The 59926-nt window shown below is 33.2% G+C and overlaps 5 protein-coding genes and 1 non-coding gene across 8 annotated transcripts; all 6 read right to left on the bottom strand.

Annotated features, from left to right (window-relative positions):
- Positions 1–7927: 7927 nt before the first annotated feature.
- On the bottom strand, positions 7928–10119 carry LOC146943870 (polyphenol oxidase A1, chloroplastic-like). The gene has a single exon (XM_085742168.1). The coding sequence runs from the start codon at positions 10032–10034 to the stop codon at positions 8205–8207; it is 1830 nt and encodes a 609-aa protein (XP_085598294.1). The 5' UTR covers positions 10035–10119; the 3' UTR covers positions 7928–8204.
- A 12701-nt stretch (positions 10120–22820) lies between these two features.
- Positions 22821–27908, bottom strand: ALN (allantoinase). Its single transcript, XM_085742169.1, has 16 exons — positions 27802–27908; positions 27622–27715; positions 27406–27523; positions 26735–26808; positions 26461–26537; positions 25897–25933; positions 25729–25814; positions 25439–25498; positions 25041–25186; positions 24750–24876; positions 24444–24599; positions 24248–24358; positions 24010–24120; positions 23724–23822; positions 23234–23378; positions 22821–23138 (listed from the first exon to the last, which is right to left on the bottom strand). Exons 1-15 carry the CDS (start codon positions 27889–27891, stop codon positions 23250–23252), a joined length of 1515 nt encoding a protein of 504 aa, XP_085598295.1. The 5' UTR covers positions 27892–27908; the 3' UTR covers positions 22821–23138; positions 23234–23249.
- Positions 27909–29730: 1822 nt separating this feature from the next.
- Positions 29731–29803, bottom strand: TRNAV-UAC (transfer RNA valine (anticodon UAC)). The gene has a single exon. It is a non-coding gene; the product is annotated as a tRNA-Val (tRNA).
- Positions 29804–30344: 541 nt separating this feature from the next.
- DES-1-LIKE (fatty acid desaturase family protein) lies at positions 30345–33414 on the bottom strand. Of its 2 annotated transcripts, XM_085742170.1 has the most exons (3): positions 33207–33414; positions 32910–33112; positions 30345–31735 (listed from the first exon to the last, which is right to left on the bottom strand). In XM_085742170.1, exons 1-3 carry the CDS (start codon positions 33250–33252, stop codon positions 30917–30919), a joined length of 1068 nt encoding a protein of 355 aa, XP_085598296.1. In that variant the 5' UTR covers positions 33253–33414; the 3' UTR covers positions 30345–30916. The 2 variants fall into 2 exon arrangements, with proteins under 2 accessions (XP_085598296.1, XP_085598297.1); XM_085742171.1 differs by lacking the exons at positions 32910–33112; positions 33207–33414 and adding an exon at positions 32120–32326.
- A 1761-nt stretch (positions 33415–35175) lies between these two features.
- On the bottom strand, positions 35176–40440 carry LOC146943874 (E3 ubiquitin-protein ligase AIRP2-like). 2 transcript variants are annotated; one of them, XM_085742174.1, is made up of 5 exons: positions 40241–40440; positions 39073–39223; positions 38729–38795; positions 38398–38635; positions 35176–35735 (listed from the first exon to the last, which is right to left on the bottom strand). In XM_085742174.1, the coding sequence occupies exons 1-5, from the start codon at positions 40330–40332 to the stop codon at positions 35525–35527; spliced, it is 759 nt and encodes a 252-aa protein (XP_085598300.1). In that variant the 5' UTR covers positions 40333–40440; the 3' UTR covers positions 35176–35524. The 2 variants fall into 2 exon arrangements, with proteins under 2 accessions (XP_085598300.1, XP_085598301.1); XM_085742175.1 differs by having other exon boundaries at positions 39369–40440.
- Positions 40441–47407: 6967 nt separating this feature from the next.
- LOC146943875 (CBS domain-containing protein CBSX5-like) lies at positions 47408–49608 on the bottom strand. Its single transcript, XM_085742173.1, has 2 exons — positions 49034–49608; positions 47408–48436 (listed from the first exon to the last, which is right to left on the bottom strand). Exons 1-2 carry the CDS (start codon positions 49402–49404, stop codon positions 47605–47607), a joined length of 1203 nt encoding a protein of 400 aa, XP_085598299.1. The 5' UTR covers positions 49405–49608; the 3' UTR covers positions 47408–47604.
- Between the last annotated feature and the right edge of the window lie 10318 nt (positions 49609–59926).

Genomic DNA, 59926 nt, shown 5'->3' on the forward strand with positions numbered 1-59926 from the left:
CAATTGTCAATTTCTGGGTGATAATCTTATATCCTGGGCTAGCAAAAGACAAACAACTATTGCTATGTCTACAGCAGAAGCAGAATACATTTCAGCTGTAAGTTGTTGTACACAACTACTTTGGATGAAACATCAGTTGGAAGATTATCAGATAACTGCTAACAGTATTCCCATTTATTGTGATAATACTGCTGCTATTTGTTTGTCTAAAAATCCAATTTTGCATTCAAGAGCGAAGCACATTGAAATCAAACACCATTTTATCAGAGATTATGTTCAAAAAGGAATTTTAGATATACAATTCATTGATACTGAAAATCAATGGGCTGATATATTTACTAAGCCTTTAACTGTTGAAAGATTTGATTTTATAAAGAAAAATTTGAACATGCACTTTGTATCTGATTAAATGCTTGCTTGCTCCTGAATAGGATTTTAGGTTCTGAAGTTAGTTCAGAAGCGGTAGTCCATCAGAAGCTCTTTATTGAGGTTCTGAGGAAAACTCGCTTCTGATGATGACGTCAGCATCTGAAGTCCAGAAGCTGGATTTGTTGCTTCTGAATAGTTGAATTAGTGGAAACGTTGGAAGTTACCTTTTAAAAAGTAACTTCTGGCCCACTAACTTGGTAGTTACTCTGTGAACTTCTTACGTGGCCTGTATGTGTTGGTGTATAACTAAAAGGGCAATGATGATTTAATAGCTTTGAAAGTACTTTTCACGCGCCCCCAATTTTGTCATTAATGTTATGTTTGTTTGTCTCTTTTGAATTGCAATCGTTTTACTTCTAACACTTTGTCAATTCACACACTACTCACTCACAACAAACACATTTGCTCTCAAACCTCTTGCGAAGTAAGCGCATTCTCTCAAACTTAGAACCCTAAAATCTTCATCTTCTTCAAATCTTCGTCAATCATCAAATGGCATCATCAAGCTCAAAAGTTTCAGAATCTACATCAAACAAGCAAAGCGTATCAGAATCTGGGTCCATCTACAAAGAGAAGACTATGGATATTCCATGGGAATCCTTAATAGTTCAAGTAGAGTCACCGGTGGATTTTGCTTCACTCAAGAAGTATGAAGTAAACATGGAAGGATTGATAGAGACTCAGATGCTGTCTGAGTATTTCAAGATGCTAAATGGGCCAACATATGTGAACTTGGTCAAGGACTTTTGGTTAAAAGCTGAAGTGTACAATGAAAAGCCTGCAAAAGTCGTAAGCAAACAAGCTGGGTCAAAGAAAGGGAAAATGGTCATGGATATGAATCCTACATCATTTGATAGCTTAGAAATAAGGTCTGAAGTGATGGGCATTCCTATAACCATCACTGAGGACGTTATAGCTAAAGCTTGTAGGATGGATGCAGAGGGAAGATTCCAAGAAATAGTCAGGAAGGAAGATGTCCTGCTACAAGGTTACTACAACACTCTTTTGGGTGGGAAGAAAGATGCAAAGCCTTCTGAAATGGAGATTCACAACAGGATGTTGGTGAAATTCAGTAATGATTGCTTCTTTCAAAGAGCAGGAGGATCTGACCAACCCAACAATCAACAGAAGCTAGCAATTTACTTCATGGCTATTTTGGAAAAGATAAACTTCCCAAGATATGTAATGGATCATCTCTGCTGGGCCATAAATGAAAGCACTATCAGAGGAAGAAAACAAGTACCCTATGGAAGATTGCTGTCTGAAATCTTTTATCAAGGAAGGGTGCTGGAGTTCTTAAAAAGGACAAGGAGTGCTTCTGATAGATGTTTCGAAGTCTCTACTGCTGAAAGGACTATCAGTAGCAGGAGCTTATGCTCTATGAAGTTCATCAAAGAAGCCCCTAAAGATGAAAAGTGGTTAGAGATGACAACTGCTGAAACTGAGATAATCAGGGACTTTCCTCCCATCTTTAAGGAAAGTGACTCTGATTTCCTAGTTCAATCAGTAGCTGAGTATGTCCTGGAAGAAGATGCAAGCACTCAGGAGGAAGCTGTTCCTGCTAAAGTAAAGAAGGTAAAGAGTGCCACTGCATCAGAAGCAATTACTGATAAGGGCAAGCAAAAGAAGGATGTCAAAAGAAAGAGGGGGAAAGCTGAAACAGTTTATCACAAGGAAAAACTGGATGAAGCTTTGGATGAAATAGAAAAGGAGGAAGTTGAGCCCAAGCTGAAGAAGAAAAAGGCACCTGTTGATATAAAAAGCTCTATGGTTGAGCTGACTCCTGCCAAGGCCAGAATGGCTAAGGAATTTGCTGCTTTTAAGTTATCAGAGTTACAGGAGAAGAAGAGAATAAGGGCTGCTTCTATTCCTGAGAAAAGAGTGACTTCTGATATGAAGAAAGAAGATGATGAGCAAGCTGTTCAGATGCTAGCTGAGATAAAGAGGAAAGAAGCTCAGCACAATCAGGAAAGGGATCAAAGGCTCAAGGCTTCAGGACTGGAGAATTGTGATAAATTTCTCAAGAAGAAGTCTGAAGAAGTCAAGGAAGTGGCTGTTAAAGCTTCAGAAGCGGTTCTGAAAGCACCTAGTGCTATCACTTCTGTAGCTGGCTCTTCAGTCAAGGTATGTCAGATTCCAGTCACCTCTACCCCCATTTCACCCCTTTCACCACAAGCAACTGAGCAAGAAGAAGACACTTCTGTCTTAGACAGTCTTGCTCTCCACTACTCAGGTGAATTACCCATAGACAAAACTTCAGAAAAGGCCTCTGAAACAACTCCAGAAGCAACTGCTTCTGAAAATGTTGTTTCAGAAAACCCCCATCAACAAACACCTGAACCACAAAAACCCACAACACCCCCACAATCACCAATAGCCATCATTGACCCCCAACTCAACAATCAAACATCAACTTCACCACAACAACCATCAACTGAAACTGACTTTCAACCTTTACCTGAACAATCCCCAGAACCAACTCCCATGGATGTTGACATCTCTCTAGTCAATGTTCAAGCCTCAACCTCTACCACTCACATTGCCTCTGACCAGCCTTCATCTTCAAACACACAAACACACCTTACCTTTCCAATTCCTAACCCCATTCAAGATTTAGAAATCAGTGATTCTGATCTTGAAACCCTTGATCATCCACCCACAAACATCCTGGAATCTGGATATATCAATACTGAGCTTCTCACAATCCTGAGTCAGATGCATAATCTGGTGGATCAAAGAAGGACAATTGATCTCACAGGTGCATATGAAGACTCCTGGGCATCTCTTCAAAACCGGGCAGCTGCGGTTATTGAAGAAATCAAGGCCAAATGCATCAGAGTCAAGCAAGCTTCAGTCAGAAAGCTAATGGAGCAAGTGAATCAGAGTCTTAGAGTAAGAAGTTCTACACTGCTTCTGGCAAACCAGCCTTTCTTCTTTGAAACGGATTACTTGACCAGAGAAGCAAGGCTGTGTAAGCTTCTGAAGAAACAGATGGCACAGCAGCAGCAAGAAGCTAGAGAAAGGGAACAAGCTCTTCTTCAGAGGCAACAACAACTTGAAGAACTGTTGAAGAAGAAGATTGAAGAAATGGAAGAGATGAAGAAACAACAACAAACCAACCCTTAGTTGCACACCCTTGTGTTTTTCTTTGTTTGTTGTCTGTTTTAAAATTTCTTAGTCCTTGCTTCTGAAACCATCTTGTCTTATTTCTCTTGCTTCTGAATGCTTACTGATTCTGACTGTTTAGCTGCTTCTGACAATTGATATACATGTTCATATATTTTGCTCTGATTTATTTAGTTCACTTTCTTTTATACTCTCTCCTGTTTGAGTTTTTCTCATATCTTTTTGTCTTTTATGCTTAATTTTTTTTTTGATAATGACAAAAGGGGGAGTATATGTGACAAGTATTTAAAGGCTCTGAGCCCCATTAATGGCATTTGAAATTTTTGAAAACCTTCTATCATTTTTTTTACCTTATTGGTATAAGCTATGAACGAACGAAGGAGTATCAAAATTCAAGTAAAATTAATTGAACCATTCTTCTTATCTATAAGTTAATTCTTTCAATGATTCAATTTTGTTTTTAAGCTCTGATAATATTATTGCGCGAAAAATGAATTTAATTAACCTGGATAGAACTTAGGGGGAGCTTACAAACCTCACCTTAAAGACTATCAGACTCAGGGGGAGTCTGAGCTTACAAACCTCAGAACCCCAAAGTCAACTTGTTAATTAGATTAACAACAATTGATCAATTTTAAATACTTTTGTTTGTCATCATCAAAAAGGGGGAGATTGTTGGAACAAAATGTGTTTAACAATGAACCTTAAAGGGTTTTGATGATAACAAGGTATTAAAAATTGTAAATTGGACTAGCTAATATTTGTTCAAGTGTACAGGACCATAATTATAAAGTTACATCATCATTGGTTCTGAATGAGCAAATAAAGAGCTATGGAAACAACAAAAATTTGAAGCTTGGACGCTCCTGAAGGCAACTTGCTACTGAAGAGAAAAAGCGCTCCTGAAGTCAAGCTGCTCCTGAAGAAATAGCGCTCCTGAAGTAGGCTGCTCCTGAAGAATAGTGCTTCTGAAGACAAGAGGTCCAGAAGCCACATCATCAGAAGCTGCGTCATCAGAAGCTGCAGAAGTCATATCATCAGAAGCTGCATCATCAGAAGCTGCATCATCAGAAGCCATTTCACCAGAAGCTGAATATCAACTGGATTTGCAAAGAATCAAGAATTGAAGAATTATCAATGCAAAAGCTGTCTATTGGATTCGAAAACACAAACAAAGGATTAGTGGAGTTTGCAACGGTCATTTCAAAGGTGTTTGAAGGCGTGTGTTTGCAATTTGAACGAAAGCGTTGACATTGTACTTTGTACGAATTGTACAACCACGTTCTCCACTACTCTGTTTTGTGTCCGCGCTACAGGACAAGAAAACAGCTCCAGAATACGGTTTCGCCTGCATAGATGTTCCTTTGGATAAGGAATGGATTTCAAATTTGTTCTTCATAGGACAACAGCCAAATCAGGCAAAAGATTATTGGTGAAAGATCAAGCTTCAACAACGACTCTTTGGTGTGCTGGCAATTTCACAACGTCTCTCTCACACCTCTATATAAAGGAGTGAAGACCTAGAGAATTGGTAATGTAAGAACGCTGAACGAAAGACTCACAAGATTTTCACAAGTACCAAACCTCTGCTGAAATTGTTCTGCATTCACTTAGAATTTCTGTGTCTCAAAGTCATATCTTAGAAATTCTTAAGTCCATTGAGTCTGTATCTGATTTGTATTGTGAACACCTCTGATTGTATATCAAGTGTTCAACCTTAAACAATTTTCTGTGTAATTTTGTTTAGTTAGGAAGTCTCTTGCAGTTGTGCTTGAGCAGGAAGTCTCTTGATTGTGTTCTTGAGCAAAGGAAGTCTCTTGCTTGTGTGCTTGAGCATTGGAAGTCTCTTGCTTGTGTGCTTGAGCATTTGTAATCAGATATTACTCATAGTGAAATCTCCTTGGAAGTGCAAGGGGGACTGGACTACTTCCGGATTGTGGAAGGAACCAGTATAATTGCTTTGTGTCGTTCTTCTTCTCTCTCTCTGTTTTATTCCGCTGCATTTAGATTCTGATTATCACTTCAGAAGCTGTCTCGCTTAGCTTCTGATCAGTGTGTTCAGTTTTTTAGGAGAAACGAAGAACTTTTCTAAAACACAATTCAACCCCCCTTCTTGTGTTTTTTCTCACCTTCAAACTATAGATAAACAACAAATCGATAAAAGACTTGGAAAATTTTCTGAGAACGAGAGAAAAAAGATTGGTTATATTCATATATCAACCATTCAAATTCTAATCAAAAGTACCTTCATGAAAGGTATTGATTCACCTCTAGAAATAGCTCTAGAAGATTCTAGAATTAGAAATAAGAAACAAGCAGTAATTGCAAAAGGAAAATGCAATCTAAAATATGGAAAGATAAAATTTGATATAAATTTACAGATGGGATTATCCCTAAAAGATATAGATTTGAATAAATCTATAGTTTTTCATTATAAACTAAAAGATTCAACATTTATGAAAGAAGGTAATCATCCTTTTACAATTTACTACAGAATTAATTATGCTTTGAGTAATTCACATCATAGCATAGAATTCATAGGGAAAGAAACAATTCATATTGATGAATTATTTACACCATTAATCACTTTGGAAACACCAATATTTAAAGATATCACAAGAAATAGTTTTTCTTTGATAGAAGCAGAAAAGAATATGTTTGAAGAAACAGAAAAACCATTGTTTAGAAGCCAAAGTCTTCGAATAACATCACCAAACAGAGATCAAAAGGATTTTAGTAAATCATTAAGTTCTCGAACTATATTTGAAGATGATGCTTCATCCTCATTCGAACCTCCTAGAAAGGATTTCGAAATCAATAAAGAAAGTGAGTTGAAAAAGCTACAAGATTCTATAAAAACCTTATCATTACAGGTTAATAACATAAATCAAAAACTATAATTAAATATGCCTGGTTTAACTCTTAAATCGGAATTAATACTGTTTAAAACTAGGTTGCAACACTTAGTAAGTGATATAGAATGGTATTATGATTTAATAACGTTCAAACAAATAGTTTATAGGGCACAAACTTTAATGAGATTTCATATAGATTTAATTGAAAATTTGGTAGAAGAAATACAAGAAAATCTCACAGAGATTCAAATAAAAAGAGCAAAAATTCTTTTAGAACCTTTTTGGGGATTAGAAGGAATTGAACAACTTATAAACGAAGCTCGAGAAAAAGATAAAGCTCGAGAAAATTCCGCTGAAAATTCTGCCGAAAATCTATAATGCCTGGACTAGATCTTATAACAGAATTAAGACTCTTCAAGAAAAGGCTAGAAGACATAGTCTCTGAAATAGAATTGTATTATGAAAGAATTATTTTTAAACAAACTCTTTACAATTCTAGAGAATTTGTTATATATCATATAGAATATATTGAAGATCTATTAAGAGATACAGAAGATTTAGAAAATCTTACTCAGATACAAAAACAAAGAGCTAAAACACTCTTAAAACCTTTTCAAGGATTATTTAAAATCGAACAAATGCTAAAAGAAGTTCGTAAAAATTCCGCTGAAAACCCCACTCCAAATCTGGTATCAGAGCCGGAAACACAATCCTAAGGGATAAACATGAAAATAAAAATAAAAAAGAAATTAAAAAATATTTTTTATATAAAACAAAAGCTTTTTAAAATCGTTTTTCCAAATAACCGATTTAAAAAGACATCCACGTGGCACTCTCCCATCAAGCCACATAAGCGACTTTTCCAGAAAAGTCATAAAAACAACTGCACCATAGCAGTCCCCTTTATATCTGCACCAATGAATAAGAGAGATACCGAATGAATTAATATTTAATTGCTATACAAGTAAACCAAACACCAAGCTCTTCAATTGCCAAATCAGAAAATTAGTTATGCAGACTTTAATTAGATAAACAACAATATATTGATAATAAATTGATCCTATAAACCTTTAGTAGGGTCAGATTGTCATACTTTCTCTAGATATTCAAATTATTCAATAAACCTAAAAATTAATCATTTTTTATAATAAAAACCGGATAAAGTATTACTAATAAAATGAACGAGTAAATACTTATGAAAAAGATATAAAATAATATATTTTTTGTTAGTCGGATGGTTTAGATTAAGAGTGCACGAGTATTAACGGCTCATTTCCTCATCTACCTCAATTTTAATGTTAGGAAAAGTCTGATCACCTCACACCCACACCTAACTTAAGCAGATTTTCTGTCAAAGTTGGACAAGTTTAAATGGAAACCTACAATTATAAGTCATATTGTTATACGTAACTACGAAGACTAATAGATTAAATTTTACCCATCTGAAAAACAAATTTCACCCATGTGAAAATAATCGCCATATACACAAAATATATATTTTATGGTACACAAGTAAATTAAACTGAATAGATGTTGCATATCACAAATTTATTTTCACTATTACATCAACAAGTCCCACCAATAAATAAAGTGAGATACAAGTATACTTATTAACATCCTTAAAAAAAAAAAAGTATACTTATTAATATTAATCTAATAGTAAAATTTGTTCATAGTGTAATGTAACACTATTTTAACTAGTAGAATTAGCCATATTTTATTATCAGAACTACAATATATCCACCAGTCAACTCACCCAACACACACGTGCATATAACAAAGTGGTAGAAATTTTCAATCTTCAAGCTCTATCTTGATATTTCTAATTTTGACAATTCCTTTCCCATACCTTGGAACCAAAGTAACCACAATGCTATCATCATCCTCAGCTCCTAAATCTTCCAACAAATCCGTTAATCCAACCCTTAAACAACTATTAGTCTTCTTCTTTTTGTGATCATGGGAAGAATGAGGTACATTCACAAAGCTTCCAGCAAACTCCTTATTAATTGGCTTAATCACCTTATCATCTTCATCATTAATGAAAACATCAAACTTAACACCTAAACTCTTATCAAACTCAATCCCTTCAATCACTAAAACCTCTTCCTCTTCTTCTTTCTCCTTCTTGCTCCTTGATTTCTTTGGCCTCTTCACAATTGTACTAACAACATTATCCAAAACCAATGGACACGTAACATAACTCCTTGAGTTAATCTCACTTGCACGTGCTTCACCAATACCAAAAAAATTTCCTTGTGCAACTTCCACATTTTTTTGTATATTTTTTCTACATGGTTTAGGTTTAGCATTTAACCATGGAATATCAACATCTTGGTAAACATAACCTAATTTTTTTGTGTCAAGACAGTCTTTGACCTTAACCTTCACAAGATTCTTATTTTCATCATAGAAAAGAAACTCTGATTCTAACCAATCTTTGTCTTTGAAATCTTTTCTTTTCCCACCAAGTGTTTTCCATATAGACCAAAACCTATCAATATTTGAATGGTGAGAGAAAAAAATAGGATCTCTAGCAGCTGCATAGAAAACTCCCATGTTTTCAAAGTTAGGTTGCGTATTATCACCACTCCATCTATGAACTGGTCCATGTGGAACATTCTCTATGGATCCAGCACCAGGATCGGGTTCATCACCGGCACGATAAGAGCTTCCGAGGAAAAGACTTGAAGTTTTTCCGTTTGAGACCATTTGTCTATACATTGTAGTAAGGTTTGAGGAGATTCTTCCATTTGCATCATCATCAACATCAACATCATCATCATCATAGTTTAAGTCTATGAGTGTTGGAGGTTGATGACTAGCGGTTCGGAGTTTGTCGTAAAGAGGTGATGTACTGTCGGCGTAAATGGAGGGAAGTTGCATGCCATTAGGAGAGTCGTAGTTCCAAAATGGCAAAGCAAAGGTTGGATCATTAATCAAGCTACCTAAGATTCTTTCATAGAAATAAAGGTACCATCTATGAAAAGGAAAAAAGAGCCAAGAGTTATGAACTTGAAGATCAAGGTTAGGGAAACCAACTTGAGAATATGCACCATCACAATAAGCACAATGGATGTTTGCTTGTTGTACAAAACTACGTGGATCACTGGATGGTAAGGCTTTCATGAGTTCAAGGGCTTTTTTGTATTTTTGTAGATATTCATCGTTGACTAAATGTGCTGCTTGTCTTACCCTTAAGGGTTGATTTGATGAAGGAATTTTGTAATTTATGATTTTTGTGGAATTTGGTGGACAACAATTAATATTGTTTGGTGTTGCACCTAAGGGTAGATCCGGTGGACCACATGTGGAAAGGTCGGGAGGGGAAATTGGAGAAGCTAGGGCAAAAGGGTTAGTGGTGAAAGTACCACAAAGTCCTCCAAGGCCAATTAGAACATTCCTCCTATTTCCTACAACAATGTTTTGTTGTTCTTGCTCTTCTTTAGGGTTGTTTTGGTTAGTATCATTACCACTGAATGTGATTACTTGGCGTCTTGGTAATTTTCTATGTCTAGAATATTTTTGTTGTTTTTGTGAAAATGGATGCGAAGAAGGGGAAATCTTTGAGTTGGAAGAGACATTGATTGTGTTAATGAAGGCAAGGGGTGAGATAGATGCCATGCTTTAGCTACCTATCTTATATTTTTTTGATCGTGAAGATTTAAGACAATTTCTTAGTCCTTTTATAATGAACTAATAAAGATATTTCTTACACTTAATTAATTTGTACGTGTTTATATGGCAATGGTCCCTAAATGAAATTAGTACGTAACGTGGACTTAAACGTTATTTTTGACATTTAGCGAATTGTGATCGGAATTTGTTGTTGCTAATGCATATGTTTGAATGTCCGTATGCATTTTGAGTACTACTATTATAATCCTTGGCATCCAAAGTCCAAAAGACAAATCAAAATAATGAAAATTCTACCCACATAGAAGTCCGAATACGTGAAAAGTATAGTGGGTAGGCTAGCTGTGAATGGAAGTAAGAAAGATCTTTTACATGCGCCCTCCGTTTCAAAATGAGTATCGCTTTAGCAAAAAAAATTTGTTTCAAAATGAATGTCACTTTACATTTCCAATACAACTTTAATTTTTTTTTCTTCCAACTTTACCCTTTATAAATACTCCAACTTTTCTCTCACATAATTTCCAATGCAACTTTAAGTTTGTCTTTTTCTTATAAAGTAAAGGGCAATTTAGTAAAAATGTTACATCTAATGATTATTTCATTCCATTTTAATATGTGTGTCAACACCTAAAACGATACTCATTTTGAAACGGATCGAGTATTTGTTTGGTGTACATTAGCTATCTATGCCCACAAATGTGGTGGTTTATTACCATTCTGCCAAAAAATAACAAAAGCTAGAGGATAGCACACGATTTTTTTTTAGAGGATAACTGATTGGCAAGGTCGGCCTAACACTAAAATAGGGTTAATACCGGTGGTCAAACGAGGTAATCCAACTCGTTTTGGCCCGCAATGCGACTAATCCGTCTAAAAAGGGAAAAGGGAGGGTTAACTTAAGCGATTTAGGGCCTGTTTGGTTGTGTTTTGTTTTTTAGTTTTCAAAATCTATTTTTAAAACCAATTTTCTGAAACTGTTTTAAAGAAGAAACATTTAAAAAAACGTGTTTGGTAACTCTTTTTTAAAAACAGTTTTTGAAATGATAATTTGAGAAGACTTGTTTGATAAATTTGATTTTTGAATTTATTTTTCTTACAGCTGTTAGAATGTATTTTAAAATTTTAAAATTGGAAAATTTGTTTGATACATATATTTAAAAATGAATGTTTTTTTTTCTAAAAAAATGAATGTAATAATGACAAATGAGTTCCTAAGAAAAGTTTAATACTACATTGATTTCATTTTTACAATCAATAAATTCATACAGTTTTTTCTCGAATATGACACATGATTAAGCTATTCGAGTCTGATTCCACTCATATCAGTGTCAAGTCTCCGTTATATAGGCGGTTAGATGGTTATGCCTTACCTTATCTGTATGAGCGTTTGATTATGGTCGGAGAATTCAAACGACTTTGCGTACTGTTACATTGTTTCGCAGCTCCACGCTAGTTTAGATGATCCACATTTGACTAGACAAATTAATAATTATAAAAAGTTTAAAAATAAAATAAAATAAAGATTTCAAATAATAAAAAAATTCAGTGAAATATCAATAGTTAAAGGTTTAAAAATCGAAAAAAAAACCAAGATGGAAAAATATAAATACAAAAAGTTGAGAATGTTGTTCTCAGTGCATTCCCAATCACATGAACTTATTCTTGAATCATACGTTAACATTTCTGTTCCCTTAACATGTCAGGCACCTCGTCGATAGTGGTGGTTTTTTCTTGGCAGCTTATTCTTGATAGGATCCCCACCAGGCTCAATCTTAGTCGTCGAGGTGTTCCGCTCCCGGTCGGGGGCTTAGGGTGTGTCTTCTGCTCGGAGCCGTCGAAGTCGGCGGTGCACCTGTTTCTTTCGTGTCCCTCTATTCTTCCAGTGTGGTATCAGGTGTCTAGGTGGTTAGGTTGGGAGTTTGTGGTCCCCCTGGGTCTAGCTCAGCAGTTCCTGTACTTTACGGGTCTAGGGAGGGGGAAGCGTGTTAGATTAGGTTTTCTTCTGGTTTGGCATGCTGTTATTTGGACCATCTGGACGTCCCGGAATGACCTTATTTTCTCTGGTGGCGCCCGTCGAGAGGAGTCTGTGGTGGACCGTGCGAAACTCTTAGCTTGGAAGTGGTTCCTGGCTAAGTGCCCTGCTAGTTCCTGCTCGTTCTATGAGTGGGAGGTGCAGCCCGTCCTTTGTTGGCAGCGGTAGGGTGTTGTGGTGGGTGTGTGTGTGTGTGTGTGTGTGTGGGGGGGGGGGGGGGGGGGGGGGGGGGGTCTGTTTGCCTCTATCCTTCCGGCCTGGCTTCCTGGGTTTCTCCTTGCGTTCTTTTTCTCTGCAGGGTTTGGCGTGCTTGTTGTGTCCTTTTGCGAGGTTACAGCTTGAGTGTTTTTGTCCGTTTTGTTGTTTTTTCCTTTCTTGTTTTTGGTGGTGCCCCCGGGCTGTTTCTCCTCCCTCGTTTGTGAGGCTTGGAGTTTCCCCTAGGGGTGTTCTGGTGAGGCGTCTTCGGGCGGCCGTTTGGTGTATTTGTACAGTTTTTCGTTTTTTATCTATATATATATGTGTGTGTGTGTGTGTGTGTGTGTGTGTGTGTGTGTGTGTGTGTGTGTGTGTGTATGTGTGTGTGTATATATATATATATATATATATATATGTATATATATATATATTATATTTGCCATTCAAAAAAAAAATATGTACAACTTCAATATAATTACAACAATTGCCATTAATGAAAAGTGCATTTTTCTCCGTGTTTTCTGTTTTGAAAACTAAAATTAAAAAGCAAAACATGTTTTTAGTTCTTTCCATTTTATAGTTTTTAAAAACCGATAATGAAAATTAGTTTTCAAAATTGCTTTTTGAAAATTTATGCTTCAAACAAGTTTTTTGTTTTTAAGTTTTTGAAAACTAAAAAAGAGTTTTTGAAAACTAATTCAAACAGGCCCTTAGTTTTTTTTTTTTTTTAAGAACTTAAGTGGTTTTGTTAAAACTCTCACTTTGTCCTACCCCTTGACAAGGTGATGGAAGAGGTGTTCGAAGAATCGTGGTTCGGTTTGAATAGATTTTAAGGTAAGAAATTCATATGATCTAAAGATAAAATTATACGTTCGTTTTGGAAGATTCATTTTAAAAAATTTGATTAGATTGATTCAATACGGTTTAATTTGGTTTGATTTTTGGATATCAAAATTATATTAAAATTTTTAGTAATATTATAAAAATAATAGGTTTTATGCAAAGTATAACATACAATATACTAAAAAATAATATTAGGATGACGATGATCAATTGTGTTTCAAAAATATGAAATAAAAAATTGTAGATTAAATTAAACTTATACATATAATTAAAAAATTAAAAACCAACATATAATTTATTAAAATGCAATATACCATAATGATACCAAAAAAAAAGTATTAAAATTTATGTATGTGGTTTGATTCAGTTCATAAAAAGGAATTTGGAGTTTTTTTTGTGGTGTCCGGGGTTTGAACTCCAGACCTTGCATATTTTATGCATTGTCCTTACTAACTGAACTAAGCTCACGGAGACAAGGAATTTGGAGTTTGATCCGACCTAAAGAGTTTTACAAAATAACAACGAAATATATTCAATAATATTCGGTTTTGTGCAATTTTTCTGTTTTTTGGATCGATATTTGAATCTCTTTCATTATGAATACTCTAGCTAGAGAGTTTTAACAAATATATATGACATGGATATACATTCAGATTAACTATCAAATGACCAAACCAAACATGATAATATGCCCCAATCAATAATTAAAAACAATATAATAAAAAAAGTGGTGATTGCTATGGTTTTCTAAGGTGATAAGAGAGAGCATTTTTTGTTTGTGCATCATATTCTTAAAATAATTAATTTGTAATGAATATGTTTAATTATTTTCGTGCTAACCCTTTATTTTCTTTCTACTTTTTTTTTGGGAAAAAACCCTCTAGTTCTTTTTTTTTTTGAGCAAAAAAAAAAAACCCTCTAGTACTTATATAAAGTAGGTTTTGGTAATTGGAGCTCGACGAGTCCCTTCGGTTCTCAGGAAAAAGAGGTCTTTATAATCGGAGTTCGACCGTGAATGAATATGTTTAATTCAAACCTTCTTCTTCCAAAATACTTAGTATTATGAATTACAGATGTATATAGAAAAAATTAAATAAATGCATATCTTCTTATAATTTAAATGATGTTTATAATCGTAACAATTTTTTAATAAAAAAGAACTATGCCTAGCAATAGAAGTAGTATATTACATAATAGGGGGGTGAGTGCACATTTTGACCTAATTAATAATAGCCATAAGTAGCATTTAGGATATGAATCAAATTCCAACCCTACAACTGTGTTTTGTCCATAACTGATCACGTACCGAAGAAGATAAACACCATCAATCTCAACATATATTTAAGTAAAGGAATGAACATCTTAATTAGCAATTTTGATCAGACATAAGTGAGGTTGTTTATATTGATCACGCATATATGAAAAGGTTTGTTAAGAAACAAATGCAAACCAATTGTAATTAAGGTCTGTATGGAGCCACATGTAACAGATTCACCACTTGATTGGGATTGTATTCTAGCCAATAACATGTTGGAGAGATAACCAACGGAACAGGACTCTTAACCAAGCTTATTATACAATGATTTAATACCAAGGATCCCACTCTTGATCTTCCATCAAATTGAATTGATGTTTTTATACCATTTGCTGGAGAGTTTAAGGAAGTGTCAAGCAACAACAAATCAACTATTCGAGAGCAAAAAACGTTATGTCAACCTTGTTTGTGGAGATGGCAAAGCATTGAAATAAAAAAAATAAAACCAGGAATTTTAAGAAAAAAAAGGAACTTGGTAAATAAGATTGTCCAAAATGCAAGGCTTGGTTCGAAAAGAAATGTATGAATGGAACATTTGTATGCACTTTTGAATCAAACTTAATTGATGTTCCTCATGATTTTTTAGTGGCTTGATTCTGGTGCTAATACATATACATCTAACAGTTGACGAGACATCTTTATTTGTATATTTATAAATAAATAAATGAAAATGCTAAAGACTGTCTTATTCAACAATCAACTTGTTGACTCAAAGTAGGAGTAATTCTTAGTTGGTCACATGACCAAAAAGTTGGATTTGGCCACATCCAACCAATGCATGACACCTCACAACAACTAAGAGAGAGAAGAGAAAAGAGCAAAAAAAAAAAAAAATGAGAAAGAATCACATAGAGAGAGAGAGAGAGAGAGAGAGAGAGAGAGAGAGAGAGAGAGACTAAGCTGCCATGCCACCAATTGCCTCGCCGGAAACAACAACGATTGCAGAGTTCAGCTACCAAAAATCTCTTTAGAAATAGAATTCCAGTCCACTAACTTTCTAAATCAAGCGCATAACATCATTTCTCCTTCAGCCTTGGCCTAGGGGTAGAAAGTGCTTTTACAATCACCGCGTCCTGGGTTCAACACTCTGTGTTTCAGGAATCGAACATGTGACACATTGGTAAAACGGTCCCTTCCTTAAAAAAAAAAAAAAAAAAAGGCTGATGGTCCCTAAAAGAAATTATTGACGTGGACATGAACGTTTTGCTGACCTTTCAAAATAAAAAATGAACGTTTTGCTGACATTACTAAATCGTCATCCACCGGAATTTTTTTGTTAGTTTATCATGGTTGAATATTTTAAACCGCATTCATTTTTTTTTTTTTACTTTTATTTTTGTTGAAAACATTCATATTTTTTTTTTACTTTTTTTTTTGTTGAAAACATTCATTTTTATTACTTAACCGTATGGCTTTTTTTAGTACTATATATAATTAATATTATGAGTGTGTTTCATTCGCAAAACAAATGTAACCTTACATATAACAATACTTGGCATTACAGTACACAAGACATAATTATTATTTTATTTTTTTTTAGTAAAAGAGGGTTTACACCCAAAAACGAAAAAACACTAATGAGTTACACGAATATTTCTAGACATGCAAGCCCCAAAAATGTCATAAAAAATTAAACTTAAGATCCCACTAGGAGGGTCTCCATAACATGAATGTTAAAAGAGCCCCAGAAATATACACAAGACATAATTGTACTAGAGAGATAGAGACGATATGTTGAAAAATAAAAAGGGCACTTTTGTATTTTCATACTTCATAATTAAATGAGAGATAAAAATTCATATTTACTTGATTGAAAAAATAAATCATGTTTTTGTCTAGTTTCTTGCTAATTGTTTTGTCTAATCTCATGATTAGTTATTAAATCAAACAAGATACAAAAAAAGTTGTCTAATCCTATATTTTAATTTTTAGCAATTAAATTACACACTCTATATGTCGTATATATGTTTGGCACCCGAAATCCAAATTGTTGGGAGTATGAGGAATCGATGGGAGCAACAATGAATTAATACTCTAAAATAACAAGAGAACAAGGAGAAATTCTTACGTGACCCAACACATCATTCTTACATTCAACCAATTAAAATCTAACACCTCATTAAAATAATAAAAAGAATTAATATCAGAATTTTTTCTCATTATTTTTAATATTTCTCTCTCCTTTTTCCATTTTCTTTAACCGACAAGAACCACCCACCACCATTTATGTTTCCATTTCCTTAATTAAAATCACACTTTCTTTAAAGTTAGTAACATGTGTCAATTTTTTATTGGTTGGGTGTAGCGGCGAAGCTAGAGTCATTTTTACGAGGGGGCCAAATACAAAGATTTTTTTTAGGTAAAGAAAAATTAATTTTTTTTTAACGTTATATATTAAATTTAAGGGTTAAATATGCTTAATTTCTATAAAATTAGGCTTCATGGAGTCAAATATATATATATATATATATATATATATATATATATATATATATATATATATATATATTCATAATTGGATATTTGAAAATAGACTAACAATTTCTTTTTCGATGTAAATAAATAAACTATTTGTATTAACCTACCGTCCATTTTGTTTGACTATTGATAATTTTGATTGCTAAAAATACTCTCTCTATAGTTGTTGTAGAGACCGAAATGTCAAAATAAGACAAATATGTTTATTAATCAAATATTAGTTTGTTAAGCTTTTTATATTTTGCGAATAAACTTGTTTGAGGTGGCTAAAAATATATTATTGGGGTAGCTAGCTAGGATAATACACTTAATCATTCAATGAAAATACAAATTTTGGGGTAGCCAAAGCTACCCCACCCTTCCACAAGCATTCGCCCCTGGTTGGGTGTAAGAATGATGTGTTGGGTGAGAGTTCATGCAAGAATATCTCGAGAACAAGATGTCACATTCTTTTTTATGCCTTTACAAAATATCATTATGTCATCAACAAAAAATAAATGGCTATTCCTCATACTTTTCCACACTTGTGTTTCCTACTCTGGCCAATGGGTTAGCGAGAGTGAATGCATAATTTTTCACGGTACAATTCATGTCACATGAAGGACACTGCAATTTAATAAACATAAGTATTGCATCTTAGTTTGGTTATTCGCATTTTAGTTTGGTTGTGTCAGCATTGTTAGCATCTTCTATTTCTTCTGGAAGTCATGTGCCAGCTGCATGTAGCTGTGGTGTCCCTAAGATAATGACCTTTTGTTAGATCTTACAAATGTAATTGTGCTTAAATACTACTTGATGTAATGAAAAAGGGTACAATACATTCAATCAACAAATTCTCCTCTCTAATACTCTGAAACTGCATTTGAATTTCCTGTACCGAATTCTATTCTCTATTCATTAGAATTCCTATTGAATCCCAAGATCATTCTCGGATTCTCTCCCTGAATATCCAAATCCGGTTACAATTAGTATCATCGAGTCCACGAATCCGCGACCATGACTCGCAACCAATCCGTCGTCGAGCTTGAACAACGATTTTCAGATGCTCAATTGGAGAATCGGTTGAAGTTCGATTACATCACTACCAACTTGCATGAAATCCGTGCCATGATGCAATAGTTGGTTTGACAATCGTTCAACTCCTCACCACACATCTTAAGAGAACACCCGCAATTGTAACCAGTTAAATTGCAGTGATAGACAATTAAAACTTCCACTACTATATCACGGGGTATCCTATTTTCGTAGCCTATTTTCGTAGATCAAAGATAGGTCATAAACTAATAATTAACCTCATTAATTACAACAAAGAAATGATAGGGGATTCGAGGATTCCCTGATCACCGTTATAATTCTGAATCACAACAACATAGTCTCGCATTGGGCGGGACAATTACAATCATGCAAACCCCTTTATCTCTTTTATTTGCTTTTACTTCTAATAAATTCATTTAATTGCTAAGTTGAACGCAGTCCATATGGAGACGATAAACTTACTACTTTATTACTAGTTATGATTTGGTGCACTTTCCAATTTGTCCATCACTCTCAAGCTAAAGAAGACATTTTATGGACAAATCAAGATTTGGGGTCGGGGGGATTATAAACTTGATTTGGTCCACCGAATTAATCAAGCATTTATGCTCAATTAGCTAATAAGCGGTGTAGTCCAAAGAATATTCTAGAGATGTGTAGAACTAGAATGGTAGTGTAGAAAAATAGTATTAAATATATATATATATATATATATATATGTATGTATGTATGTATGTATGTATGTATGTATGTATGTGTGTGTGTGTGTGTTTGTGTGTTTGTGTGTTTGTGTGTAGATATATAGTAGAGAGAAGTGTGCATAACTCTTTCTTGACGTGCATAAATTATTAACTTATGATATGTTTATAACTTTCCCTTAGAGCCTACTAAAAGGGAGACTTGCCATATGCAAACCATACAAGTTCAAAGCATGTAAAGCGAACAATTAAACAAGAAACATAGTCTTCTCTCGAATACTCTCACATTCCACGATTCCTCATAAAATATCACTATAAACTTATCATTTTTCAACACTGATCGGGTTCATATATAAAAAGATTGCATTCATAGAAATAAAATAAAAAAAGAATCAACCAACTACAACCGACACAAATGGTTGAAATTTCTACTCACGTATGTTGCGACTTAGGTTGAAGTAGACCTCAATTGTGTGTGTCTAGGTTGAAACAAACTACAAAATAATTTCATTATAAATTTAATAAACTTATTATACTAATTATGTTTTATGTGGTATTATATGCTTAGGTAGTTGGGGTTGGAGACTTGGAGTTTGTTTTACCTTCATATTTAACGAGTCTTCTTATTAATTATGTTAAATTTAGGTGGGGGAAAAAGGAGAGGTAAGGTTTCTTAAGTCTAACAAATTATTGTGTGGTACTTGTTGAGATCCTGCAATGCTCATATTTTTATGGAGGAGACACATGTGCTCAAGTTGGTAAATTAATGCAATTTTAATGAATATGGAAAGACATGAGATAGATGCCATGGATTAGCGGGTAACACTTCGGTAACTTTGAACTCGGTGACTTTGGTGACTTTCAATAAGGAAAGTAGTCGTAGAAACAAAACCGTTTTAGGGGAGTCGAAAGATGGTTCCCAAACAAAAGGAAAAGATCTGTTGACGTCAGCGTCTCTATCTCTCTCCTAACTAATAATTCTCTCTCATCAAAATAATTTATTTTAATCAGTCATCTATCATTCACTCTCATCTAAAATACATCAAAGTCACCAAAGTTACTGAGCTTAAAGTCACCGAAGCATTACCCTGGATTAGCTAGCTTGCAATCTTTCTTCCTTTTTGTATTATGAAGATGAAGATATAAAACCTTCCGAGTCCCTAAAGGAAAACAATAACGTTGTTGTTGATTGATGTTTATGTGATTGAATATTTTTACACTACGTACCGTGTGAAATTTGAGTGCTAACATTATATATGTCGTATATATATGTTTGTTACCCTTTTGTCAAACAAAAAATGTTTGTTACCCTAAAGTCCAATTGCATATCAAAACCATGAAAAAACTATACACTGACCTAATGTTGTGGGGAAGCTAACTGTGAATGGAAATTAGAAAGATCATTTGCATGCTTATCTTATTTATCTGTTTGGTTTATATTGGGTATCTATTCTGTGAGCACAAATGCGGTGAAGTATCATCAGTTTGCCAAAGACGTTAACCTATCAATTTATTCTTCAAAAACAAGTTAACCTATCAATTAATTAAGGATGACTGATTGGGTTGATCCGGTGATGTTGGGTTTGGACCTTGAAATATGTTCATGTCAAGGTTTTGGGTTTGATTCTACGTATGTTGAGTATTTTTTACTGGGTGTAAAAAGTCACATCATATAACTATTTTTATAAATAGTTATGTGATTACTTCAAAGCCACATCATATAATTACTCTCCAGAACCCCAAATTGATGAAAGGAAAGTTGCATTCCACATGTGTGTGTTATTCACCAGGTGATTGAGCTTGTTGCGTCCAAGATAATCTTTGAGTTTGATTCAAAGAAAGTCGAGGACAACGTAAAAATTGACAAGACCAATTAATATAAAAAATTGACTATGAGTTTATTATTTTAAATTGTATGAGCTTTTTTTACCAACTCCTTAGTAGAGTTCTAGGAAGGAAACTGGTGGAGATCGATTGATATTAATTAAGGACATTGGTGTTAATTTGGATGAGTTAGTTAGTTTAACTTCCTCAACAAAAAAAATTATGGAAATTGGTGGTAGTCATCTGATACATGTTACATTGAATAAAAATGATATTCATATTCGTGCATCCCTGTAAATATCTGCTAGAAAGATATTTAATGGATTTTGAGTTGTCAACCGATGTTTGCTTTTTTATTATTTTTTTTATACAATTATGTAGAAATTCTTCCACCTCTTTTTTTTTTTTGGTTCTGAAGGGTTCCACCTTTTTGCAAACAGAGTAGTAATGCATAAAAAGTATAAATATCAATACACTAAACTATCACTTTGACAACAAAATTTCTAATCAAACAATACATGTGAATTAGAAAATTAGATTGGGGTTTCTTTCATGTAGAAAAATATTTTAAAGTAAAAAAATTAGATTGGGGTTTCTTTTATGTAGGAAAATATTTTTAAGTAGTATAATATTTTGGTAATATTACTAAAATATTTGTAGACTTATCTTTTGAATGAAATCCCAACCCTACAAATGTGTTTTATCCTTAACCGATTACGTACCAATGAAGATAAACTCCATCTTAGCAATTTTGATTAGGCATAAGTGACACTTTTTATCTTGATCACGTCTACATCATATGCAAATCAGTCGTACATAAGGTCTATGGAGCAATGCGTAAGCTAGACTCACCAAATTTTTTTTTTTTTTTGATGATTAGTTGTAGATATAACTTTTTTTTCCCAAATGTATATTATGTATATTATATAAAATAAAATATGTGTATTGAAAAATATGTGTTGTCACTTGTTATTACTCATCTATTTATAATTATTTAAAGCTTCGTAAATATTGCACAAAAAACACTTTGTAAATAAAAACAAACAATTGAACGAGCAACCCTAAAAAAAAACAATTGACATAAAAAATGAGCAAGTGTTTACTAATTATTTTTTGACAATGGAAAAAAAAAAACTATTTGCAAATAACTCCTTTTTCTTTCCATAAATTTCATAAGCTAATTCAATTTGAGACATACTAATTGTGAACACCTCTCCCAACCGAGATTCTAACCTCCGTAAAATAACCTCTATATTTATTAAAATGTAACATACAATACAAAGTCTCCCTACATTAAATCAAGGGCAAACAATGCATTTGACGATGATGGCAAAATCTTTCTATTTCTCCATGTTAAACGCTACCACAAAAACACATACATATTTCATTTCTTGTGTAGACAAGAGAAACAGGTGCGTTTTTCTTTAGTCACAAAAATACCATGACACCTAGTTGAAATCAAGAAACGATGATCTATACTTTGTATGGCATTTGCTATATAAACACTAGACATTCACAAGAAATTAATGTGACAACTAAGAAAATGGACACGACAAGATGTGCAACATTTTTTGCAATGTTGGTTTTCCTAAGTGTGACAATATTTATGTCTGAAGCTATTAGGGTCCCTTCAAGTTCTATTCCAAACTTTTACTCTGGGGCTAGTTTGTACCTTCCACCTAGTCCTAGAGTAAGTCAAGTCCCAGCTTCAGCTAAGATTAAGAATGGTGATTTGTTAGGCAAAAGTTTAGGATTGGTGAGTGACCACGGTTCAAGCGGCAGCGATAGTGAACCTCGATCCGACAACCTCGAAGACCAAAACAATCAACAAAAATCTATGACTATAGCTGTTGCCCCTTCTGATGATTGAATCCAACATAAAGAGATCAAAGTTCTTAGCATGATAGATAGATAGTTAAGCTAATTAAGTCTATAATGTACACGCTAAGAATTTCTGGAGTTAATTACCATATGATTTAAAACAGCAAATATGCTAGCTAATACATATTATACACAATAATTGCAGAATAATACTTCACAAATATCATACTACCAGGTTTCATGAAAGTTTAATTTAACCAACATATTTCTAATTTCTTCCTATGCATTCCATTAGAAAGGTTCCATATTAGAATATTTTAGTTATTACGACAGGTTAAAATTTGATTACTATACTTTATGACCAGTGATTAACAATGTTATAGGCTGCAAATCACAACCATAGCTTCTCAGGTGGCCATTGTGATGTCTAAGATCAATAATGTTAGCTAGAGTTTCAACTGAAATACAGATGATATCGTCCAAAACAAAAATGGACCAAATAATAAGGAATTAACCAACGAAGACATGAGAAATTGTTTCAAGAACGTAGTTCAAAATAAAGTAGAACTCAACTAGACAAATCGAAAAATTTAACCGAAGAGCATGATTTCAAGTCAAGTACTTTAACTTTACTGCTACTACTACTTTTTCTTGGTGAAGACGTATCTGCACATGACACGACACCGTTCTTATTAACATATATTTAATATAGAAACACGCACGCATATATACATGCATAAATATCCTCAGCGTCAAAACGGATACAGCAACAAAACAAGCTACAGTCTAGCTTAATCACGGATGCCAACAGCTACTTCCACCTCTTATTTATGGCACAAGGTGAATAGCATCTAATGAAAAACCGACCAAAACATGAATCAGGATCTTAATAAGTATCAGCAAACTAAAAGAAATTGAGATGAGATCAGTAAGTTATGGGGATTACCATGTTCTTAACCAATTCATTTGGCTAGAATTGGAACACCACAGGCTGCAGGAGCATGCTTACCATCCTTAAAGACAAGGTTTCCTCTCACAAAAGTGTCCAAAACTTTTCCTGATAACCTTCTTCCCATATATGCAGACAGGCTCTGAATACCAAATTTGAAGATGAAATTTCATAAAATCAATCAAGTTACCAGCCAAAAATATTTTTCTTGGTAACAATAGAAACGGTGGACCATTTTGAAATGGTGAAAAATATAATTTTTATAAAAGGGTTTTTTTAGAACGAAAACTCAATTCGATCCTTGATATTGCACTCTATCGACCTAGTCTCCAATATTATCAATATATTTCAAAATGATCTTTAGAATTGCAAAATGTAAATCATGTTTATATTTATCTCTCTCTTATGAAATACATCTCTGACATCACTCACTTAGTTTCAAAATAATCTTTAGAATTGCAAAATGTTAATCATGTTTAAGACTTACAGGATGTTTAATGAAAACAGGATAATCGTCGTTAAGGTCAAACTCCACCTCTGGCTGCCACACTACAATATCTGCATGATTTCCAACTGCAATGGCTCCCTAAAGCATAAAATGGGAAATTATAATTTTTTAGTTAAACAGTCGGCAATTATTTTTTTATAAAGCATATACAGAATCATATAAACAAAGACTACTATTATTAATATTATTCCAAGTCTGGCTCCACAATAAAGAAAACTACAAAAACAGTAATGCATAACCATGAAGGAAATTATAATCATGTCACCTTTGATTCTAACCCCGCTAAGTTTGCAGGTTTTTGGCTCCACAACAACGATAATTTTTCTAGAGTTAACCCATGCTTCTTCCCATATGACCAAGTCACTGGAAGATCAAACTACAAGTCTCCCAACAGAACGTCCGTTAGTCTTTAGATCCATGATAAGAAATCAAACTCATTATAATCAATTTTTAGAGAATAGATTTCAAATGTTCTAACATTCACTGAATGATAATTAACTAACCTGCAAAGATGATATGCCTCCCCACGCCTTCAAGAAGTCACCTTCCTTAAGAAGCTTGAGTTTAGGCACAGTTGGTGAATGATCAGAACTTAATAGGTCAATGTGTCCGTCCTAAAACGAAGAACCGAACAAGTAAAATTGTTGAGATCATACATGATTTAAGTAAGATTGCCCTTATTTTAGAGCAGAAGCATACCAGTAGAGCCTCCCATAACTTTTCTTTGTTTGATGCATCACGAATGGGTGGGGAACACTTGTAACGAGTATCTTTATCTGGTATCTCTTCAGATGAGAATGTTAGGTAATGGGGGCAAGTTTCGACGCTGATGCTGTCCCCACGGCGTTTTGCTTCCTATATAGAGTAGAATATAAATGTACAATAGTAGCATTGTCATATGATAGAAGAAGTTTGCTAAGTTTTTGAAACACAAAAAAGTACTTCAAATGCTTGTAGCAAGGATTTGAGTTCAATTAATTATATAGTAATCATGTTTAAGGATACCTTAATAAGATCCAAGGAAGCACTTGAATCAGACAAGTGGACAATGTGAACATGTGCTCCTTCTAAAGAACCACCGATTCTGGTATCCTTTGTAGCATCTACAAGTTCTTTAATGGCTGCCTCCTCCCTGGTTATCTAGCATTAGTAGTTTTTCATAAAATTTAATGGACATTGTGCGAAAATATGACCGGTATTTCAAGAACTTTAATCAATTTTATGTTTTTATATGATAAAAAAAAGACAATAAATCATTTGTATATTTTGCCAGAAAGCGAAAGCAGAATGTCTTACCAAGAAGGTGGCCTAGTGTCGAGATATGTCTTGTAAGCATGAGGGTCGCCATTACCTTCAAGTTCCGAACTACTTTCAGAATCTTGTTGAATCTCGGAGTGCACAAGTAAAGGTCTTCTGTATTTTGCCAACACAGACAATCCCTCCTATAACAAGCACATTTGCTACACAATTAAACATTGCCAATAGGAAAAGAGACATTTTAGTATAAAATAAGTAACATTACTCCAACGAGATTGGAGTAATGTTACTTGCAAGCAGGGACAATACAACAAGCAAAGCAACAATCCTATGCCTTACTAAATAAAAAATGTAACTAGTCACGCAAAGAAATATAAAAATGATTGGAAAAATACTTATTCCTAGTTATAACTTCTTATAGTTTAAAAGGATTGTACCTTGATATGTTCAATAGTAGTCATAGGAAAGTCATCAATTCCTGAAGGACACATAAAAGACTGCAAAAAAAAAAACGCAAAGCAAGATAGTGTCAAACCGTTTCAGGGATATATATACTGACTAGAGCCAGACCCTAGAAATTCTAGAATCCACAGATTCTTAAAATTAAAGGTAAAAAAGAATTAACAACAAATCGAGAAGAAATTGAATCATGAAGTAGATCCTACTTAATATGTCCTTGACCTCAAAGCAAAGTTTATTGGTAATGCACAAGTGTTCAAATGATTACCTTTAAACCAAGAACCCCAGCATCTAAGAGACCTTCAAGAATACTGGTATTATGTGCATTTTCAGGAACCAGGCCTCCCCAAAAACCTGAAAAATATGTTAAGTAAAATAATTTAGAAACTAATTGATCGTACAACTTTTAAGCTGAGGTGGAGTTTGTGGTTCATACCAACATCGACATAGATTTTATCCTCTGCAGCTTCAAGCTGGAAAAAGGTAGAAATTCATGTCAGGTATAGAAAAATTAATTCAATTCAATAGTTAACAACAAGTAAGCCTAACAAATTTAACACAACAATAAACAGCTTACCTAGATATGAAAATATGAATAGCTAATCTGATTTTAAATAATATATTTCAAAAGGAACTCCTACGTCTATCTCTTTGAAATGGTTAGTTTCGTCATATGAAGCACGGACACTCCTCGGATTAGGCGTGTGTCCCGGTGTCTTTTTCCGTATCCGTATGTGACGAAACATTCGTCATATGAGGATAGATAAACTTAGAACACTTTAAAGTAGCATTTGTAAATCGCAGATCGTGGAAAATAGCAGGTTGTTCAAATTCAGCGATGCTAAAATCCTATAGTGTTGTACTAAACAGCATATCACGGAACAATGGTGATTTGTTTAAATTCCGCTACACTGCAGCACTATAGTGTTACTATAGCCACTATTTGACAACACTGCTTAAAAGAAAAAACAAATGCATTGAAGTGAACAATAACCGATACCTTAAGTTCTAGTGTTTCCTTAGACATGGTTGTTGGATGATTGTTTAGAGGCATGTCAACCACGGTAGTTACACCTCCTGTTAAAAACAAAAGTTATGTGTATTAACAACAATGACCACAGACAGGACCACTAGCAAAGTGTAACAAATTGATATGTCATATAACATTGTATATGCCTGCGGATGTGTGCGAATGCACGATTAATTTGCTAACAGAAAAAATACTGAAAAATCCAAACAAATGTAAGGTAAAGAAATAGTGAACATCAGCATACCAGCAGCTGCAGCTTGGGTACCAGTAACAAATCCCTCCCAATCAGTTCTCCCGGGCTCATCAAGATGTACATGCCTTCGAAAGTAATTTTTGTAATAAGCAAAGATATGACAAATTGAAAACATGTTAAAATATAATAAAATGAACCAACAGAATTCTACAGATTGTAAGGTGAGCATGTACAACTTTTTCTGTTTTGGTAATTACTTTACCACTTGTACTAATTTCGTAGATTTCATTTTCACCCTAACATTACATACTAATTTGGTAAGAAAAACAGAATACAAATGATTTTTTTTTACGAAACTAGTGCCTTTTTAAAAAAATATTACACAATCAGAGTAAGTTGGGACTACTTCTAATAACTTATCTTACTTTTTTATTGTCCAATTCAAGAAAGTCGTTATTTGCCTGATTTTTTTTTTAAAATAATACTAATTTAAGATGCTAGCAGGGGACAAGCATCTGACACTACACTTTGAAATATGTGAACATTGCTTGAGAAGATTCAAGTGACTTTGTTGAGAGTCAAATTAGGATTATTTTAACACTCTATTTGAATTTAGTTGAATAATTTGTAAGTTGTTTAGGACAATTAACTATTCTTCTTAACATACAACTACAAAACAGTGAAAGAAAATAAACCACAAGAAGAGGATTTTGAAATCTTACACATCAATCAAGCCAGGCATGACAACAGCATCTCCATAATCAATCACTTGATGCACAGAATTCTCCTTCTTGCCATATCCTTCAACAATAGAAACTATCTTCCCTTCGTTTATCTCCACTATATCATGTAATACATTTTGAACAATAACTTGTCAATAGAAAATATGGTAAGTAAGAATCCAAGTCAAATAATATAAATTGATCAAGAAGAAAAACCTGATCCAGAAATGAATCCTTGTGAAGTCAAAATACGTTTGCTGGATATCCAATAATGATTATATGGAAGAAGACTGCACTCATCCCCTCGTAACTGTCTCAAAAAAAAAAAAAAGATTAATGACTTGCTCATAAACATATACAGAATCATGAATCCAAGAAAAGTAAATAATTTAGCACCTTTATAATAGGAGATTGTAGATAGAAGAATAGTGAGAATGAAATTAAGAGTGTTAACAGTGGCAATACTCTCCACAGTAGCTGATCCATTTCTCTGTATCAAAGCTAAAGGAGTATGAAACTAACACCTCTTTATTTGTCGGAACTTTGGCTTAGCAACGGACACTGATGCATTGAATATGGTAATGAAAGATAGAATGAAAAGACTTTGTCACAAAAAAAAAACAAAACTAATCTATTGTCCTGTTGTATAATAAAATATACTCAAAATAACAACACATGGTGCACGTGGATCCATCCTCTTGCTACCTCTGTTACTATACAATTAGTACATATTAAATGAACATTAACTTTATACTATTTAAAATTTAAAATCAAATAAAAAAATCCTTAAACTGTTTTTTTGCATAAGGGAAGGCCGCTAGCCAAATTACAACTTAACACGACGATTATAATAAACATTGGCAACAGTCTATCGTAACATGTTCACGCAATGTGGCCCACCAATACGTGGACACCGCCAATACTCTACCAAGGGTGTGCCCCTTTACCTTGTCCTCAAAACCATCATGCTCGTACCTTAGGCTAAATATTCGGCCATAATATCCAGATTCATGGGGATATACGCGCTTTCCTCTATCACAAGTGACTTACGGAATATGAGGCTCAATCAAGCTATAAATAACCCACTTGAGATCTTTCTCGAGACATGGCATAATCGGATATTAAACCCTAGTTTTAGTATTGTACTCACCGCAAGTATAATATTTTTTTATAATCGAAACTAGAAAATCATTTCCTATGTCAACAGCTTTTTGCAGAAAAAAAAATGGAAACTACACTATTTTTTTTGTTTGTTTTTGTTTCTAAAAAAAAAAGTAGAACTTATCCCTTGATCAAAAACACTTGTTCCAAATTTATGATGATGCATGTTTCTATCCAAAGTAGCAAACTAATCACAACAAACCAGTATTTTGTTTGCCAAGAATTAAGGCAACAAACTTAATTTAAATTGCACACACAAAAATTATACAGATTTGAAGAAACTAATCGAATATCTTAAATTCAAAAATAGGGTTTACGGTTCACACCAAAATTAGAGAGAAACAAAAAACTCTAATCATGGATGACTTCTAGACATTAATTTTAACCTATCCCAATAAACTAAATATGAGGGCATGCCATATACCACTGGTTGAAGATAATTTAATAATTAATCATATAAGACATGCTTTCTTAAATACTACTCCCTCCATTCCTTTTCTTTTGATGTTTTAGAACTTAAACTTTATTCCAAAACTTTTGATGTTTTAGAATTTTTAATACTTTTTATCCAATTTTACCCTTGTTGAAAAACACACTTTGAAAATTGGAAGTTTAAATAATAAATGCAATTTGTGTGGTGAGTTTCAATAATTAAGGAGATTAGAATTTTGAGAAAAAAAATCAAGGAGTAAGTAAGGGTATTTTAGTATAAACCATACAATTATTCCTATAATTTAATGATTCCTTAATATTTGTGCAATCACCTAAAACATCAAAAGAAAAGGAATGGAGGGAGTATGATGTAACCAAAAACTATATACTACTATGGTGTAGAAACTTACTAGTTCAATAATTATGTAACAAATATCAAGAATAAACTATAAACACGACACTTAGGATACATGATAGTGATTCTGAAACATAAAGAGAGACGGATAACCACTACCTGAACTATATGTTGGTTTGTTGTTCTTTCAATGTCTTATTAGGTTCTTGCTCTATAGCTAGAGAGAAGACTTCAAATACAGTGAAAAACAAATATGCAGCAAGTGTATAGTTTGTTTAAATCACCCAATATATAAGTGTAAGGAAGTGAGAGGATTTTAGAGAAGGGTAACACAAAAACTACGCTGAGATATGAACAAAAAAAATGCAAAAAAATGATGTTGCTGCCCAGGATCGAACTGGAGACCTTTAGTGTGTAAGACTAACGTGATAACCACTACACCACAGCAACTTGTTGTTTATTTTACGGATATTCGAATACATAAATGTAACCATATTGCTACAAATCGTATTTCCCGATTTAATGGCAGGCAAACAATATTTGAGCATGACTCAAAAAAAAAAAAAAAAAAAACAGTTTTTAAAACCTTTCAATCCTATCATGAGAATGGTGTGTTTTGCATCTTATTGAATGTCACCAGCCATTACCTTTGGTTTATTGATGATACAACCCTGATATGGATAAAGAGTATTAAACCATCAAATTAACTCTTGAATTTTTTACATGTACTAAATTAAATTGTTAACTTGATCTTCTATATTTTACCACTTGTTACCTACTAAAATTTGCTCTCATATTTAACCACTTACTATCGATTAATCTTTTAACTATTTAACCATTTACAATCTATTAATCTATAACATTACTATCATTACTATCAAATTTGATCTGATGTCTAAAATTTGATATACATTTTTTATAAATTTAAAGTGATAGACGTATTTGATAGTTTACTCTATCTAAAATGATAGGGATGGCCAACGGTCTCACGTTTACAACAAACAAACTGCAAGTATATAATTTAAAGAGTAATATAATACATAGTATATTTTTCAACCATCTTTTTAATACATTTTTTATCAGAGTAAAGTAATAAAAATCCTAATTAAAATGAAATTCAAGAAAAATTAATCCACTATCTAGTGACAAATAATGTTACAAACAATTGTATAAAATTAGTCTACTAATAGAGTATGTTAGATCAAGTGTATTACGACCATTTCTTCAACCTTAAACTGACCATGATCATGTTCTGTCCATTACTAGTAATCTGCTAATCTTTCCACTCCGGAACGCATGTTGACTGTAGTATGCATTCACCAATCATGTACATTCTCTAGTTTGCAGATTATACTTTCTTTGTTGAAATGTTTGGACACATATTGATGGAGGAAAGCTCAAAACCAATAACATTCATCACCATTGTAATAAGCTAATAAACAAATGGCTTGCTATCTGGGTCAAAAACTACAGTACATTCTTCTGTGACATATAAAGTTATCAAAAGTGTGAAAAGTTTATAAAGAATATTCATAGGGGCAATAAATGAATGACAGCATCTATTCATTCAGTTTTGCTTGGCTTTCTCTTCATTCTGCTATAAGGTCCAACTGTTTTGTCCATAATATACATGTAAATAACCTGACTCCATGATTTATAGTGTGACAAACTATCATAATATTCTGGTGCAATCTCCTTCACCTTGTGAAGTTTGTTTCCAGGAATTCTTGGAAAATCATGGTGTTCATTGTGGTAACCTACATGCCATGTGAGAAGATTCAAAGGTCCGTAGTAAGAATATGTCTCTTGTTCAGGATTGAATACATAATGTTCTGAAATGAAGTGACCAGCCATTGGATGCATTCCTCCACCAACAAATGTGGCTAGTATGAGATAAGCTAAGGATTTCCAACCCCAGAAATAAACCATTGAGACATCAAGGGCAATCTGAACAGAGAAGTTGATGAATTCCCAAATACCTGGAGGTTTCGGTTTAAGAAACAACGGTCGAAATGCATAAAAGAATAGCTGTAAAAAGACCCAAATGGCTTTCGCAAGAACATTTGTTACGACATGTGCTTCCATGTGACTGGGGATATCCATATCAACGCCATCGACGCCTTGGAAGCGATGGTGCTCCAAGTGATACTTTTGGAAGGTTACAGACATAGGTACGCCTATAGGGAGATTAGCGAAAATCCCAAGCCAACGGTTGTAGACAGGAGTTGAAAAAGCAAGATTGTGACTGAGCTCATGGATAGCCAAGAAGAGATTGTGGTTGAGGAATGAGCCAAAAAAATAGGCTACTAGAAGTATCTTCAGCCACCCTGCATCCTTAAGTAAAATAGCAGTAACAAGTTGAAGCAGAACAACAACACTAATCTGCAACAAAACAAAACAATTTCAAACACTATACCAGATCTAATACAGATCTAAAAAAACTTATCCATAAACCATACACATTCACATAAAATACATTTCAAATCCATATCCCAAACTAATATAATCTACACTAGTGACAAGTTTGGTTTATGAAGACTTAAAATTGATTTTGATATGTTTGGGAGTTCTCAATTAGAATTGATTTTACCTCTAGAATTGATTTCAGCTTGAAGTTAAGATTTGCAGCTTTTATTACCAAATTTTACACCCAAATTATTGTTCAACATACTTTTATATTAGTAAAAGCTGCAAATCTTAGCCATTGGAATTGTCAACATTGGAAATCTTACCACTGCAAATCTTATACAACATAAAGCATGTTACCTTAAGCTCACGGAAATAGATTGTCAACGTTGGAATTCTCTCAATTTTTCTCAATTGTAACAACATCTCAGCCATCAGACATGAGAGAGAAAAAGAGGAGATTGAGTTTGTGGTTGAGATATAACAATTGAGAAAATTCCAATGGAGAGAATCAATTCCCTAAACTCACTTTAAACTAAAATTAATATTACAAAATCAATTTTTAATATCATAGAACCAATGACACACTGGGGTCATCTGTAAATCTAATGGTAGAACCAATTCAAAGTTGTTAACTTACTTCTCGTGGACCCTACAATCTCACATCAGATTTAAGAACTTCACCAACTTTTCACACAAATGGTGTAGCTGTTTAAAAAACTTCAAATAGATCCCACAAGTTATCTCACATCTTTATATATCATGTCATTCAAAATAAATCTCACAAGTTACATCACAAACTATCTATATCAATGATACACTCATTCAATCTACATCTCTATAATATTCCTATCTATGTCAGCAACATATCACATCTATCACATCATGCCTCTCTCTCTCTCTCAAGGTGTCAAAGGGTTTTGGGGCCCACCAATATTTTTCCTAAAAACCATTGTTACACATGGCATTCGGGGTCAATCTCCACATGTTTGGTATCACGATGGGTTTGCAAATCACAGGGTGATTTGCAAAAGCTCGCTCGCCGTGATTCTAATATATGATTCTGACATATTTACCACGATATCAAACATGTACTAAAAACGGTACGAAAAAGTAACATTAGAGATCTAGATGGTAATATAAAACTCACCTTGAAGAATGCGGAGGGATCAGGACCAAAGAGTTGTTTAATTTGAGGGTATTTGGAGAGGATCTGACGACGGCGAGAAGCATGAGGTTCATCGGTATATGACCAAAAGAAATCACCAGCCATCATTACACCTTCTTCATCTTCTCCTCCTCCTCCTCCGCCTTTACCCATTTTTTCTCTTGTTTCTCTTACATCACATGAACCTGTTTCATCAATCTAACAAACATTATATATAAAGACAAAAATATCGAATGTGGGAAAAAAACCTAAGAATAGTGGGACAACGCACAAACATACCCTCCCTCACTCTCCCACTGGTTATCCTTTGTTTCTTCCCCGACATTACAGCCTAGATTTTTTGTTCCTAATCCCTAGATTTAGCTTAACTCCTTTTTTAATCTACTACTTTATTATTTTTTTAGTGCAATTGTGGAGACTAAGATGACAAAGTTTTAACGAAGATGCATGACATTAGTTAAGTTGAAAGAAACATATATATAGGGTCTGCTTGGTAAGACACCTTAATGAGTTTATAGCTTATAAGCTCGTCTGACAAAAAAAAATTTCATCTCATCTAAGCATTTTTGGGACTATGGTCTAGTATTTTCTATTAATATATAAAATTTTTTGTAAAAAGAATTATTATTATTTCAATTAAATTGAATTCAAGTCGATAATAAAATTCAATCTAAAGACTAATTATTTGAGTGAACTCGAGCCTCGAGTCTTAGTTGAAATAATCATTTTATATCGAATGTGTGACTAACCTTTGTTCGACTCTATAAGAGTGTGTTTTCTATTGAGTTTGAATACTGATCCTCTCTCACATATTCAGTGAACATTATTCAACCTGTTGAGTCCCATGGATGGATTGGGTTCGTTGGTGTTTTTAGGCATCGAGACTTAATTTTAAACTAATATGTTGTCGTTTTCATGTGTTAAGATACTCTTTGCTAAAAAAAAGTGTGTTAAGATACTCTCTTTAGTTTTTTATTGTGAAAACTCTCCAATTCTTTGAGGAAGGGACTCTAGTAATCAGGAGTTCGGTCGTAAGGTAAGCATAGACTAATCAAAAATTGATTCACCTAACAATCGTAAGGTAAGCTCCATCAGATAAATTGTTCGAAGGGAGTATGTTTTTATTGGATTAACATTTTAACTTTATCACTTTTCACCATTTTTTAATACTCCCTCCGTTTCAAAATGAGTGTCGATTTAACCAAAAAAAAATTGTTTCAAAATGAATGTCACTTTCAGTTTCCAATGCAATAATAACTTTTTCTTTTCAATTGTACCCTTCAATTAATATTATGTTACACTACTTCCAAAGTATTATTTTTTCTTTAATAAAAAACAAACTAATAGTTGATTAGGATAATTTGGTAAAATTACTATGATATTTGACTAATTTATTTCATTCCTTAATATGTGTGCAATTGGCTAAAGCGACACTCATTTTGAAACGGAATGAGTACAATATTTCTATTTTCATCTCTTATCCAATACTCCAAGAACACTCTTTAGCATTTTACATATATTAGATGAAATTGCAAAAAAATACAAAGACCAAAAGCTTATTTAATGATTAAAAACTTAAACTCCTTCAAAAAAACTTAAATGTTCGCACATGCATTAAATGTACTAAACTTTTTGAGGGATTAAATGTACTATACCAGTACTTCGTGGTCCTATTATAAGAAGGAAGGATCCCAGTGAGTACTAATGTAATGTGAGTTTCTAATAAACATACAAAAAAATCTTATAAATCTTGTACGCTATTTTGTCCTTTTTTTGGTAGTGACTATTTTGTCCTTTGATTACGAGTGAAGGTGATTTTCTTTTTAAATTATGGTCATGTTAACCGGTGCCCCCGTGGCACTGGTTAAGGAAGCCAAAAGTGAAAATTTTAAGTCAAAAAAAACTTTTTAAGCTTTTAATGCAATGACAGCACAACTTTCAATGCAAGATAGTACTATATTTAACTCCTTAACCAATGTCCGGGGGCACTGGTTAACATTTCCCTTTAAATTAAAAAAAATTATGTAACATAAGATAAAAATATACGGTGTGCTCAACGGCTTGCAGAACAAATTAGTCTTCATCAAAATATGTGTGACTATTAGTCATAGACCCTTGGAACAATAACTACAACAACATAGTCATAGACCCTTGAAATAGTAACCACAACAAAGTCTGCATTCAACTATTTGGTCAAATGCATATAATCTACCTTTATATTGGTTCATAGTCTAAGTTGTTGGTAAAGTTGACATTCAATATTCCATCCAATGCATTCATGATCAAAGATTTGTTTTAGGAGGGAGGGCTGTTTGTCAAGAGATTCACCTTAATATCATAAGAGGCACATAATATGCAAACCTCTTGATAAGTAATTCAATCTGTACAAGGATATACAAATGCATGTGCTACATACAATTTACCATTTCAACTTCATCACCAACTCATCGCAAACTCAAGGCTGGAATCTTCTGGAAGACGTGGAAGCAAAGCACTACAACTCTATAAACTAAATTCACCAGATTACATTCAAAGTTTATAAACTAGAACCATCCGAACCACCCATCAAAGAACACATTTCTGTGTGTTGCAATTACTTATCTTAAGTGAGAGTCATAAGGATCAAAAAGGGATTCTGGTATGATCAAAGGTAACTTATCTATGTACATGAAAAGCCTTCTAAGGTTCTCTCTTGTTACTGTTTCCATGTCTACTATGTCCCTACTATCGGTGAATATCCAGAGATCGCCCGAGTTTACTCTTTTAAGACTGTCACGACAAAAGGGGCATGACTGTGATCTTGCTCTCCTGCAAAAAAAAAAAAATGTCAAAATACATACAGCTTTCAATTAAACAGGAGAACACTTGAAGAAGAGACGAATGATGCAGCGACCACAATTTTGTTGTGTACCAAGACACGAGGCAGAAAAGAATATGAGAACGATAAAAAATATATAGCACATATCATTACAAATTTAAATGAAAATTAGAAAACAATCACCGAAACTTGGTTAGACAACTAGGGCGAGAATCAATGTCACAGAAAACAAAGACATTTGAAAGAGGTTCTAAATGAACCACATAAGATATATGAACATTGAAAACAGTTCCAGGACATCACTATAATTAAAATTCCTTAAAAAGAATATTTTAAGTTTCATATAAGACCGATCAATAAAACAAATACCAATATAATATGCAAAGCCTAAAGAACAACAGTCTGGGTTCATACTCGGATCCACATAGAATACTTATCATTCAATAGTAATCAAACCAGTAAGTTCCAATTAGAGCATTATCCTACAAATGAACCCTGGACCGCCAATAACCACTTCGCCCTTAACCAAGACTCATGCTCGGGGGACTGTGGACCACCAATACTCAAATAAGGGCCCGCTAGCCCTATACAAGGACGTCGCCTACGCTTGCGTAGGGCATGCTCCCCTCCTTATCCCCCGAAACCATCAAGCCCGAACCTTTAGGCCAGATATTCAGCCAGAATATCCATATTTGGGGGGATATATGCGTTTCTACCTATCTTGGGTGACTTAGGGAGTAAGTCACGTAACAAGAGGCCCAAAAAGGCTATAAATAACTCCCTTGGGATCATTCCCAAGGCATGACCTAATCAGATACTAAACCCTAGTTTCAGTATTGTACTCACTGCAAGTACAAACCCCACAGATAATATGTATTTTTTTTTTTTTTTGATGCATGGTAGGGGCAAGGCCCCCACTCAGACAATATGTATATAGTATACCTGAGAGACTGACAGAATCTAAATACAGTGTTGGCTCATCCTAAAATATTGTGCCTGATTCTCATTAGTAATTAATAAATAAATACTAGTAAATATTGCAAAGAAATCTAATAAACTTAATTAGGTTTGATATTCCGTAATAGTTCCAGAAGAAAATAGCAACACGCTTCCTTTCAAATCATTGTAATCTCACACTAGTCCCGGCCTTTATAAAGCTATTTCATATCTCCTAAGTAAAGAAGAACCTCTTTATGCTTGCTCCAAAGGTTATTAAAATCGAGTTGGAATGTTTGTAGACTCAATTTCGCGAGTTTAAGGATGAAAGAGATTTTAATTTCATTTTTTTATTTTTTAAAATGGCTCAAATCATGGTTTGAATTTCGGAGACAAGCAAGGGAAGACTACATGTCTTCTTCTCATCCAGTTGCAACTGTTTGGAAACAAGGTTAGGAAATGTCACAGAACCTATTGTCGTGGATGACGCAAACAAAATCTCCATCCTGGTGACGCGAAAAAAAGTCTATAGTGCCAACAACGCAAACTAAGCCTTCAATGCTGACTCACGATCTTCAAACAGGACCCCTCTCTATTTCGAGCGAGCAGCAAACTGAACGGTTCTGCTGTATAAAATTCACCATCCAATGATTGTGTTCTCACTTGCTTCAATTAGTTTTTCTCTTCCTTCAATGAATGTGTTCTCACTTACTTTACTTGGTGTTTCATTCTCATGACGTTTTTTTGAATTGCCCTGTTTCCTTCTTTCATAATGGTATTATATAAGTATATATGTCATGCATAGGAGTTTTAAATATTATTTTTTAATGAGACAAATTCTCTCGAATTTACTATCCAAGTTTATCAAGAATCTCAAGTTTGACAACCTTGCTTGCTCCTTCCTCGCATCTAAAGAGCAACGGACTTCACTAAAGGGTGAAAGGGCAATGATCACCACTGGACCACACAATTCAAAACTAATGATTTGGATAAGCAATAAATAAAATAACATCAATCTAGATAAAGAAGAATTTAACATGGATCCCTACATCAGATCACATCATTTAAAATACGAATCTTTAAAATTGGAGTTGGGTAAGTGGTGGACATAGATATTACTGCATTTTCCCTCTCTCAAGTCCATATGTAATAAATAATATTGAGATTGGTAAAAAAATCCATGAATGTGTGTGTAATACTGTAATGCATGTATTGTACAAGTATCAATATGAGATTCGGACACAATAGTTGCAGCCCATTTTTTGAGCATCTTTAAGTCATAGCTTAGAAACTAGGATATGTACAACATAACCCTCTTCTTACGGTGCCTGTTATGGCATCATATATATGGTAAAGCACAGGAATCAAAAACCATGTCGCTTATGCAAAATCTGAATGATGGAAGTTATCTTACTTGATTATAAACAATTATGATCCAAACAAACCGAATTAATACAAGACTTACGAAAAACAAAGCAGACTCAACAAATTACAATTACCTATATAGAATCATGTATGTGATTCAGAACTAAATTAATTTAAGGAATGAAATCATCAGAACCATATAAAAAGAAATCATACGGCATATTGCTAAAGAAATACAAAGAATCAAGATGTAGAGAAAGCAGAAACAAAGCCAAACTTCATACTTCTTAAAACCAACAAGCCATGATCGTAAAATAAGGAATGTGTGTGTGAGGGAGCAAGAGAGAGTACCATTCATGGTAGCATTTCAGGCACATGACATGGTTGCAGTTAGGCAACACAATCTTGCTATTCATCTCCATACATATTCCACACTCTTCTTCTCTTTCAAAGTCTATGTCTGAGAATTGTTTGTGCTCCTCGTCGTCTTCTCTTCTACGATACCGCTCCATGCATACAACCTTCTGTTTTTTATCCTCAGCATCAGTGACACCTCTTTCAAGTTGTAACAAAGACGGATATATGACCGCTGATCAATACAGAATTTCAGTATATCAGCTATCCACACACAGTAAAATGCAAACTAACTTGTTAAAAAAAATTAAGATAAAGGAAGATATACCATAGAATTCCCTAATACTTGCTTTTCTTTCATGTGTAGACATGGTAGTAGTCCCATCCACATACACCTACAGCATGAGGAAAATTTAGCACATTGATCCATGTCTAAGTTATTTTTATAACAAAAGATAAAATAAAGCCAAACTTTTTTCATATAAGCTATCTTGAAGAGCTTACGAAAATAAGCTGAAAACAACAAATAGACGCGTCATAAGTTGTTTTCATAAGCTCTCCCAGTCTGACAAGTGTTTATGCCAGTAAGTAAGCTCAAATAAGTCAATCTTAACATACACAAGCCAAAATTTCTCAGTTCATAATGAACATCCAAAAACCAAAATGCCTAACCTTGTAAATTAGAATTCTTAATAATCCAAGGGCTCCAGCAAGATTGCAATCTGTCCATTGAACCAGAAAAAGAAACAAGTGCGCTGCTGGACTGTATGACATTCTCATCTGAAGACACGCACCATCGTATTCCCTCGGAAAATCAGATGCCCTACACGCCCAATTATATGATCAAGTTATAACTTTCATACTCATCAAGAAAAAGTTGCTGGAGAGGAAAAAGAAAGTGCACCCGTCGAAAGTCTTAACATAATTTTCAATATTTAGAAAAGACAGCATTCAGAACTTAAGATAACCTCGAAACCTTTCTCTAGTCCAATTTCACCAGAGACTCATCACAAATACAGCAATAACCTTGAAACATTGAGCGAAAAAACAACAAATAGCTATGAAAGATAATGCAATGCATATTATAGATCAGGAAACAATAATTGGTATCAAAATCATCATGCATTATTTGTTTGCAAGCCAAAGTACTATCCCTGCTAACATGTGACAATGCCCCACATACCATAAGGTGGAGAAAACAAAATAGTCACCATTCACACAAAACAAAACAAACAAAAATCAGATATATTTTCTAAACTAAAAATTCAGATAAATGAATAACCAAAAAAATTCTCCATCTGAGTACAACACAAAGGTAGTGAAGGCCAAAGTTGTCTAAGTTTTGACTTTTGTATATATCACACAAAATGAAACAGTACAACATAGTCATTTATAAACAAACAAACAAAAAAATTAAAAAAAAAAACAAAAACAAAACAGTAATAAATTCATGATGTGCAAGCCATTGAAAAATTCCACAAGAATTTATTCATAACTGAATTTTGAAGTATTGAATTCTCCCCAACAAGACAGAGACACTGTTGATCGTTGAGTGGATAATCACAACACCAAAATCATGAATTTGCAGTGAAATAAATTCACCACCATATTTATGGAAAAGAAAAATTGATTTTTGAACCAAAAAAAAAAAATCAGGGCTTAAAGTAAAACCCCAGAAAATAATTCCAAAATAAAAATAACTCATGATCAAATTCCAAAAATAATAAAAATTAAATTTTTAAACAAAGTATGCATACCCTTCAAGAAAACAACTAAAAAATTGACTTTTTTTCAAAAGAGTGTGAGAATTGAAAGAAAAAAGAAGGAAAAAGAAATTTACAAGGTATTGGCATGATGAATATCAGCTTCAAGCAGTTTAAGAGATTCCTTAAAAGACCTTCCCATGGAAGAAGAACCACCACTTATGTACATGTTTCCTCAAAATACTGTTTTTCTTTTTTTCTCAATCAAAATCCAACAACAACAAGTTTCATAGTTTCTTTGTCTCTCTCTCTCTAGGTGTAGCAGTAGCTACTACTTAAGGCTTCTATTTTGTTCTTCACAAAGAAAAAGGAAAATTCAAAAGCTATTTGGTGGACACGTGGCGTTGGGATATTTTAATTAAGATTAGTTAATGATTATGCTAATTGTGTTTAGTTAGTTGAGGGAGTTCGTGGATGAATATATGTGAGGACAGTCTGATCCACTTTGCCTTGTTTTTAGGTCTTGATGGCTTTCAGCAGTGCACTAAGTTGTACGCACTCTGGTGACTATTATAAACAAAAATCTATTTTTTAGGTTCATTCAATAAATGATGTATGTGGTCCATTAAATAGACCACATACATCATTTAATGACTGAACCTAAAAAGTGAAATTTTGCTTATAATAGTGACCGGAGGGTGTAAGCACTAAGCACCGTTATCTTATTTGGGAAATGTTAACTTCACAAGTTAATAATTCAAATATAAAAATAATTTATTATGTGTGCATTGTATTTAATCTTTAATTTTTTAATCAATTAAACGCACAAGATTTTGGAAAATATTTTTTATTTTAGATTTCTTAACATGTGTTCTAAAGACACAGGTTAACACTACCCTTTTTCTTTTGAATCTTACTAGCAAATGGCTTAAGAAAAAAAAGTTTATCTTAAATACAAATCAAGATAAACTTAAATACAAAGTGTATCTTAAACATATGTAAAAAAGTTTATTTTAAAAAGTTTCTTAGGACTGGTTTGATGACCAGGATAGGATAGAAACATGATATGATATAAAGCTGAATAAAGATATGATATGGACATGATAATTATTAATCTTATCGTGTGTTTGATGCACACATGATAACAAATAAAATATCATTATTTTATTATAACTAAATGAGAAAATTACTTTTGTAATTAATTAAATATTTTTAAAATAGACAACATTTTCAAAACAACATAATATCATGGTAATAAATAAGGAATGAAATTCTAATCATGTCACGATAGTTTAATTTCTAACTCAGCTTATACTCACGAAAAAAATTGCAAAGGCAAGTGAGGATAGAATATAAAAATGGTTTATTTCATCCTATCTCTTTAGTGCATCAAACATGAGATTTAAACAGGATACGTCGATATGACAAATGTGAGTTCAGGTATGCTCCATTTAAGGAGCTATCCGTTTAGTCCATTTAGATACCTGGATGCATTTTTTTTGACAAAAGATACCTGGATGCATGACAAGTGGCAAATAAATATTCAAGGGTTGTAATTAAAAGATCAAAATTAAAGTGATTTTCACATCTATTTCGTTTTATTTTGTGATTTCGTCGTCTTCGTGCGACGTTGGTTGTTTGTCGTCTTTGTGCGACGTTGTTTGTTTTTCTTGTTTCTCTCAGGTATTTGATCGCTTCAGATTGTCAGATCAGCTTCGATCCAGTGCAGATCCAATCAATGACTTTGGCGTCATCCACGTTGTTATACCCTAATTTTGGACCTAAAAATACTTGCTCAAAAATATTTTTCATCTCTGATATGTGTCCATTATTATTGAGAGATTGTCAATTTGCTAATGTTTTACACTGATATTTTACTCTGCTTTATCTGCATATTTCTACTGTCTATGTTTAAAAACATTTTCAATTATGACCTTGTCTGTGTTTCCTTGCATTTTAAACCATCCAAAGGGTCTTTCTTGCATTCCAAGTTATTTGAAGATTGTCTCTGATCAGTTGCATCTTTCTCTGCATTTTATTTCAATGTTCTTTGCAAAATTCATGAAAAAGGGCATTTTAGTCATTTCCTGCATTCAAATTCATTTTAATCTCTGAAATTTATCTTTGAGTCTTTTCAATTGGTTTGTACAAGTCTTTGTTTCAATTCCATGTTAAAATCCATTTCAAAAAATTGCATTTGAGTCATTTTGAGTCAGTTTAGCCCCTAGGGGCATTTTAGTCATTTCTTGTGTTCAAGCTCATTTTAAATCCCTGAAATTTGTCTCTGAATCTTTGCAATTAGTTTGTATAAGTTCTTGCCTCAATTCCATGTTAAGATCCATTTCAAAAATTACGTCTGAGTCATTTTGAGTCAGTTTAGCCCCTAGGGGCAATGAAATTTTGGTCATTGTTGTAGTTGGTTCATTTTAGTCCTTTTTGTGTTTTTTATTTGTTTCACTTTACGTTTATTTCAGATTACCAAATTTTAACCAAATTTTATTATTATTTGCATTTTAGTCCCTATTTTCTAGTATTTTCGTTTTAAGTCCTTTTTTCATTTTTAATTGTAGTTTTGTCCTTTAGCCAGTTTTGCATTTTAGTCCTCAAGTTTCAGATTTTTGTTTTTAAGTCCTCTCTTAAAATTGCAGAATGGTCCTTTTAGTTTTTAAAATTGCAGAATGATCCAAGTCCCAAATTTAGTCCAAGTCCGAATCAAACAAGACCAGGAACAGGTGTCACAAGCTGATTGGGTCACAAGTCCACATGGCAGCCTATATAAGGGCCATATCATCAATGCACAGTATGAATCACCATTCATTACACGCCACATCACAAACAGAATCAAAGTTTCTCTCTCTATTCAGTTACGATCAAAATCAGAATCAAATCAAGAACACGAAGAACAATCCAAAACCCTAAAATTCCAGAATGCAAATTCAAGATCAAATGCAACGAATCCATGATGATTCTCAGTGATTCATTGAAGAATCTTCATCATTGAATCATCGTTTCTGCAATGCAAGTGCGAATCCACCACTGGTAGTAGCAGATTCAAGCACGATCACAGAAAATCAGAGAAGAAGAAGAAGAGGAATCGAACCAGTGAAGAAGAGAGAAGAAAATACCGATTTATTTTCGGTTCAAACCCTTACCAGAAGGATCTGAAGATTTCTTGAGGATCTTTTAGTTCGAATATTCGATTAAAACCAGGTAATCACAAAAACTTCTTCGTTTTCATTGCAAAAGCTCAACGAAGGTCTATTAACACAAATAAACGGTGAATCGAAGTAGGTTAACAAGTTCTAAGACTTGTTCTTTCAAAGAAATCTGAAAAGATTGAAAAGATTTGAAAATCGAACCCTAAAATGTAGATATACGAAGATTCACCGTTTATTTTGTAAAACTAAGTTCATATTCGTAATCAGCATGAAAAATAGAACAAGTTAGGGTTTAGATCCATGTAGATCGGAGTTGTTAAGGTCTCGCCGGAATCTGGAATTCACGGCGGTGACAATGAAGATTCCGATGAATCTTCATCTTCTCCAGCCGTTTCATTCCAGAAACCGGCGGTGAAGGTGATCGGAGAAGAAGAGGGAATTGCAGAGCTTCTCTCACTAGGAGAGAAGTTAGAGAGAGAAAGAAGAGAGGAAAATGAAGAAAACGTTGAGGAGAGGCTTATATAAGCCTCTAGGTTGCCTCATCACCGTTAGATCTAGGGTTAGGAGGAACTGGATCAATCCAACGCTCCTGATGCGTTTGGATAGTCCAGATCCATACAGGATCATGGGCCTGGGCTTTTGTTGTACTGGACTTCGTATTCTTGTGTTATTTTTGCTATTCCAACACTGTTTCTTGATGTTTGCACCTTTGTCTCACCAAAAAACCTTTAAAAAAAATTCCTAAAAAATGTTCAAATTATTTTCTTGATATTTTTGATGAATCTTGATGTATTTACATGTTAAGCATTGGTCAAAATATGAGGAAATAATTTGTTCTTTCTTAATTCAATTCTTTTTCATTTCCTGTTAAAAATCTTGTAAAAAAACCTTGTGGACTCTTTTGTAATTATTTTTGACATTTGAAACTTGTTTTTTTTAGGATATTTTGACATGCTAAAAAATGGATAGAAATATAGGTGATTTTGTTTGTGATTTTTGGTTTTTTGTCAATGTTTGTGAAGTTTTTGTATGGTTTGATCCCAATATTTTGTCTCATGATGATTGATACTTGATGAATAAATTTTGTGATGTGTTTGTCCTTAGTTTAGGGTATTTGGTACTGTTTGGGATGAATGTTGTAAGTTTCTTGTTTTACAAGTCATGAAAATATTTGTTTGTGGAAATAAAGTGTCAAATGTGTCTAAAAGTGTGTCATAACTCTTGGCTTGGATATGTTCCTATAATCCCCACATTGTGGCTGCAATAAAATCTTTAGAATAGTGTTATGATGAGAGAATTATAGGTCATGTGCATATTGAGAAGTTATGGTAAATTTTTAGTGTATTTTGACACTTTGTTCTTGTTGATTTTACCACTTTTGTTTAACATTTTTTTGCCTTATTTCTTTACCCTATTATATATTGTGCTACTAACCCTCTCATTTCATGTTTCATATACTCCATAAGCATATTTCATTCTTTAGCTTTAGTGTTATTTCTTGCACTTTAATTTTGATGCCAAGACTTAGCATGTAAAAACTTAGGAATTTTTGTACTTTACCTTATGCTTTTAATTCCTTGCAAGACCATAGCATGTAAACTAGGACATATGTAAAGGACAATGGACTCTAATGATGTACACCGACACAAGCACCTACACATGCACACACATCACATGGATGCTTTAGATGTATGCTTAGGGAATGTATGCTTTAGATGTATGCTTAGGAATCACGATACTTAGAAAAATTCTCCTTTCCAAAAAACATGAACAACTTCACTCAAATAATTTTCCAAAGAAACCTTGGGATCAAAATCCCATTGAATTTTCCCTTTATATTCTTAAACAAAAACTTTAATGAATTCTAATAATACTTAGACCTTTTTGCAAAATAACTAATTCCACCTCACATTTTCCAAATCTTATGCCCTTGAGGCCTCTCTCTCCTATTCTTCAAAATTCCATTTTTCAAAATTAAAATCAGCCAACAAAAACAAAAAACATTTTTTGGAAGAGAACTACATGGAGTTTGATCCCTTAAACGGGTATGTAGGCAAGAAGTCAAAACTTCTCCAAGTCCAATAAAACAAAAAATCAAACACATTCTTCTCCCTCCAATTCTTGACTTAGCAAACCCTTAGGTGTAAATAACACTTTCAAATAGCATTTAAAAATAAAGCGCGCGCGTAGAAAATAAAGACGGTTCCTATAGGATACTATAGTCGTTATGGGTGTCTAACACTTTCCCGTAGCGAAAACAACTCCCGGACCTCGATTCTCAAGGGTTTTTTTTTTCTTATTTTTCCCTTCCCAAGAAAAAATGAGATATCAAAGGTTAAAAAGGTTCAAACTTAATCAATGTTTGACACCCGAAAAACCAAGATAAAACACACGTTGCAGATCCGGAAACATGGTTATTCCGGAGATTTAAATATAGTCATATGTGTAGGCATTTGTACTTTGCCGTTTTATGCTGTTAACATGGATGTTGTGAGCCTGTTCACAAATTCATCCTTTTTGTTTTTAGCGAATTTGCATTATATCGATGTAGTCTTTCAATTTGAATGAATGAATATCTTTTATTTTGTAAAAAAAAAAATTGTCAAAATTTGTGTGTCAAAATATCAATTATCTTATCATATACAATACACACCCCCTTCAGCTGCTGCAGATAACATCAACAATATCCATATCCAGTTTAACGACAACATCGAAGATGCTTTAATCTGGTCTCAAAACAAAAATGGCACATACTCTACAAAAAGCGGTTACAATTGGCTTATCACACTCAGAGAGACAATAACTGATTCCAATTCTCATCTTTCTTGGTCTTGGATTTGGAGATTAAAGGTTCCGAAAAAGTATAAATTTCTCATTTGGCTTGCCTGTCAAAATGCCTCTCTTACCCTATCCTTGCTTCATCACAGGAACATAGCTCCTCCAGCCACCTGCACTTGCTGCGGAGATGAAGAAGAAACCTTCCTTCACTGTGTTAGGGACTGCCGGTTTTCTAAGTGCATTTGACAAAAAATTGGTTTTTTAGATAACGATTTCTCCTCTGCCACTACTGCTTATGACTGGATCAATTTTGGCATATCAGGCCCTCGCTCCACTATTTTTCTTGCTGGTCTTTGGTGGGTTTGGAGACATCGAAACTTAATGTGCCACAATAATAAAACTTTGTCTCTGATTCGGCTTCGTAACAACATTCTTAGCTCAACAGATGCAATCAAGTCGATCTTTGAAAGAGTTGATAGTTCAACTCGTTCAGATCGCTTTGTTAAATGGAACAGTAGATATCACCATGCTTTCGTTCTTAATGTTGATGGCAACTGCATAGGAACTCCAACCCGCATTGGTTATGGTGGTGTCCTCCGCAATAGCGCATGTTTTTACCTCTCAGGCTTCATTTCGAACTCGACAGACATCATGTTGGCAGAGCTAACGGCTATGTACCAAGGGCAGATGCTGGTTATTGAAATGGACATGGACGATTTGGTGTGCTACTCAGACTCCCTCCTAGCCATCAATCTTATCATGGATGACATCCGTGATATCACGTGTACGTTGTCTTAATTCAAAATATCAAGGACTTGCTAACTAATCAGAACATCTCTCTTCATCACACTCTCAGAGAGGAAAATCAATGTGCGGACTTCTTTGCGAAATTCGGAGCTACTTCAGATGCTGACTTAGTCATTCACCAAACGCCTCCAGCTGACCTCCTCCCCTTGCTCAAGGCTGACACGTTGGGCAACTTCTTCGTTAGGCGCTAGTTTTCTTGTGTTTTTGTTTTTCCTCTTTTCTTTCTGTTTGCATAATCTTGTAAGAAAAAAAAAATACAATACACACTTCAAAGATGGGGAAAAACCTTTTCTGAATATTATTTGTTTAAACTTCATATAAGAAAAAATTATAAGTTTAAGCGCAAGTAATTAAAAGTGTCGTATTTCTAAAGCAATCTACCTCAACTTTGTCACATTCGAATTAAACAAAAAAAAAACAATATAAATAAATTATTTATTAAAAACAAAGTAATAAAAAGTAAATCATCCACATTTTCCCTCTCCCTCTAAGCATAAAAACAAAAAGTCTCATTCCTAGACATTAGGTAGATATTGTGCACGACTGCTGTACACAATCAAATAGAAAAAAGAAAATTGGTTTCTTTACCCATTTGAGAACAAAAAACAAATCTACTTATGTAGGCAGAATATCCGTTTTACCTACACACATCACATTTGATTCCTCAACAAAAATAGATTAGATAGCAACCTAAGAATTGATATTTAGTTGATAATGATGGTGACATAGTGAGTGCTAGTGCTACACTCACACGTGTGTTATGACATTGATTTCAAGTGTTCTCTGAAAATTTTCAACATAGTTTGAAAAGTAACAATCCCATACAAGGTTCTATCTTCTTGTACAACCCACACATAACTCACACGATGGGAAAGTGCTTGAATCATTACAGCAACCAAAGAACTCCAAGGGTAACAAACAATAGCCTCTGACCTTCTCACAATCCTTGAAGAGTGTCCTCCAAGTTTCCAATTCTTCCCTAATGAGCAAATATCTTCCTCGGATGAAGTCGAAGAAAACGAAGACCAAGATGAAAGCTCTGATCCCTCCCCAAGTAACTCCACAGCCGCGTCGAGATTCTGCTCATGCAGCCTCTCTTTTACCAACTGAACTAAATCCTCTGGGGGACCACCGCAGTCGATGTAAGCTAAGAGATCACCAGCTGAGAGAGTTGCCATTGCAGGGGCAACAATTTCATCACAAGTGTTCAACATAAAGGGTGAGATTTCTCCAATGAGCTTGCCATGCGGATCAACGACCGCAACGGAGGATTGGTGCACAATGGAAGCAGTGAGAAGCTCTAAAGCAGAGGATGCAGGGTCATCAAAGTAAAGAAAATATAGGTTTTGTGTGTCTATAATGTCGAGTTTGTCGATGGATTCTGCAGGAGTATCAGAAAATGTCCCAATTGAGTTGAGGAGGTAGCGCATTACATCCTCTTGACTAAGCCAACAATATGCACGCTTATCATTATGCAAAATACCATAGTCCAAAATCTTATTATCCCCTTTCTTCCACTTGTTCTCATCGGATATTGGTATCACCACATTCTGCACCCCTTCATCCATTACATCTATAGTCTCCAATAAACTGCATGCATGTGACATCTCAAAATAATATTATTGATCGAATAAAGAATAATATACCTACTTGATCATACATTTGAGATATTGAAATACCATATTCTTAATTTTCATTTTAAGGAACAAATCTTTTACATCGGTTTTGTAATGCAAGACAACGCTAGACACCAAAAACGAGAAAATTAGAATTTGCAAAAAGAATTGGATGAGACGTATAAACTTAAGCATATGTTATGAATTCGAATTCGGCCTGAAAAATATTTGATTTTTTTTTTACCACTCATTGCACACATAAAAATATTGCTACTAAGTTAATTTTTTGGTACTTACTCAAAAAAAAAAAAAGTTAATTTTTTGGTACAACTATCATATTTCCACATTTGAATTAAAATGTTCCTTTTCTAGAATAGGAACAAAAAGTCAAAGATGAAATCAAAAAACTACCAAACAAAATTTAATTTTTTCTGTTCCCTCTTTATTATTCAATTTATTCACGGGATCAAGTCAACCACAAAGAAAAATCAGAACTAAACACAACCACATAAAAAATCAAATAATAATAATGAAAAAAAAAAAGGTAATGAACAAAGAATAAGGAACGTACCTGGCATTGGGTTGAATATGTCGAACTAGAGATGAACCGTCGTCGGCAAGGAGAACCGAAACCGGAGACCGAAAAGCTGCGGCCGGGGAAGAGAGATTCTCCGGTTTGCAAAGGAAACAAATAATATCGACCATGCAAACTTTTCCAATACATTTGCAATGAAATCCAAAGTCCTCTTTGATTAGGGTTTGAGGAGGTTGTTTGTTGATGGAATGGTGACAATTCCAAACGCTGATATAGGATTCGTTGTATTTCTTGATGGCGTTAAGAGCGTCGGCTATGGTGTCGGTGATAGAAATGGACCGGAGTGGAGGTTTGCCGAGGGAGAGGTCGGAAACTTCATGCGTTGAGAGTGATAATCTTACTGCCATAAACAGACTCAACCTACGAGAATGATGGGAATAAGAATAACAACAATGAAAATTTAGAGAGAGAGAAGAAATATAGGGTTTTGGTTATAGGGGGAGAGAGAGAGAGAGAGAGAGAGAGAGAGAGAGAGAGAGAGAGAGAGAGAGAGAGAGAGAGAGAGAGAGAGAGAGAGAGAGAGAGAGAGAGTGTTGGAGAGATTTTGGTGGCTGAAAATGAGGTGAAGGGAGTTTGGAAATTTATAAGAGGGTGGCTGGTTGGTTACTATATCAATGTCACGTGAAAAAAAAAATTATTTTATTGTTTTTGCTCTCATTAATAAACTATAAATTCTCTCAAAAAAAATAGACCGAGTATTTTCCTTAAAAAATAATAGGCTATGAATATTTCTTCTAATAAAAATAGGCTAAATATTTTTATTTTTTGAAATAGACTATGCATATAAAGTTTAATTTATGAGTTTAATGATGGTGGTTTGAAAGTTATTATGGACTGTCAACCCACCATCATTAAACTCTTAATTTATATGCATCATAAAAAGAAAAAGAAAAAGTTTACACATATATCTAATGATGTACACCCTCCAGTCACTAATATAAGCAAAAGTTTGATTTTTAGATTCATTCATTAAATGACGTATGTAGTCTATAATAAACACTACATACGTCATTTAATGAATGAATCTAAAAATTAAATTTTTGCTTATATTAGTAACCGGAGGGTGTATCTCTATTATATATATTTGCCTTAATTTTTTTGAAAAGTACATTTGTCACTCTTCTATGTTAAACTTCATTTAATGTATTACACACCTAAGCATCACTAGTACACATGTGCACCTCATCATCTAATTGTAGCTTAATTATTGGCTATTGATAAATCATTGTTACATATTAACACATGTTTAACCTTGCCATTTATTACAATTGATACCGATATGAATGCCAATACAAAAGTGGCATCCTATAAGAATATGCTCTCTATTGAACCTACAACCATTTCATTTTGTATGTGTATTTCCACTAATCAAACAATCACCATTTAATGTCCATAAATGTCTTATAATTACATCTGAAAAAAGTTCTAATTTAAGATCTGCATCAACAATTGTATTGCTCAATTTTTCTCTATAAATATTGGTTCAACTTTCACCATTTCATATTCATTCAAAGAATTCAGAATTCTTTCCAAATATCGTAACGAAAGTTGTATATGATGGTGGTTCGGGTAAAAAGGTGTTTTCATTTATACTATTTTCCGTTAGTTTTCTTTCATTGTATTGTTTTTATTTGATAGTATTATCTATCATTTTTTTTAATTCACTTATAAATTCTAGACTTCTTTATCAAAATCGAGGGATTATGGATCTAATGTAACGTGGAGGCTAGACCTAGCAATTAGACATCTAAATTTTGAACTCACACCTTTCAAGCAATCATTTGATATCAGGATCAACACGTAGCAGCAGTACAATTTCGTCCAAGAATTTTTGAAGAATATTAAGATTGATAAGGATTGATAAGGATCTATGAAACATGGAGATTTTTTTTTTCTTTCTATGAAACATGGGTGTTATACCCTAATTTTGGACCTAAAAATACTAGTCAATTCTTCCTTTCTTACTTCATAAGTCATTTGAACTATCTCTGATCAATTGCATCTTTCTCTGCACATTACTTCAATGTTATTTGCAAAATTCACATGTAAGGGTATTTCAGTCATTTCCTATGTCAAATTTCTCTCAGTCCTTCAAAATTTTGTTTGAGTCTTTTCATTTGGTTAGAATAAGGCTTCATTTCAATTCTATGTCAAAATCCATTTCAAGAATTGCATTTGAAGTCATTTTGAGTCAGTTTTGCCCCTAGGGGCATTTTAGTCTTTTCATGTGCTAAAACCCAGTTTAAACTCTAAAATTGTCTCTGAATCTTTTAATTTTACTTGTATGAGTCTTAGTTTCAATTCCCTGTTAAAAATCCATTTTTAAATTGTGTCCGAATCATTTTCAGTCGTTTTAGCCCCAGGGGCATTTTGGTCATTTCACACGAAATTTCGGCAGAGAGAGGTTACTTTAAAGTACCTCATTTAAGCCATTGGTTCGTTTTAGTCCGTTTTGTCAGTTTTAAATCGTTTCACTTTACGTTTAGTCAAATTACCATTTTTTAGTCCAATTTTGTTTTATTTCTTTTTTTTATTTTATTTTTTAAAGTCCTCAAAACTTCCAAATTTGTGTCCAAGTCCTTTTGTTTTGAATTTTTACTTTTTTAAGTCCTTTTTATTTCGAAATTTTATCTTTTTTTTACAATTGCAGATTAGTCCTTCTTTACATTTACAGATCAGTCCTCCAAAGTTTCAAAATTGCAAAAGAGCCCAAAATCCAAAATAAGCCAAGGCCGAGCCATTTCAAGTCCAAATCCAGGTGTCCAATTCCTATTGGTCCAGCAATACACTTGGCAGCCTATAAAAGGCCCCCAATCATTGCCATGCCACACAGATTTTTACAACTCAGCATAAACACATCTTCACTTTCTCTCTCCCAAACATTTCGATCAAAACTCTCAAGAAACCCAGAAAAGCTCAAGAACAATGATGAACAAGTTCATCATCTTCAAACCCTAACGGTCCAGAATATCCAAACTCGTATCAAACCAGAACAAAATCCACGCCAAATCACCACAAGTTTTCATCAATTTCGTCACACAAGTTTCAATCCAGTAATCACGCAGTAAAATTCACTTCGAATTGGATTTTTTTTGAAGTTCTCAGAGGTTCTTCGCGAGAACCTTCATCATCGAACTGGTCCCTGCAATTCAAGTGCAAATCCAGTGGATTCACACGATCACAGGGACGAAGAAAGTGAGAAGAAGAAGGATCAGAAATTTTCTCAAAGATTTTCGTTCGAATCTCCACTAAATCCAGGTATATTCAAAAGAATCCTCTCGTTTGCACTTTAAATCATCATCGAAGACTCAAGATTGAAAATAAACAGTGAATCGAAGTGAAAACTTCGAAGAAATTCAAAGAAAATTCGAAACGAAACCCTAATTTGAAAAGTCATGAAGGTTCACCGTTGTTTTTCAAATACGAGTTCAATTTCATAATCAGAGAAGAAAATAGAGCATGTTAGGGTTTCGTTTCATGAAAACTGAGAACATAGAACCGAACGATGCAATCCTAGATCTACTCCGATCTAAGCTCGTTTTCAAGAAAACGTTTTCATAATCATAAAGAGGAGAGAAAGAGCTTCAAGAAGATGCGTTCAGTTTTTAGATCGGAGAAGATTGAAGCTCCGACGCGGCGGCGCCACCATGGGCCACCACGTCGGAAGTGGAGTGTCTCGTCGGAGAAGAGAGAGTCATTTGCAGACTCTCTCTCTCTAGTTTTGGTCTTAGAGAGAGAAGTGGAGAAGAGAAATGGAGGATGGACCGGTTCAAGGCCTTATATAGGCCAACGAACCGGTTCACCCATGGTCCAACCCATGGTTCCATCCTGGCCCGTCCTGGAGCCCATTCTGCCTGGCCTGTGTCCACGTTGCTGCTTGCACCCCCTATTTCTTGCATGTTCTACTGATTTCCTTGCTATATACACCCCTGCCTTGCTTTAAATTCTTGCAAAAATTCTATAAAAATTTCTAAGTTTTTTTTGATGCATATGTAATGTTTGTGTAGTGGTTTTGCATGAGAAACATTGATAAAAAATGTGTAATAAAAAATCTTGCTTATGTGATGTATTTGTGTCAAATTTGTGAAGAGCTTTGTACATTTTTGAGCTTAAAAGTCCTTTAAAAAATTCTAAAAATTTCCATACACATTTCTTGACAACTTTGTGGTGTTCTTGTGATAATTTTGCATATTAAAGACTGGTGAACATAATGTGGCTAATTTTCTTGCTATTTTGTGACATTTTATGCTAAAATTGATGGAAATTTGCTTGATTCCAATCCCAACTTTCTTGATGAACACTTGCGACCTATGTCATTTGATTCTATGGGGTTTTAGCCACTGTTTGTGTTTAATATTGCTGCATGATTGTGAATTTTGGTAGGTTACTTAGCTTACAAGTTAGTTGTGTAGTTAAATAATGCACATATGCTTAAAATTTGTTTTAAAATGCCAAGTAAATCATGTTGCCTTAATTCCCATTCCAAGACTTGATTCTAAACCTTTAAAAATGTATTGGAATGTGAGGATTATAGGTCATATGGTTCTTGCATTCTATGAACAAATTTTAGCCATGTTTGCACTCATTTTCCATCCTTTATGTTCTGGTGTTTCTCTTGCTTTATTTCCTTTGATATTGTCATGTGCTACTAACTCCTTTCATTTCATGTTTCATCATTTCATAAGCATCTCCGTTTCATCCCATATTCATCTCTATTTTTTTTCTTGCAATTTAATTTGTACCAAAGTTAGAATGTAAACACTTAGGAGTTTTGTAATATTTCCCTTTATGCAATTTTAATTTCTTGGCAAAGGGGCCATAGAATGTATCTAGGGTGTGATGTAATAAGGACAATGGACTCTAATGATGTACACCGACACAAGCACCGACACATGCACACACACCACTTTAGGTATATAGCTAGAATATGCATGTTTAGATGTATGTTTAGGATTGTATGTTTAGGTGTAGGTTTAGGCTTTAAACCTAGAAAACTCAATTTCCCAAAAAATGTGAACAACATCATTCAAACTCTTTTTCATAATAAACCTTGGGATCAAAATCCCATTGTAATTTTCCCTTTATTTTCTTAATCAAATTTCAATGAACTCTAATCATGTTTAGACCACATTTTGCAAATGACTAATCCAACCTCACAATTTCATAAATTCTCATGCCTTTAAGGCCTCTCAATCTCCATTCTTCAAAATCCCATTTTCAAACTTAAAATTAACCAACAAAAACAAAAAACATTTTTGGAAGAGAACTACGGTGGATTTGATCCCTTAATCGGGTACGTAGGCAAGGAACAAAATTCCTTCAATTCAAATAAAACAAAAATTCAAACGCATTCTTCTCCCTCCAATTCTTCATTTAGAAAAACTCTTAGGCTTAATATTTTCTTTCAAAATAGCATTTAAAAATAGAGCGCGCGCGTAGAAATTAAAGACGGTTCCTATAGGATACTATAGTCGTTATGGGTGCCTAACACCTTCCCGTAGCAAAAACAACTCCCGGACCTCGATTCTCAAGGGTTTTGCGTACTTTTTCCCTTCCCAAGAAAAAATAAGATATCACCGGTTAAAAAGGTTCAAACGTAATCAATGTTTGACACCCGAAAACCAAGATAAAACAATGGGATATAAACACGTACTAATGTTCTTTTTAGTGTTTATTGGCATTATCATCAAGTTGTTTGTTGATAATTTATTTTTTTTGGCTGAAATATATAATTTAGTTTTTTTTTGAAGGAATAATTTAGTTGTTTCTCCTTAAAAAAAAATTGGTCGTTTCAAATTATAATTTTGCTACGTTAATGTTGTTGGTTTTTTTTTTTTTGAAGGAATGTTGTTGGTTGGTTTTTATTGTCTTTGTTTATTTTTTCATATTTTTTAATTATATTTTAAAACAAAGCAATTTGATTAGATGCACCAATAAAACAAAGTGATTTGATATATCAATAAAAAAAATTGTTGGTATATACAAGTTAACTCATTCACTATATACGAAATTACGAATCTATATTATTATAAAGATAAAAAAAAATAGTACACGTGACATTTTAATTTGCTAACAAGACTTAATTGCTCTTAATTCTTCATTTGTAAATTTCCTATAATAAACATGTTACTTCTTTTTTGTTATTATTACTTACTCATATTAATTTAGTAATTTTTATGAACATTCAAAGTTATTATTACTCACTCATATTAATTTAGTAATTTTTATGAACATTCATAATCAAATCAAGAAAGAGAAGATTTTCACGTGCCAAAGCAATTGTCCTTTTTTATGGTGAAAATTTTATAATTTTTTTTCAATCATTTCTATACATGCTAACAATTCAATTAATAATCTTAAACAAAATAAAAAAAAATACCTACTTCGAATCTCTATAATAAACAAAAAGGCATGCACAGCAAAAATAAATCAAAATAGGCGAATAATTATTGATTTAAATTGTTCTAGAAAAAAACTTATTATGATTTTATTATACAGTTTCAACTCTATTTTATTACTCAATTATAACTTAATTGTTGTATTTTTTTCATGATTTTTTTAATCTATGAAAATAATATCCTAAGTAAATAGAAAATCATTTTTACGTATTAATTTTCCTACGAAAAATTTAATAAAATAATTTTCCAAAAATTTGTTTTAATTTTTGGAAAAATAAGTCAAGGTAGGCAAATCTTAGCATTTAATGAAATATCAATTGTCTAATTGAATGTATTTATTGGTTTTCTTTGATTGTGTTTTTTAGATGATGTTAGAGGTTCTTGGTACAAACTCGGATGAAGAAGAAAAAAAATTAATTTTGTTTTGAGAAAGAAAGAAAAATTAATCTAACAACTAATTATTAAAATTTTCCATTAAAAAGCCTTTGTTTAATATGATATATTTTTTCTTAATTAAATACATTAAATATATAACTTTTAACCTATGATGATCAATAAAATCTTATGTCTTTCATTTTAAATAGTATTCTAGACATTTTTTAAATTAAAAATAGAAAATAATTGATATTTTAAGGATCTTTTCTAATAAGTTTTCTTAAGATAAAAATTTATGGAGAAAAAACAAAAAAAAAACTAGGAGACGTAAACCTAATCTGATAAAAATTTAGGGACATAAATCGAATCCAAGAAAAGAGCTAACATGAACTAAGTTGTATAATCACATTAGGTTAAGAACAACCACATTAATTAACACTGCATCTTCGTCAAAATCCTTAAGACATTAGATATATGGATCATCTCATTTATATGTTTCTCCTCATCTACCGATGCATTCAATATGAAACTTTAACTCACATATGACACATTAGCACCACTTAGTGTGATTTAATGGATGAAGGTTTATGCTCATTTCTTTCATGAGAAAAGAGAAAGTAAATTAGGAAATGAAAGATGATAAAAAAAAAAATTGAACATGAGAGAAATGATAATGAATATCTCCGCAATCAATACATCATAGAGTTCAGAGTTATGAGGAAGCCTACAATGAGTTTGATCATTACATTTGTCTAAGAGAAAACCCACAAATGAGATTGACACCATATCTTCATTCAAAATCTCGAGACATTAGGTTTATTGGACATCTCATTTATATGTTTCTTAATACTTACTCTTGCATCAAATGTAAAAAGTTAACTCACACATGTCACATTAACTTCTTCTCTCTAAGGGTGAGAATCTTGGTGTCTATGATTTGACGAAATATCCAAATAAGATTGGAGACACAACCTGTAAAAAAGATGGGTTGGTGGCACTTTTATAGAGGGGCGTTTTTACCCATTTCTTTCATGAGAAGAGCGTAAGTAAAATAGAAAAAGAAAGAAGATGAAAATGAAATTTAACCATGAGAGAAATGGTAAGGGAAAATAACAAGTTTTTGATAATTTATGAGTTTGTTGATGAAGTTATAAATTATTGGGTAATTTTTCTACCTAATATTAGAATAATTAAAAAAATGTCACATAAATTTAAAATGTCTAATAAATGTGTATTTTGTCAACTCATCATAACACATCTACATTTTTCCTTTTTCAGATCCTCCAAAGACCAAAAGTGAAGCAATTTTAAATATTGCTTTCACCAAAAAATAATTCCATCAAAGTGAATGACATCAAAAGTTTAAAATATAAGATAATAAAATTAACACAAATGACACCTAAAAATTAACAAAAACAAATCATCGTAATGCTGGGTCTTCCTGTGAAGCTTACATTGTATTATATTCAACATCAGAGTAAAAGAAATCACACAAATGAGATTGACACCACATTTTTATCTAAAATCTTTAGATACATGTATATGTGTCATTTCACTTATATGTTATTCCTCATCTACTCTTCCATCTATTTTAAAATTTTAACTCATATCAAACACATTAACATCTCTCTCTCTCCCCCCCCCCCCCCCCCCCCCCCCCCTCTCTCTCCCCAATGTGTGACTCTGTGTCCTTAATTATGTGACATACTACATAGTCAAATAAGGTCAAATTGAGGTACAACATGGTCAAAAAGGTGGATTGATGTAATTTAATGGATTGGGGTTTATGTTTCTATCTTTCATGAGAATAGAGATAAAAAAAATAGAAAAAGAAAGAAGATCATGAAAAATAAATTTGAGATTAAGAGATATAATAGTGGTAAAAAAAAAATAAGAATTGTGTGTTTTGTCCATGAGGTTATAACGAATAGAGTGATTTTATAGTAATTTTATCGGTCTATTGAAGGAGTTTGAGATATTTGGGTAATCAATTTACCAAAAAATTAAACTCAATTAAAAATACGCCACAACATTTAAAAATGTTCAATAAACATGTATTTTGTCAACTCAACATAACACATCAACGTTTTTCTATCGTGAAATCCCAACGAAGACCAAAACTGAAGGAAGTTAAAATAATAGATATTGAAATTATAAAATATTGCATGAAAGCGAACAACATCAAAAAACTTCAATTTTGTCAAACATATAACGAAATTATACTATCAGCTAGATTTTCTTTGAATGTCAAAATTATTTATAAAATATTATAATATTGATAATTTTTATAATTGAAGTAGGTTGGGGTTCTTTGGACTAACTTAATTTCTTTTTTTTTTTTGAAAAAACTAGCTTTATCAATATAAAAATTATACAAACAACGTTGAAAAAACTAACAAAATAATTCATCAAAATGTTTAGAGTTTCATGGCCACCTACAATGAGGTAGATCATCACAAAGCACATAACTGAGATTGACACCACATCATCGCTCAAAACCTTAGAATATTATGTATATTGGTTATCTCACTTATATGTTTTTAAAGATCTACTTGCATATATTGTGGAATTTTAAGTCACAATTGGCACTTTAAATTATCTCCCATAAGTGTGAGACTCTTGCACATGAGGTCTGGTGACATAGCCAAATAAGGTCAACGAGAGGCACAACATGATAAAAAATATGGGTTGATAGTGTTTTGATGGATGTAGTTTTATGATCATCTTTCATAAAAAAGAGAAAGGGAATTAGAAAAAGAAAGAATATAAAAAATATATTTAAAGATAATAGAAATGATAAAGGAAAAAAGTAGTGTGTGTTTTATTCATTGAAGTGTTACGAATATAGCGGGTTACTGGTAATTTTATGATATAGTTGAAGATTTATTAGTAATTATTTCACCCAAAAAGATAATCAATTAAAAAAATATTACATCATTTTTAAATGTCTGATAAGCATGTGATTTTTTTTTTTTGAGGGAGATAAGTATGTGATTTGTTAACTTAACACGTCTACATTTTTCTATTACTAGATCCCACCAAAGACCAAAAGTGAAGGTATTTAAAATAGTAGAGATTGGATATTTTTTTTCTTTCATGAGAGTGACATCTAAAAACTTATATTTAATATAATAAAAATTAAACTAATGACATCCAAAAACTAAAAAAAAATAGTTCATCATAGTGTTTGGAGTTTTGAGCGAGCTTATAATGGATTGATCATCACATTTGACTAAGAGAAACCCCAAAAATGAGATTGACACCACATCTTCACACAAAACCTGAAAGACATTATGTATATTGGTCATCTCACATTCACGTTTCTCAATATATACTTTTGCTTCCAAGGTAGAAGTTTAACTCACACATGACACATAAACATATCTCTATTATGTGTGAGACAATCCGTATTTCTGATCTGGTGAGGGAGCCAAATAAGATCAGAGGCATAACATGTTAAAAAATATGGGTTGGTAGTGGTTTTATAGAGAAATGTTTTTGTTCCTTTCTTTCATGAGAAAGGAGAAAGTATATTAGAAAAATAAAGAAGACGAAAAAGGAATTTGAACATGAGAGAAATGAAAAGAGAAACAAGTAAGGAGTGATTGTTTTTCTCTAAGATAATAAAGTATATAATGAGTTATTGGTAATATTATACATTTATTGAAGGAGATAAGAATTAATCTGTAATTATCTTACCAAAATATTAGACTCATTAAAAAAATGCCACAACAATTTAAAATTTCTAATAAATATGTATGTATTTTTTATCTCAACAAAACACATCTACATTTTACCATCGTCAGATCTTACCAAAGATCAAAAGTAAATGAATCAGATATAACAGAGGTTGAATAATTTTTTGAGATTTAAGATAAAAAATTAAACAAAAAGACATTCAAAAACTAACAAATAAAAATATCACAACGTTGGAACTTCTGTGAGAGTCAAAATTGAGTTGTATGATCACATTAGGTTAAGAGCAATCACACGAGTGAGCTTTACATCACACCTTCATCCAACGTCTCAAGGCATTACAACATGGATCATATTATTTATTTGTTTGTCACGTCTACTCTTGCATACAATGTAAAAT

The sequence above is a fragment of the Medicago sativa genome, chromosome 2, assembly GCF_051527215.1.
Source record: "Medicago sativa cultivar Bolivia chromosome 2, Bolivia_mono, whole genome shotgun sequence".
NCBI lineage: Eukaryota > Viridiplantae > Streptophyta > Magnoliopsida > Fabales > Fabaceae > Medicago > Medicago sativa.

What these genes read in the sequence shown, in the direction of transcription:
- LOC146943870 (XM_085742168.1), bottom strand. Translation starts at nt 10,034, where the DNA reads ATGGCATCTATCTCACCCCTTGCCTTCATTAACACAATCAATGTCTCT.
- ALN (XM_085742169.1), bottom strand. Translation starts at nt 27,891, where the DNA reads ATGGATCAGCTACTGTGGAGAGTATTGCCACTGTTAACACTCTTAATT. An exon ending in CTACTATTGAACATATCAAG is followed by an intron (nt 25,187 to 25,438) that starts GTACAATCCTTT and finishes TGCTTGTTATAG; the next exon opens with GAGGGATTGTCTGTGTTGGC. An exon ending in AGTTATGGGAGGCTCTACTG is followed by an intron (nt 24,359 to 24,443) that starts GTATGCTTCTGC and finishes TCTTCGTTTTAG; the next exon opens with GACGGACACATTGACCTATT.
- DES-1-LIKE (XM_085742170.1), bottom strand. Translation starts at nt 33,252, where the DNA reads ATGTCGGGGAAGAAACAAAGGATAACCAGTGGGAGAGTGAGGGAGG. An exon ending in CAGTGGGAGAGTGAGGGAGG is followed by an intron (nt 33,113 to 33,206) that starts GTATGTTTGTGC and finishes TTGATGAAACAG; the next exon opens with GTTCATGTGATGTAAGAGAA. An exon ending in ATCCCTCCGCATTCTTCAAG is followed by an intron (nt 31,736 to 32,909) that starts GTGAGTTTTATA and finishes GTTTTGTTGCAG; the next exon opens with ATTAGTGTTGTTGTTCTGCT.
- LOC146943874 (XM_085742174.1), bottom strand. Translation starts at nt 40,332, where the DNA reads ATGTACATAAGTGGTGGTTCTTCTTCCATGGGAAGGTCTTTTAAGGAA. An exon ending in AAGTATTAGGGAATTCTATG is followed by an intron (nt 38,636 to 38,728) that starts GTATATCTTCCT and finishes TGTATTGATCAG; the next exon opens with CGGTCATATATCCGTCTTTG. An exon ending in CTGAAATGCTACCATGAATG is followed by an intron (nt 35,736 to 38,397) that starts GTACTCTCTCTT and finishes TTTTTTTTGCAG; the next exon opens with GAGAGCAAGATCACAGTCAT.
- LOC146943875 (XM_085742173.1), bottom strand. Translation starts at nt 49,404, where the DNA reads ATGGCAGTAAGATTATCACTCTCAACGCATGAAGTTTCCGACCTCTCC. An exon ending in CATATTCAACCCAATGCCAG is followed by an intron (nt 48,437 to 49,033) that starts GTACGTTCCTTA and finishes ACATGCATGCAG; the next exon opens with TTTATTGGAGACTATAGATG.